The following is a 71,026-nucleotide window of genomic DNA, read 5'->3' as shown; positions in this document are numbered from 1 at the left end:
AAATACAACTCAACTTTTATAACAATCTAACTCCTAACAGAATCTAACAAACTTACTAAATCCAACTGACTTCTAACTAACTCTATTTTTTGTATTAACTCTCAACACCATGTAATCTATAATAGTTACTGTATTCTCCAAAATCCGATAAATTTACTAGTCTATTTAACAACTAAATGTACGTGATGTTGAATTTTAATCCAAAAATCCATATATAAAAATTAAAAGAATTTAAAAACTCAAGTTCATTATTATCCTTCTAAACCTCCAAACTATAACACCAAAATAAGTAGTACAAAACTAAAGATCACAATCAATATTATGGATACAAAGGTTCCTATCGAAACAAGCATTCATGACCGAGCTATATATTTTTATTCAAATCTTATCGCATAATTTTGAAAACTACAACGATGGCAAACCGCAGCATACTTATATGTGGCTATGCTCCTACTATCAATTCTTTATCAAGTGAATTAGTTTTCGTTCTTTACTATTTTATCTTAATAATTAGTGTACAAAAGAAATTTCAATCGACAAAGTTCATATTAAAAAAGATGATAGACGCTTATATTGAAAATATATATATTATTTTTAGATGCAAGCATTTGTTCATTAAATTCAGTAATATTACCATTAGGATTTAAAGATTCCTAATATGTACTTCTGTTGTATGAAATAGTTAATTGGGGAACTCATGGTAAGACTGGAAATAGTAATTTGCTTTATTAGCTCCAATTATAGTCATATGTGAAAAATAACATTTCTTATTTACTTGTTGTTTAAAGAATGAGCCCGCTTAAAAAAAAGTTAAAAATGATTTTTGATTTAATTTTAAAAAACTATTTTTATGATATTTTATTTTTAAATAATTTGTTATTGATTAAAAAAATTAATATTTAATAATTTAAATCTTTATTATTAGAGATTTTAATACGGTAAAAATTAAATTATTTAAAAAAATATATCTTTTAAAAATAATTTTTAAGAAAAGATTTTCAAAATAGCTTTTTATTGTAATTATTTTTTAAGATTTCATTATAAAAAAAGTATAGTAAATAGATGAAATAATTAAATTGATATTTTAAGATAAATTATTTAAATTTGAAACTTATTTTTAAAATTCTTATTTAAAAATAGAATAAAAAATAAAATAATTTTATATTATTTTTAGAAAAATCTTAAATAAATATGTCAAATAATAATAATAATTTTTTAAAATAAAATAAAAAAAATGTGTGCAACCTCATACTATAGTAGATGCATGCACTTCTAACCACAACAAAACATTGGATTCCCAAGATCCATCTCACATCTATCTCCAACACACGAGGTATGAATTAAAAAATAAAAAATGCTGTACAAACAAATCATCGTCATAAATCCAGAAGAACAATAAAGAATACCCAAAACTTGATCTGTAAGCAAAACTAGGAATTCAAAACTTTATATTCAAGACAAGAAAAAGGTTCAAAAACTAATCCTGACTAATAATTCCTCGTCTGTACATTGTAACTCAAAATAAAACTAAAAAAAAAAAGGCCAAGTTTACAGTTAGCAAAAAAAACTAACCGATACAATGGCAAGCAAAACGACATATGAATTAGCACAAAACGACATAAACCCGAATCTACTGCCGCAACTCCTTGCGGAGTTTCTGAGAGAACAGTTTGCAAGCATCCATGCTCAAATCCATGGCAGCTGCAAGTGCAACGAATGCCGCAGCATCCTCCGCACATGTCACGTGCTTCACACCAACCTCGACCTCCGGTTTACTGCACTTTTTTTCGCCATCAAACTTAGCCGACATCACAAATCCTCTGTACAAAAATTGATGATCCAACATAAAATCCGAACCGAATCCAGATTCGGTTCTAGAACTCGACCCGAGATCCCAACTTCCGTTTGGCGTGCTCGCTGGAGTGATGCCGGAGGTAACATCGATAGTGAATTTACCTCCGTTCTGAGAGCTGATAGTACACGCGGCGAGTGTAACCGGATCAGTGGTGGCCGGAAGGACGTCGAACCGGTAACCGACGGCGTTTGAATTACCCGGTTCACGCCACGCCTCGAGCCGGCCCCAAGGCTTCCAGGTCCCATCTCCTTCGGGTCGGATAATTAGCCAAGCTCCCGGGTTGGATTTACTGACCCGCTGCGAACCGGGTGAAGGAACGAACGGTGTAACCATCGACGCACACGCAACAGGTGAACCGGATAAATCGTGAACCGTTATTGACCATCCTTTTCGATCCGTTGCTAAATGATTAGCATTCGTTGAAGGGAACTGAACCGGGTTCCTGTCCCTGAAACTGAATTTGCAAGTGAAAACCGGTTGTTTAACGTCTCCCTTGACTTGGAAAACCTGTGGACTGCATTCTGGTTCACCATCGAACCGGAAAACGAATCTTGGATCCGGTTCGGCTCGAACAGTTAAATGCAATAATTGAGCCTGAGCCGAAGGGTCACGGTTTTTGCTGTTATTGTTGGAGAGAGTGACCCAACCGTTGTGGAAAGAACAGGGTCGTGATTCAACTAAGGTAAGATCGATAGGTACTGAAATTTTGCCCAATAGTTTTGCGGAATTGAAAGCGCATGAAGGATTTGTGCGTGCTTTGTAGACGGAGATTTGGATGAGAGGGTTTTTGATTTTGTTGATTTGGGTTTTGGAGAAATCGAAGCTAGCAGCGAGGGATTGAGGGTGTGTGTCTGAGTCTGAAATTAGAGGGACTGTTGCCACGTGGCACGGTGGAGAATCGATTCCCTTCAGTTTGATTTCACAGTAACAAGGGGAACTTGATGGGTGTACTTTGCCGGAGAAAGATGGTTTCGATGATGCCGGAGATTTGATTGCAAGGTTTCCAATTAGGATCCGTACGAAGGGGCACGGATCCATTGATGCTGATGCTGAAGCTGTTTAGGTTTGGGGAATTGAAAACAAACTGAATTAAGAGTGAAATAGTTGGGAGAGAAAGAAAGTAATGACTTTTTATTTAAGCTGGTTTGACGGAGTGAGAGAAAGAGTGGTTTCTTTTGTATGTTGAGTTTGAGTATAAAAACCGAAGGTGACAGGCTGTAACTTAGTTGGGATGTGGAAGGATGCATTATTTCGTTTTCTTGCTGTTTTATTTTCCTTTTTATTTTTTATACGTTGTCTGGTGGGGACCATTCAAATTTCATTAGTAATAGCCCTTCTTTTTTTTTCTTTTTTTTTCTTAACTCCTTCATATTCATCTGCCTTCCCCCTTTTTTATTTCTTTTCCTGTTACGGGTTACTACTTTTTTAATTGTTTTTACTACTCTTTTTTAGTCAAAAATATTCTAGGAATTCTAATTATCGTTATCCCACTTTCTTTTTTTTATATTACTATCTTATTATGGAATTATTATATTTTTTTTGACAGATTTAAAGAATTATTATACTATTCTAATTTTAGAAAAAATCATTAAATATATAAGACAGGATAGAAACAAAATAGAAATTACAGCTAAATAAAAATAAGATCAGATATAAGCAAAATATATTTATTAAATTATATATTTAATGTTTTATTATATAATATTTTTGATGTACACCTTGTAATTATATAATATAATATAATATATTATTATACTTAAATAATTAAATTATTTTTATAAAACTATTACATAATTTTTTTTTAATTAATTTGTAATTTTTTTATTTTTTATAAAGTAACAAATAAATGCTGAAAAAATTAAAATATTAATTAAATTTTTTTAAAAAAATATCATTAATGCTATTAAATAAATAACATTAATTTTAAATAAATAATAACTCATAAATTTTTCTTTTTAAAAAATTAATAAATTTTATTATAATTAATTTATATAACTGAGATTCCGATTCAAATATATAACAAACATTTAATTTAATAATATTAATAATATTTTTATTATATATATACATTAAATAAACAAAATACAATCTTAAAATTAACTTATATATCTTATTGTCTCATAAAATATTAGATTGAGAGAGCAAATAATTAGTTCAGTCATATGGTATCTTTATTTATCCTAGATACCAAACAGAGCCTTCATAATTAATTAAAAATTATTCATTTTGCCCAAAGTTCTAGAGAATTCCTTCAACTCCAATCAATTCTATGGTCAGGCAATCTTTCCCTTTTGCATAATTTAAGATATTTCCTTTTAATTCTTATGATATCTTTTGAGTTCATTATTTTTAATTAATTTATAAGCTACAATTTATTATGACCCAAATTTTATTTTTTTACTTTTTTAATTATTCAATTTGAAAAATATTATGTCATTAATTATGATAGAGCAATAAATTAAATTTAAAAAATAGTTGACTCGTCAAGAATAATTTTATCTAAAAAATATTTCAAAAAATTAATATTTAATAATAGATAACTTTGAAATTATCTTGAATAATGGTACAGATTTTTTGGATAAAATTTTCAATATTATTTAAATATATATTAAGTGAAGTTAAATTCTACAAAAATTTGGAAATGTTTTTCAATTATTTGATATTTTTTTAAAAGAAAATTTAAAATTATATGTCAATTTATCTTTTTTTTTTTTAATACTAAGAGGGATGTTGTTTCCTAAGAAGTTGTATTATAAAAACAATATTTTATTTTAAATTGGAGTTCACGGTCCTATCCCTACGAGATTTCAATTTTATTTTTTTTTTATTTTGAATAGAGGGACGATCTTTCACATTTTTTATTAGTTTTTATATAAAATAACATTTTTTATTGTACCGAATATCATATATATACGTATCCAATTTTTCTTTTTAAATAAAATATAATATTGGTAGGTTGACATATAATTTTGAAAAAAACGACATTTTAAAAAAAACAGATAATAATTATAAAAAAAAAAAAAAAAAATCCAAAATTTGTGTTATGGAAAGGTGATATCCATTTACTAGTCATTTTGACCGTGTAAAATATTTACCGCAACAAAAAAGTACAAGAACATTTTCAACCGTGACTTTAGTCTAAAAGTCACGTCCCTATTTTTGAAGTTGAGAGGAAAAAAAAAATTAACACAGCGATGCTTTAATTTAATTTAAAACAAATTGAGAAATTTGATGTCATACTATTTGTTTTTTATGCATGAACATAATAAATTTGAAAAACTTAGAAAAAGTATTAGTTTTCACATATACCTTTCAATCATTGTTATAAGTAAAAATAGTTAATGTAATAAAATAACTATTTTTATTGTTAGTAAAAAAGTTATTTTGTTTCTTATTAGTAAATATAATTAATTTTTTATATTTTATAGAAAATATAAATTAAATTTACTAAATTATTTATCTGAATGTAAAACATTCAACTCATGTTAAACGTTTCTTATTAAAGTAAAGGTATGTAGAAAGAATATTAATATTAAATTAATTATAAATAGTTAAATTTTGTTTATAATAATAACTAAGATTTTAGATCACTTTTTTATTTGTAATAGTGACATAGGAAATATATTATATAATATGTATATTTTGACTAAAAAATATATTCATGAATTTAAATTAATATGATATATCTATTGCAAACAATATAAATTTAAAGTCAATAAATTAAAAAGTAAGTTTAATTGCAGTTTTGGTCTCATATGTTAATTAAATCACGAAAATAATCTCTCTATTTTACTTCTCCCTAGTTTAAGTTCTCAAATAGAATTTTAGTCCAAAATTTGACGAAATGTCATTTTTTTGCGCTTATTTAAGTCACATGATGCCTCAAGATCTTGTAGTGCAACAATTGTATCTAAAATATATGATCATAAATGATATGGTGTGACTTAAAAAAAATAATATTTTATTAAGTTTTTGACCAAAATTCTGTTTGGGATCAAAATTGGAAAAAAAATAAAATAAAATGATTATTTTCGTGATTCAGCTAAAATAGAGAAATTAAAACTGCAATTAAGCCTAAATATTAAGAATTTACAAAGAAAATCACTACGGCAAAACTAACGTGTTTAAAATGTTTGTGTCTTCAAATATCTAATGTGAACTATGTCAAAACTATTAATTAAATTTATAATAAATTAAAGTTAAAATGCTAATTTAAATCAATTGAACATTGTAATAAGACATATAAACAAACAATATTATCCAAAAATGATATGGAAAACAAACAAATAATAAGAAAGGTGTAAATAATAAGTGGCTTTTAGAAAGAAAACATGTGTTACTTTTTGTACATTAAAAAATGTGTTAATATAGAGAAGTTATACGGCAATCCCAACTTATAAATTGAACATGTAAAATAATGCAAGTATTTTGGGTCACCATCCAAAAAGTAGTTAGTCGCTGAAATAAATAAACATTTCGCTAACAACTTGTCGCATTCACTATGGTTTAAATTCAAGTCAGGAATTGCGTAAAAAAAAAAAATCAACTCAGGAATTATGTAGTTGGTAAATTCTACATAAATCTTACTATAAATCAACAATCCTTTTGATCGTTCTCTTAGCTCTTTACACGTGATCCAGTTTTCACTTCACGTAGACATGACTGATATAATTTAAAAATCAGTTTGGCATGTAATATTGTTTTTTTTTAGGTCTTGACATGTAATGTTATGATATTGCTAATTAAATAATTAAACATAGCAGCTAATTATAAAAACAATATTAATGAAAGTTGAGTGGAGGGAAGGGGTGAAGATGCATGGAGACAAAAAAAAAAAAAAGGAAGGAAGCATAAGAGGTATATGAGCTGGATGCAGAAAGCGCACGTAGGGTAAAAGGGATAGCCAGCAATGCAATATTGTAATAGGATTGGAAGTGTGCACGTACACTATCCCTATTGGTCACAACCGCATATGTCGGGGGATCCAACTCTTATACAGCTGGCATCATAATCAATTCAATTTATTTATCATTATTCCATCTGGCTCTTTGCTTGCAATTGCAAATCGATATGCTTCATCAGGTGTTGCTCATTGTTATCTTGATTCTGTGGGTGCCTGTGGGACCCATTTTACCTCAACTTTCCTATCTTTTATCCATTTTATTACGTCTGCGCTCATCACTTCGAATATTTGTCCTCAACTCTTTATATTTTGTCTTTCTTAAAATAAATAAAAAAGAGTTTGCCTTACCTTAACACTTGTGTTTTGGATTGTTAGTCGTTTTTTTAATTCTTATTAAATTTATAATTAATTTATATAATTGTAAATTTTAAATTTGAATTTAAATAAAACGTTCAATATTATTATATGAGTTCATATTTAAAGACCATATGATTATTACTTTCATAAGTAATATTACATTTTTCTACTATAAAAATAATATGTAAATTAAATATTATTATTTTATAAAATAATATAATATATACTTCTTATATATTACAATGGATGTTATTTTAACAAAAAATAAATATTATTTATAATTTTTAATGTAATTTTAATTATTTTTTTATCTGACTCTTTAATTATTATTTATACATAGTTTTAAATTTGTCTTAAAATTAATATGTCTTACAATTTTTAATGTAATATTTATTATTTTTTTCCTATTCTATTATATAATAATTATTATATATACAATTTTCAAAATATTATTATATTTGTACTGATAATAGTAAAAACTCACTAATAATTAAAATGAGTAGTTTGTTAAAATGGTATTATTTTTTTTATAATTATTATATTTTTTAATATATCTACAAAAATCTTAAACGATATGATGTCACTTATTGTGAAACAAATGAAGTATATATTTTTTTAATATATTTACAAAAATCTTAAATCATATTCATTATGAAATTGAATGAATATTTATTACTATTTTTGTTGTGTGAAATATTTTATCCAAAAATACAAGATTAATACTTCAAATTAGAGATACATATATCTGATTAGGAGAGTAATATTTTTTAACAAATATTCTTTTCTACCAATAACTAAACTTGTAAATCCATATTTGAGAGAATCAAATATCTCTCTATTATTATTTGTGGCCCAGTGTGTTGGGAATAAGAAATGTATTTATATAAATTAGAAATGTTATTATTTAAGTATAATTACACTTGCCTACTTTAAATTATTCGTCCTACTTCATTTTTTCTTCTCTTAAAACATACACAAATTTGTCATTCTTTGATTTTTCATTTGAAATATGTGTGCAATATGTCAACAATTTGTTATTTTTAATTTCTTTATGTTTATCTTCTTTAACTTCCAACAATCATCATCTTCCTCAATAAAACCCATAAATTATCAAATTAAATACCTTAATATCCAAGAAAGTTGGGTTTACAAAACATAGTCTTCCCCTTCAAGTGCAAGATCCCATAATTAGCACATCCTATCAACCTCAGTTATGTGATTGGCAATAAGAAACACACGTTCCTCCATTGGAATACTTATCCCTAGAAACGACAACTTTAGTTTTATGTATCTTTTTGTATAGTAAATGGCCACATAGCTAACCAAATCCCAAAAGAAGGATGATACCTCCCTACTAAAAATGAGTGTTGAAAAATCACAATCTTAAAATTGCTAGCGGCGCAAAGAAGATGCTTAAGCTCTTGGTATTTTTTTTCTTCATTACTTTAATTGGAAATAATTTGAACAAAAATCCTGAAAAACAAACAATTGAAAAAATATATAAAATTGTTGACACGTTAGGACAATTCAACATTTTTATACGGAAATTGAAAAAAAATACAACTTTGTGTGTTTTTTTGAGATAAATAATTGAAATGACTAAAAAAGATAAATAATTTGTGGATTATATATAATAAAACAACATGCATTAAGACCACTAAGTCAAGCCCAAATAATTGGCGTACAATGTGTGCAACGGTTGTAAATTCTAAATTCCGATTTTATTTATTGAATATGAAAAATAAATACACATGATAAATTATAAACAAAAAACATAAAGCGGGTGATGCAAATTTTCCCAATTAAGTAAAAGTTTTTGGTATTTATAAAATTATCAAAATTTGAATGAATTCAATGTTAATAATAAGTTGTTAATTTTATTATATAGAATCGTTAAATTCTTTATTTCTTTGTCACTCAACTCTTAAATCACTTTAAAACTTTATAAAAAAATTGTATATATAACTTTTAAGATTAAATAATATTACTAAATTATTAGATTAATGACATTTATACTCTCCATAAAGTTTAAGATGAAATAGTATTACTAAATTATTAGATTAATGATATTTATACTCTCCATAAAGTTAATAAATGTATTATTATGTTAGTTTGACACTGATTAATTATAGAAAATTGAGTATCATTAATTCTAGCCCTAAAATTATATATTTTAAGACTCTAATAATGTTAAAAGATAATGTGCATTTTTAGATTTTAAAATATTGTCTTTTTATTTTAGTTTTCTAACAACTCTATTTGATTTCAATAATTATATTTTCTTAATTGACAATTACATAATTTTTTTTCCTTCACATTGTTGCTTTTTATTTTAGAAAAGAAACAATGCATTCAAATATAGTTTTACAAAAGGGTGAAAGGCAATAATAATATGCAAGATAATTAATTAAATTATAGTAATGTCGGTGTATGTTTCGTATCACAATTAGTTTATCAAAATTATAATGACATAATTTTTAAAAGTTATAAGTTGTAGCTTTTGAAAATATTTGTGGTTCACTATAATATCAAACATGCACAACATCACAAATATTATATATTGTTAAAAATAAAAGTATTTCGTGATCGGAATTATTGATTCTTAAATGATGTTTGTCAACAACAAAAATTAATAAACTCCTACTAAAGGTGTCATTAATTAATAGCATAAATCTCACTATGATTGGTCTTAATCATATACATCATAACACTAAAATTATAATTGGGTTTTAGACAAATGATTGACCATATAATAGTGTTTTTTTTTTAAATATAAGGAATTTCATTTTCCTTCTTTGAGTTATTTAACATCCTATCCTTTTTCCTCCAATTTGAATTTATCGAATGTGAACTTTCAACGAGATTTGTCAAAATGTGTATATTTGAGTACTTCAATAACATAAATTAAAATATTTCATTATATATTGCCACTATCACTTTGACATCTTATCATTCTACCATTGTCTCGCTCAATTTACTATTAAATACTTAATCGACTCACTCCAACACTAATTAGTCACACTTTTAGCATTGATTGACTAGATAATGTGTACCTTCGTCTATTTGAGTCATGTTTATTTCGTATTTTTGTTGATTTGCATGATCCATGTGTTCACTTATGTCCATATCTAAATGTAAGCAATATAATATTATTTTTCATCGCTATCGCAATCTCATATTTCCTCATTATCTGAAATTCACGGAACTAGGACATACATAAAAATGACCAATATCGAAGAAGAATAAGTGAACACATATTTTAGGAATTTTAGATTTAAATATAATTTTATTTTATGTTAATTTAATTTAAATATAAATAATTTTAAATCAAGGTGGATTGAAAAATAATACAAAAATAATGTCAGCCCAAATTGAATAAAAGACTAAAAATGCAGAACCTGATATTCCAGGAGTATAAATTTTTAGAAAAATTTAGGACTAAACTCAGATTTGCCTTATATCAAAGAAATCAAAATTACTATTAACCCATTTTTATTTTAGGCCAGCCAAATCCATTGATTCGAATCACTATTTTTCAGCTTGCATGAATGGGTATAGGGTATCTGGGTAATGCTAACTTTGATGGGTTATTAGTTTAGTTAGGCTTGTGGATTGCAAAAACAAAATCCAGTTAAGATTCATATAGTCCATTTTAGTACACAAGTAACGGAAAACATAAAGGAGAATTCGGGGCATGCTTGTACGAATCGGGTTAAACTTAGGCACTATTCATTTGGCGATCTCGCCACCCTCAAAGAGCAATTTGGTTGTGACTGAAAAATAAACAATCTGCGTGCGTAACTGAGTCCCAGGCATGGCGATATGCGATGCCTGAGCTTCTTTATTTTTTTCCATTCCAAAATCGAAACTGTGACTCTCACTCTCTGTTTTCCGTTAACTAATCAATCATCACATCACACTATATTGTTCACTGAATTATTAATCTAGGGCTTATTAGGTTATTATTTATTTATCAAAATAAAATGGCCACCGTGGTGTCTCAGTCCCACCCCCACCCCCATCCTCACCGTTACATTGGCCCTCCCTCCGTCGGACCCGGCGATGCACTCAACCGCATCCTTGCCGACCTATGCACCCGCGGCAACCCTAAGGTAACAACAGTCTTACTCTTTCTTTTCATTTCAATTATATTGATTGCTGCAACATATTGAAATTTGAACACCAGCTTAATTGTTCGGATTGAATTTCGTCTATGCAGGAAGGTGCTTCGTTAGCTTTTAAGAAGCATCTAGAAGAAGAAGCACGTGACCTCAGCGGCGAAGCTTTTTCTCGTTTTATGGATCAATTGTATGATAAGATATCGAGCCTTTTGGAGAGTAGTGATGTGGCTGAGAATCTTGGAGCACTTAGGGCTATTGATGAGTTGATTGATGTGGCACTTGGAGAGAATGGTTCCAAGGTTTCAAGATTCTCCAGTTATATGCGGACTGTGTTTGAGGCTAAACGTGATCCTGAGATTTTGGTTCATGCTAGTAGGGTTCTTGGTCACCTTGCTAGAGCGGGTGGAGCTATGACTGCTGATGAAGTGGAACGCCAGGTTACTGCACGTTTTTATCAAACATTGTAATCGTCTCTTGGAGTTGATTCAGTGTACTGATTTTTGCTTATTTTTTCAGGTTAAAATTGCACTGGATTGGCTTGATGGGCCTAGAATCGAGTATCGTCGATTTGCTGCTGTCTTAATCTTGAAAGTAAGTTTCATCATCATCGTCGTCTTTGTTATATTATTAGTGAGAATTTATCGAGACTTGGATTCATGGGATTCATTTTCTAGAGATTTTTTTTTCCTGTTTCCATATTTTTGGAATTTATTTAAGAAATTATTTCAGTGATGAACTATTGTAAGAATAGTGTTTTTAATCTCTCACATATTTGGAATCTCCGTATTCTAAGAATATGCACTATCTTTTTTTATTGTGGTCATTGCAGGAAATGGCAGAAAATGCTTCAACTGTTTTCAATGTCCATGTGCCGGAATTTGTTGATGCTATCTGGGTTCCTTTGAGAGATCCAGCATTGCCAGTTCGTGAGCGGGCTGTGGAGGCATTGCGTGCCTGCCTTAACGTTATTGAAAAGCGTGAGACACGCTGGCGTGTGCAATGGTTAGTTCTTTATTTTTAAGTGTAGCAAATAAATTGGGGTAAACCTGAAGTTGATAGTAATGCTATTTTGTTGACTGGTGAGTGGGGACAGTTATTGTACTTGGACTAAAGGACATAAGAAAAAACAGTCTCACTAAAGACTAGTTTAAACCATTGGAAGTTGATTGCGTAGTAGTATGACCGCCCAGCTGCCTGCCAGCTTCTTTGAATTTGAGTATAATAATCAACTAATGGATAGACTCTGAGCGTTGGGCATAAGTTTAAATTATTGTCCAAATGTGAATAATTATGGAAGATATTTTACTATCAGTAGTTTCTACTCAATGCTGTTATGTGTTAGTAATAAACTCCCAATTAGAAATACGTATGTTAGAAAGAAATTAAGGCAGCAACCCAATGATATCGGCTGACTCCATTTGATTAGAAGCAGTAAATCCCAATTAAACTGTAATAGCTAATAAACAGAGAATAGAAAGTAGAGAGGAGAGGACCATTCAGTTGGGAGAGGCCAGGCTCTCTAATTCCCAGTAGGACTCGCTTTCTCTCTCTCTCTCTCTCTCTCTGTCAATACCCTCACACTACTGTAACTGTCTTGCACATATGGGTATGGATCATCAATAATACACTAGAATCCACTACTACCTGGCCAGTTCTATCACTGGTATTAACTATTAGAACCTGGTTACTATAGATTATTATAGATTACAGTTTTATTCAGATTATTATAGATTACAGTTTTATTCAGATTATTAAAGATTATTATATAATCCTACCGCGGAGATGGCCGCCGCCGCAGCGCAATTCCTCTATTGCGCGCAATAGCGCCACAATTGACAACATAGATCCTAGCCTGATTTTGATACCAGTGGCAGTTTGTGTTTTGTTCTCACAGTGAGGGGATGTCTCACAATGTTCCCTGCTATACTGGACCCTGTTCTGAAGTAATAAATGAGACATAATTTGGGACTAACACATTTGGTTGTTTACTTTGTCTCATTGTCCTACACGGCGGGTAGTAAAAATATGGATGGGCCTTTTAGCAATAATAGTATAGCAGATTTGGTTTGTGAACAATTCAGGGATATATATCTTTGGTCACCCGAGTCCCACATCAATGGGTGATGAGGTTGTTGACTGATACATCAGTGTTTTTTTGGAGTATAATTTCATTGGCTTTTGGATGTATGATTTATCTTGACTTTCATCTCACAGCATGTTCAGATTTCTTTGATAACTTATAGCACAAAATATCCCTATTAGAGAGTAAATTTTCTATGTGTTACTTGATGGTAGGTATTATCGAATGTTTGAGGCTACGCAAGATGGACTAGGTAAAAATGCTCCAGTGCACAGTATACACGGTTCGCTGCTTGCTGTTGGAGAGCTTTTGAGGTTAATAAAATTTTCGTCGTTTGCATTGTTGATATGTAGATGTTTTGTAACTTATTCAAACTAGCATTCATGACAAATTTTGTCCAGTTTTAGTGAGCATTATTTTAATGTTGGTTTACGGAAAGACAAATTTATATTCACAACACAATACCTGCCGGTTTGGAAGTTAATGCCTGGTTTGTTTGGCACCATACTAGGCAATGTAGTTTTTTGCTAGAGCCTAGTCCTTTATGATATGTACCTGTGCTTTAAAAAACTATGTTTGGAAACATGCATGGTATTACCAAGTGTATTATGTTGATGACAGGCCCAATTGTGGGGCTTAATATTGTCAACATACATGTGTACAATTGAAATTGAATAATGTGTTTATGCCTATCGGTTCTTTTGTTATCAGCAGAATTCAACAAGGTCAAATTTGGGGCTTAATATTAATGTTGTCATTGTTTTTGTAATCTATTGTTTGCTATTAATTATGGTTGTGAAGGAATACTGGTGAGTTCATGATGTCAAGATACCGAGAAGTTGCAGAAATTGTTCTGAGATACCTAGACCACCGGGATCGGCTTGTTCGCTTGAGCATAACTTCATTGCTACCTCGAATTGCACATTTTCTACGCGATCGTTTTGTTACCAACTATTTAACAGTAAGTTAATTTGCCCTATTACTTATGCTTTTTAAACTGGGAGGAGGAGAATGGAGTATTTTGAGTGATTTCAAAAGTTTACTTATTTAAGTGCCTATTGAAATGAAATTCCTTGCAGATATGCATGAATCATATTCTTTCTGTCTTGAAAGTTCCTCAAGATCGTGATAGTGGGTTCATTGCTCTCGGCGAGATGGCTTTGGCACTGGATGGGGAACTGATCCATTATTTGCCGACAATTTCTACTCATTTACGCGAGGCAGTACGTTACAGAATCTGTTATCAGATGCCAGTCTTGTGCTGTATTTTTTTCTTGGTGCATGTTTCATTTCTTATTTAGACAAGTGGTTTGTTATCTTTTTTTTTTCTTACTATAACACGTGACAAGGCCATCTTTTGACAGTTTAGGCATTTTATGAATGTAGATTGCTCCTCGTAGGAGTAAACCTTCACTTGAGGCCTTGGCTTGTGTTGGAAATATTGCAAAAGCAATGGGGCCTATTACTGAACCTCATATTCGTGGACTTCTGGATGTTATGTATTCTTCTGGTCTTTCGACTGTTCTTGTGGAAACTCTTGAGCAAATATGTATTAGGTATGGGGTTTTCTTTGAACAGTCTTCCACCTTTCTAGTGAACTGTTTAAAAGTATGTTTTATCTTTGTTTTTCAGCATTCCATCTCTGATGCCAACCATTCAAGACCGGTTACTCGACAGCATATCTATGGTTCTTTCTAAATCTCCTTATCCCGGGAAGCCTGCACAAAGCATGGGTAAAGGAACGATTGTAAATGTTGTGCAGCAAGTTTCAGAGCTTAGTGGTTCTGCTCATATACAGCTTGCTTTGCAGACTCTTGCTCGTTTTAACTTTAAGGTTGTATATACTCCATTTATATATGAACTGCTATACCACATATAATAAGATACTCAATTTTTTTGGTATTCACAAGTCATTGGAAAATGGCCAGAGTTTGTAAAACCATTTTTCTGTGTTGACATAGGGCCATGATCTACTTGAGTTTGCCCGAGAATCAGTTGTTGTCTATTTGGATGATGAAGATAGATCTACACGAAAAGATGCAGCGTTGTGTTGTTGCAAATTAATTGCTACTTCTTTCTCTGGTATTGCGAGTGCACATTTTGGTTCTAACAGGTTGACTCGATCAGGGGGGAAGCGTCGTCGTCTTGTTGAGGAGGTTTGATGTTTACCACTGCTTATTTTTGATAAGTTTTCTATTTATTTTTGAAATTTCTGATTCCCTGAGAACCCCCACGTTAAGAACTATTTTGTAATTGGAGTTCTTATTGTCCTTTGCTTGACTTAGGGTTTAGGATTTAGGGTAACAAGTGACCTCTTTGTCATACTCGAAGAGACAAGTGCTTTGTGGTATTGAAGAGCTTGTTGTTTTTTGTGAGTTTTACTCTATCAATTATTTCAAGGTGGATGCACCGTGATCACCATGTTGTAATAATTTTTTCAGTCTTCTACAGGTTCCTAGTAACTTTTTTGGCACTTCACTACTTTGAGATTATTTATTTCAAGAGTGATCATTCAAGATAATGGCACACAATGACGACTTCTAACTAATGATTTTTTAATTGATGGCAAACACATCTTTTTAATAGAGTTGCATGAACTTTGGGGGGTTATGGTTATTGCTGTAGCTCACAGAAAACGATCCTTCACTTTCGCGTGTTTCTAATAGGCTCAGATTGGTCTGATTAGAGGATGCTGAAACAAGGTGTTGGCCACATATTCTTGGTTGTTTGGAAGGCAAGGTAACAATGTTTGGGTTCATGGAGTTTTCAATTGAAAAATAATGTTGAGCTATAGTTCCAGCTTATCTGTTGAGATGATTTTGGCAGTTTGGTGTAGCTTAGGTGGGTATTAGTTGATATATTGAGTATGCTTATTGGTTTGGGGAGCTTGGGTTGAATTTCACAAGTGTTTGAGGTAACAATGGGGCTTGAAGGAGGGCGGGATAGTGAAACTCTTGTACTAGTTTTGGTTAATTGTTGGGTTTTGGTTAAGCTTTTCGATGCCACTGGAAGGGAGGAGTTTTATTTTGTTTTATTGCCATGTTTGGTGTAGTGGAGGTATTCACAACATAGGTTTATGTGTCAGCCTGATTGCCTCTGCCCAATATGCTGACATTTTGACTAAAACTCTCACTCACCAGCTTTGAGCTCATGAGGTCTAAATGGTCTCTGTCTCTCGTTGGCTGTCACCCACGGCAAGCTTGCAAGGGCATATTAGAGTATGCCTAAGAAGTCTTGATACGGTTGAATGAGAAGAAAAATAGAAAGACATACCAGGAAACGGTGTGATTCAAGCACACAACAAAGACTCTTTATATAGACTTAAAAACAATAAATAACATAGTTACAAATAATCTATCCCTATTTACAAGATATCTTATGATATTATAAGATTTAAAAATTGGTCCTATGAGATAAACCAATATATTCTAAAATAATATAAAATATTATTTGGTATTTTAACACTCTCCTCATGCTAAACTCATTAAGCTTTAGCTTGTTACAAGAAAACAATATATTGATCCACATAAATAATAACAAAAAAAGATGAAAGTGCAACTCATGGATGTGGGTGAAGCATGAGAGAATTGCTAGAGATAACATAACCAAATAGATGGAATGATAATCAACCTGAGAGAAATTCATGGCAAACAATCAAACAAAGCAAGGTTGATCCTTTCTAAAAACCATATTTAGAAGTTTCAAACCAATAATATCGGAGACCCAAAATATAGTCACTTGAAAATAAGTTTCAGAACTGCTTTTGTGACAAAGACAAAACCAGTGTATCTGGGATGAAGATAGGGCAGTGCATCTGGGAGGAAAGCTGAAGCCATTGCATTTAGATGGAAAACAGTTAGGCACTCAACAACAAAGACAAAATGCTCAGAAAACGTGCATAAGACAAAGTTGCAACTAAGTCGAGGCTTTAACAACATAAAGTCATTCTTGGTTAATCAGAGGAGAGAAAAAATGTGTCCAAAACAGGAGAGAGATAATGTTTGCAATAGAACTTAGGTATCTGTGTCCCAAAATCGAAAATTGATGAGAAATGTAAAGCGGGGACAGAAAACTGTGTCAGTTGCTGAAAAATCTCGCCGGACAGACGTCAGACTGGTTGCGACGACACGTGGGCGACATGTGAGCACTTGTGAAGCTGTTTCTTGGGCTGAAAATTTTAAGGCTGTGTAGATCGAGGGATTCTGCACGCAATGGAGGTGGTTACACCGGAACGGATAACAACAAAAGCAACAATGATTGTGGCCGGAAGCGACAGTAGTTGGAAAAAAGGAGATAAATCATTTTAAATTAATTATAAAAAATATTCTCTTGTTATCATATTAATTATAAATTATAAATAATCCAAATATAAGCCTATAATTCAAGTTTTAGTAATAGAAAATATTATCTTTCTTAAAATTCAGTGTATGTTTTTATTATTATTTGATTGTGCAACATCTTAGGCTAATTGTAATAGTACTAGTCAACACAACTTTCTAGACATTGAATGTAATTATTGCAACATCATTATAAATAAGTGTGATCTCACAAGAAACACAAAGAAATTTAGTTATATTTTACATGGTATCAAAGCAACTTTTGATTCTGCGATCTGCCTTTGTGTTTCACTACTGCTGTTAGCGGCGATATTTGCGGCCGGCAACACCACCTCTCAATCTTTTAATTTTCTGCCATAAACAGTTGTCCATCATCGTCAACTCTGGCGTCCCTTCCATCGTCTTCTCTGCATTATTCCGCTGCATCGTAACCAATGTTTTTTCTGTAGTTCTGTGCTTATTTACATTGTTATTGTTGTGCCAACACCAGCTGCACCTTTTCCAGTGCAACCAACTTCCTAAAACCACCACAGATCGCTGCGCAATCCTCCGGTGAGCACGGCAATACTTTTCTCGTCGCCAACAGCCACCACATGCGCCTCCACCTTCTCTGTGTTTGGGCCCCACACACTGCCACAAAACCCGCACGTGCAGTTTTCTCCGACTACTGTTTTGGAGCGCCGACCACATCAGGAACCCCTTTTCCAAATTCTGAGGTGTTAACTATCTTTTGATGATTTTTCCGCAACCTTTCATCTTCCCTTTGCATAGATTGCCATGCCCTACACTGTATCTGTTTTCTGCTCTTTCTTGCGCTTTCGGTTTCACTACTCTCCTGCTTATTCCTTGTGAAAAATTGGTCAGTTTTGCCAATTACGCAGATTGGGCTGCTGCTTTGGGAACTTGGTTTCAAGGACAAGGTACCATTTGCTTAGAAAATCCTTTTATTTCCACCGACGAACGATTCAGTGGTGACTCTATTCCCACATATGAATCATATTAGTGACACCTTTTATTCCCACCAACGATCAATCTAATGATGACTCTATTCCCACATATAAATCATATTAGTGACGCGTTTTATTCTCATCAATGATCAATCTGGTGGTGACTCTTTACCCACACATGCATCATTAATGGTGATTTCTCTTCTCAAACAAGTCCAACACATGAATCATTAATGCGGGAGGAGGAACGACTCGTGTTCGTCCAACAGACACATATCTTTTTTGCTAGTGACAGCGGCAACTACAAAATTGTAATCTTCAGGTAAGGCTTCCAGGACAATTTCAACGAGGAACAAGATCTCCAATGAAGATTAAAGATTCATTGATGGTACGAACACGAAGGATAAACTCATCAATTTTATGATTGCCTTTAGTGAGACTGTTCAACTTAGATCTAAGTTGACGCGCCTTGGTTGTGAGTAACGTGTGAAAGTGACTATGAATTTCTTCCCAAACCTGCCACAAATAGTGACTATCAACTAGTTTCGTGAGGATTGAATCAAAAATTGTTGAAAGAATCCAGGTACAAACAAGAGCATCCTGTTGCCCCTACTCCAAAAATAGAGGATTGATTCGATCTGTAGTGCGATCAGTTTCTGTCAAGAATCGTAGTGGAGCTAAAGGTTCAGTGATGAACTTTTGAATCTTGTGGCCACAAATTACTCCATCACTTTGCTGCTTCCATTGCTTGAAGTTCTTGTCATCAAGTTTAACATAGATGAGGTGTGAGAATTTGACATGAGAAGAAGGAAAAGTTCCTGAGGAACCAAGAAAGGGATTCGAGGAAGCCGTTGATAGGCAGAAGATTGGAAAAAAAAGCTCTAAGATACCATGTTAAAGTTATCAATAACAAAAAGTAAACAGAAAATGAAAATAAATTGAGAGAGAAGCTGACGTAATCTGCAACTGATTTTATTGGATTGAATTATTGAAATGATTACAATGGTGTGATCTTTATTTATAGGTTAAGATCACTGAAACTTAATATCTGAATCTAACAGAATTGAAACTATCCTGATAACTAATCTATACTAACTGAATCTAGCAACCTCCAACAGAACATTCTAGAAGCTCGAAGCTTCAGTTAGTTAGAGTTGCAGCTGTTAAGTAACAGCTTTGACACGTGTGGGCTTATAATCATGTGCTATATATTATGTCTAATACAACCTTGGTCCCTAAATTTTGAACTTTGCTGGTTGGTGTGCTGTATTATGAATTTTTGAGAAGGGTTCTAATGGTTTCAAAAACTTCTTAAAGGGTCCGTGATTAGAACAATTTATTATGGACCTCAAATAGTAGGGACAACTTTAGAAAGTTTTAAAACTGATGGGACACAAAGGGTCATGCTTGAACATCCTCAAAATGTTGAAGGACATACAGGTTCGCTTAACCAAAATTTGGTAATTTGGGTGTGACATCGCAATTAATTGCTTTTTGTAAGGTGGTTTTCAAGGAAATAATAGGTTGAGAACATTAAAAAAAACTTTTTCTGCCATGTTCTTTTATGATGAAGCAGGAATCAGAATGACTGACATGAACATCAGTTCCCAGTGTTAACTGTGAAGTTTAATATGCTCTTTATTGTCTTAACATGTTCAATGTCCAGACTTGGTATTTTATATTATTTGTATTAGGCACTAGTCCTATTGTTATTCTATGTGGTTCTTACTATTATGGATGATTTATTACACATTTGTTGCTAATTGACATTTGTTTCTCTGCAGCTTGTGGAGAAGCTTCTCATTTCTGCTGTTGCAGATGCGGATGTTACCGTACGCCACTCTATCTTCACATCTGTTCATGGAGATATAGGTTTTGATGAGTATTTGGCACAGGCTGATAATTTGAGTGCAGTATTTGCTGCTTTAAATGATGAGGTAGAATTTGCCTGATCCTTTTTTTGGTTAGTTATCATGCTATATGGCCTTTAGATTTTGATCTGCTATTATTTGATTTTCCCTTAGGTTTGATTGCCCAGTTTTTGACTTTTTATCTAAGGGTGCTGGTTGTTACAATATTTTTACAAGGGTGATAGCTAGGTGTCTTGTAAATAACATTTATCTCATATACCTAGTAAATGTAGCACACCCTTTATCTAAGTATAAATGTAGCACCAATATACTTGATGTGTTGCTTTTAGGGGGTTTGTTGAGCACTAGGTTGTGTATGAGGGTGAAATTTGTATTTTCCTTCATTTATTAAATTAATTCCAAAGTGCTTTGCTCTTTTGACAAAATTGTGTTAATCATTCATTAAAAAAACAGTATACACAGATTACAGATCCTACTGTCTTTGTGACAATGTCGTGGTATGGTATATCATCATAAACTCCTTCTGTACAGCAGGATCTTATTGTTCCAGTAGTTTATGCTTGGAGCGCTGTTTTGTCTTGTTGATATTGTTAAGAGTCTCCTTCTGCAGGACTTTGATGTTCGAGAGTACACAATTTCTGTGGCTGGAAGGTTGTCAGAGAAAAATCCTGCATATGTTCTTCCTGCTCTTCGTCGTTATCTCATACAGTTGTTAACGTACTTGGGGCAAAGGTAACTTTGAAGTTTTAACTTTTAATGGTAGATAAGGACTGCTGTGGAAAGATTCATTGTTATGGGGTGCAATGGAGAACACATAACTTATGTATTCCCTGCCCATTTTTTTCTTTTGCCGTGTCAGCAGTGCAGATAGCAAATGCAAGGAGGAAAGTGCAAAGTTAATTGGCTGTTTGATAAGGAATTGTGAAAGACTAATACTTCCATACATTGCTCCAATTCATAAGGTTAATCTTGTTGTGTTACTAAAGATACATTTTTGTTTTATTTTATTTGGTTTTTTGTTAATTCTTTTTCAAATTATATCAGGCACTCGTGGCCAGACTTAATGATTTTAGTTCCAATATTGGAATTATAAGTGGAGTCCTTGTAACTGTGGGGGATCTTGCAAGGGTGGTTAGTATATTTTCCTTCTCCGTTTTTTTTTTATATTTATTGGTAACTGTTGAAATTGTGGGATTTTAGATAAAAAGAGGAGAAAAAATAATAAGAGTTTGAATATTATTGATAATAGCTTTATGCTAAATTGATTACAAAAAACTCAATATTAATATTTATTTATAGAGATACATAGATTCAATCCTGAATCAGGAACAAATCTTAATAATAATGAGAGATATTCTAAGATAGCTAGTTCTATGATTATAAATTGATCATAGGAAATAACTCAATATACTCTAATATAATATTAAAGATATTTTTTAATATTCTAACAGTAACTAACTAATTTGGGTTGCGGTTCTGTTTAGGGTGGTTTTGCAATGAGGCAATACATTCCTGAACTTATGCCTTTAATTGTTGAAGCTTTATTGGATGGAGCAGCTGTCTCCAAACGTGAAATAGCCGTTGCTACCCTTGGTCAAGTTGTACAGAGCACTGGGTATGGATATGTTTGTTTTTGTTAACTAATATATATCCTTTTTGGGATTTTTTTTGACAAAATGTTAAAACTATTCAAAAACTGGTGCATCCATTTGCAATTTATACATATTTTATATATTTCAAATTGCATACTAGGTTTTGATTTGTTTGCTTTTTCTAAACTCTGATATCTTATGAAGAATACAATAAAGTTGTATCAGATATCCAAGTCATTTGCTCAGTTTTTTTCTATTAATGTAGTTCAAATTTGTTTTCTATTTTGGCAGGTATGTGATTACTCCATATAACGAGTATCCACAATTACTTGGGTTGCTCTTAAAATTACTGAATGGTGAGCTAGTGTGGTCTACCAGACGCGAAGTATTGAAGGTGATTATGAGAATTGAGTAAATAATATTCTGATATGGGTACAAATGTGGTTGTTAATTTACAATTGGATTCTGCCAGGTACTTGGTATTATGGGTGCTTTGGATCCTCATTTGCATAAACGAAATCAAAAAGCACTGCCAGGGCCTCATGGAGAAGTTACGCGCCCTGCTAGTGATTCAAATCAACAGATTCAGTCTATGGATGATTTTCCCATGGACTTGTGGCCTTCTTTTGCTTCATCAGATGACCATTATTCCACGGTAGCATATTAGCATTCCATGTAAAGTTTTATTTTATTGATTGATGATACTTATAAAGTTTTATTTTTCATTTAAGGTTGCAATTAATTCTCTCATGCGTATTTTGAGGGATCCATCACTTGCTAGTTACCACTTAAAGGTGGTTGGGTCTCTAATGTTCATATTCAAGGTATGCAAGCATGAAAGAGGCATTATCTTTTGTGTTTTCTTTGTTCTATCTCCCCTTTGTTTTCTGTTTGGGTTTGGAAGGATTGAGTTTCTTCTTATTTGTTCTCTCCTCTAAAGGGGAAAAACAAGACAAAGAAGCTGTTGACTTTGTTCTGTTTAGTTTGTTTGTCTCCCTGCACCGGATATGTTAATGTAAACAATGCAACTAAATTTGGATGGAAATTTTGTGAGGACATTAACTTGAACCTTCTTTGGAGGAAACTTGATAAAAATTAGTTACCATTTAGAGTTCCACAGCAACTAGCTATGAAGCTTAGACTCTGAAGCAAACATCTGACACGACATAGACACGTCGCTAATGTGAAAAACATTGGACACTGGCACCGATACTTAAATTACACATAATTATTTATTATAATAATATAAGATATGATTATTATTTATAAACGATCTAAATTGAGAATCAAAATATATAAAATTGAGTAGTTTGTATCATTACAAAAAATTATAAAACAACTGTGATAATTTTTCACCTTCATGCATCCATCTACTTCCGAAAAGCTAAATATGATATAATCAAATTTAATATATTTCACTCCTTCACTGATCATCATTGCTTTGACACATCTTTAACCCCCGTAGATGTCTTTGCCGTTTAGTATGCATCCAAGGTGTGGCAAAGCAAAGAAAAAAAAATTTTTTTTTGGGACATTTGTCTTAGGTGTCAAACACAGTGACACGCCTAATCGTGGAGGTGTCCTTGCTTCATAGTCAACTACAGGTATCAGGTTTGTAGTGCGTACGAATGAGACTTGGGTACTCTTACCCATACAAGTCGGCTTTGTGGGACCGAGTTAGACCTTAAGCCAAAATTCCAAGATGGTATAAGAGTTTATTCTAGATTTGATATTGTGCCTACATCTCTGTTATTCCACCCACATGTGTCCGCACTCTAGACTAGAGCGTGAGGGTGTGAGGTGAAATCCTTGTTATTCCACCTGTATTTGGTCATGCTTTTGATGCTAGTCTTGAGCGTGACTGTTGAGGACTGCCATGGGTCCTACTTTTTTCTGTATGTACACCTAAGCCATATCTCTAGTTGGTGCGGGAGTCTCAACAATGCTATATTGACATTGCACATAATCCACTATATCATAATAGGACAAAGCACGTTGACTGAGGTAGACTAAGAACCTCCTAAGACAAACTGGTTTACGATTTATTTATGTTCGAAAATCCTTCTTAATTGCGACCACCCTTGCAAGTTGACAGATATCCATTAACTTATTTGAGGAGAAGCGTTGTGAAATCTTATTATTTTACCGTATTCACTTATTTTTACTTATTTGTTTTTCAGTAGAGATTGGTACGGCTCTAATATAACTTTAATTTAGGAAAGTAGAAAATAGTGATTAATCTATATTATGCAAATACTTTTGTACACAAAAAGATGATATACAAATAATATTACAATGTTTGTTTGATTTCCTTAACCTGATCCAATTTTTGAGACAATGAACAATGAAGTGTTCTCTTTTATTAGTTGAATTTGTTGATTTACATTCCACATATTATGGATAGTTGCTGCTAATATGATTGAAATTTTGTTTGTGATGTCAGTCAATGGGACTAGGCTGCGTTCCATACTTGCCAAAGGTTAGTCCTAAAACTTATATTAGTGATGGACCTAACTTCTCTCTTCCCTCTTTTAGTCTTTGTGGCTGTATTTGGTATCTTCCTTAGTGTCGTAGAACTTATTTATGACATTTGAATTAATTTCTGAATTGGGATGCTTTGGGTGGTGGATATAGTTTTCGTTGATTGTACCATGGCTTTTGCCCTTCCTTCTGATAGGTTTTGCCTGATCTCTTTCACACTGTTCGTACATGTGAAGATAGTTTGAAGGACTTTATAACATGGAAGCTTGGAACTCTGGTGTCAATTGTGCGCCAGGTAGAGTTTATAACATTTGAAGACAGTTTTGTATGGTCATTAATTTTTTCTGCCTATTGGTCTAATTATGATGTTACTGTGCAGCACATTCGAAAATATTTGCAAGATTTGCTTTGTTTAGTTTCAGAATTTTGGTCAGCATTCTCTCTTCCAGCACCAGCTCGTCCTGCCCTTGGCTATCCAGTTAGTGTTTCAGCTTCTCTAATTTTGGTTGAATAACCAAGAGATCTGTTCTTGTGGTTTTAGATTATAATATGTTTTTTCGTTTTCAATGTTACAGGTACTTCATCTAGTAGAACAGCTTTGCTTGGCTCTTAATGATGAATTTAGAACATATCTTCCAAATATTCTGCCGGGATGTATTCAGATAATCAGCGATGCAGAACGGTGCAATGACTACACTTATGTTCTTGATATTCTCCACACTCTAGAAGTGTTTGGTGGTTTGTTCTCTTTCCTGTAGCACACTATTTTTATTCAAATGCTAAATCAAACGACCTCTTTGGCTTTTGATTCTGTGCAACTTACCTCTTGTACATATATGCAATTCAGTCAATCAACTTCTTCAACTTATATCGTGTAATCACACCCTGTTACGATTCTGTTTAAATTACTAATGAAATGGTGTATGTGACCTGCAAATGTTTGAAATAAACCTAAAACTCAAGAAAGAAAAGGTACCATGGTAAAAACAGGTTTTATATATTTAGTTTCATGGGGGTAATATTGCTTTTATTTTATAAAGTGAAATTATTGCTTAAGTGATTGTTGTGGCTAGAAATGGCTAACTGGCAGTATTCTTCCTGGTTATGCAGGGACTTTGGATGAGCATATGCATCTACTTCTTCCTGCTCTTATTCGTTTGTTTAAAGTGGATACCTCAGTTGACATAAGACGTGCTGCAATTAAAACTTTGACAAAATTGATCCCTCGTGTACAGGTTGGTTACCAAGCTTGCTTCTAATCACCCAGTGCTTTTAAGTTGGATTTATTTATGCTTGTTAACAAACTATTTTTTCCTGACTTGTTTGATATTGATTGTTCTAGAATGATATTTGGTCCTTTTCCCTTTTATCACCAGGTTACTGGTCATATATCCTCTCTTGTTCATCACTTGAAGATAGTTTTGGACGGGTGAGTCTGCAAATTCTAAAATTTCAATATATGTCGCGGAACACATTGTCCTTTCACCTTTCAATTCTTTTGACTTGATTTTTGAAGTTAATATTAGTCAATGAAATCTTTGTTTCTAGATGTGAGTAATAGTTATGATTATTGGGAAATTTATGTCAAAGTAAATTGGGAAGCAGAGGTATGCAGATCCATGGTGTACTTATACTGACGTTAATTCTGAATTATTGATGGAACTATCTTATGCTGCAGCTTTTCTGTGCCTTCTGCAATTTTAGTATCTATTCAAGTGGTGGGTTTTGTTTAAAGCAATCGCTAAAATTTCTTGACAGCTTGCTTGTTCTCCAATGCAGGGAGAATGTGCATTTTGGGGGAGATAATATTTATAAATAATAAATAATTTTGATTTAAAAGTAATAATGAATTGGAACTGAGTGTATGCAATTGAAGGTTTATGGAATAATCATCAATAATTTGGTTTTATCTCTTATTGTACATTAGTTTTTCTCTAGTTCTAAGTTTGTGTTGCTCGTATTTATATAAAGCCATGTTATCTGTCTTAAGGATCACAGCTTCTTGTGTATTGAATGATGGACATTTAGTATGTTTTGTTATTGTTCCTTGCTTCTTGTTCCCATTCTATATCACATGCTTATAATTGTTTGGATTTTGAAATTTGTCGTCCCTTTGATGTGATTGATATTTTCCACTAAACCAGTGGTGTTAATACCGTTTTAGAAATCCTAATGTCATTCGAATTTCTTAATTTTTCCTTCAATTCCTGTTCTTACTGTCTTTTACATTCTTTGTTAGCTTACTTGGTGATATCTATCAATTGTACTTCTTATTTACAGGAAAAACGATGATCTCCGAAAGGATGCTGTTGATGCCCTTTGTTGTCTGGCTCACGCTCTTGGAGAGGATTTCAAAATTTTTATCCCATCAATACACAAACTTCTACAGAAATATCACCTGCGGGTCTTGTTTTCCCCCTTCAATTTTTCTTACTTACCCCCCTTAATGTCTTAAATCTTTTTTTTCTTAAAAATTCTCAAAGTGATATATTACAACAGCACAAGGAATTTGAGGAGATTGAAGGCCGTTTGCAGAGACGTGAGCCACTAATCCTTGGGACCACAGCTACTCAAAGATTGAACCGAAGGCCTCCTATTGAGGTTATTAGTGATCCTTTAGATGTTGTGGAGAAAGATCCTTATGAAGCTGGATCTGATGCTCACAAACTCAAAGGCCATCAGGTATGCTCTTTGTGATAAGTTGTAAAGTTTTTTATCCTTAAAATTTTCCTTGGGCCTTTGAGAAATGTATCTTCTGAGCTTACTTCTGTTGGATCTTAAATGAAAATTTAAACTGATCTAAGAATGTTGGTTGTTGAAATGCCAACTCTTTGTTGAAGTTATAGGGTCTTAGTCTCTTAGAAAGCAGGGAAAAGAAAGAACAGAGACTTGATGTTCCAAAAGACTAAGCACTGAACCTTATTTATTTTAAAACTATACTTCTGATAATTGAATTAAGAAACTTACCATGGCAGTAATTGACTACTGAGGGATAATCAATGATACCTTGTTTAGTTCTTGTGACGTGAGAAACTGTGTGCTCTGTCAACAAGTAATAAAGAGGAATATAATTTAGACTTCAAAATATTGATCCCATGATGATTGAATACGGGTACTAGTTTAGGAGTAGAGTATAATTGTACTACAGTTGCTTGGGAATGCAGACCTTGCAGGAACATGCGAATTGGCCCTCTTGCACGTGTTGACCCTAAACAATGTCTGAGCTCTTATAATATTATGCCTATTTGCTGCATTTATATTCCATCTGTAGTCCTTTTTTTTAGTATATTATCATCAAGTCCCCCGACCAATTTCTGCACAATAAATGATCAGAATGACACTTCATCAGAGATAGGTAGGATTAACATATTATAGATGTTCTACAAATAGTAAAACACCCCGCTGATTGCTTGCTTGGATAAGATGAAGTTCTTTGTTAATATTGTTTTACCTCAATTTGTACCTCATGTCCCGGCTTGATATTTAATAAATAAAATAGAAAATAATTCAAGAATAGAATACAGGGTCACACAACAATTTGTTATGCTAGATTGAGGTCTTGTTTGTCAGGGATCTTTTTTTATAGAAAAATTACATCTTAATTTTTTAGGATAATTGAATAATCTTTTTTACAGAAGCAAATATTTGAAAAGATGTTTGTATGTTAAGCTAAAAATACTGTAGACATTCCGTTTGAAAATATTTGTTTAGCATCGTTTATAGTCCTGCACTCTATCTCCGAAAGCGATAACTACCTCTAATGCAAGGTCACTAGGTATTCAGAAACACGAAGGTTAGATAAATTAAAGATGAAATACAGTATTTTTTCTGGGCACCTCAAATTAGAGGAAGCTTCCCTAACTTGGCCCCCATATGACGGTTCAGAGCCTCTGTTTTGGGCGAACTAGACTGTGGATGGGTGATATGGACAGCTGTTTTTGGCGCATAATTCAGGAGGTGGGTGTTGGGTTTAACTTTCCTCAAAATTCTAAGTGGGTGGTGACACTTTGAGCTGTACCACTAGGGGCAGAGCTATGTTGAAGGTTAGGACACTGATGTCATGTGCTGGGAGAAATAATATTATGGGAAGAAATATGTTAAAGAACAATCCTCCCACCCTTGACTTTTAAGAGACATCAATGTGTGAAGGGAGAAATAAATCAACATAGAACCGTTTGCTAGGCGGCTTCCACTTCATTTGGATATACCAAAATAAAATATAAAATAAGTCAGATGGATGACTTGCAACAAATCATTTTAATGAATGTAATTGTACTATGCATTGTTGTCTTAATGAAATGATTGCACATCTGATGGTACCTTTGAAACTAATTTGGACTTTGGAGTGTGGGTTTATGTGAGCTGGAAATAAGATAATAAAAATGCAGTTTAGAAGCTCTTTACTATTTTATTGATGGCTTAAAAACATTCATACAGGTTAATGATACTCGATTACGAACTGCTGGGGAGGCTTCTCAGCGAAGTACAAGGGAAGATTGGGCAGAATGGATGAGGCATTTTAGCATTCAACTTCTAAAGGAATCTCCTTCTCCGGCCTTACGAACCTGTGCTAGGCTTGCACAGTTGCAGGTTTATTGATATTTGTAACATTTATTGTAGCACGGATGATGTTGTGATTTCCTATCTGATTTTTATTTTTCTATGGGTTTTACAGCCTTTTATTGGGAGAGAATTGTTTGCAGCTGGATTTGTCAGCTGTTGGGCACAGCTGAACGAGGCTACTCAGAAACACATGGTTCGAAATCTAGAGATGGCATTTTCATCTCCAAATATTCCTCCAGAAATTTTGGCAACTCTTCTCAACTTGGTACAACTTTCTCATCTTTGTGATTAAATGTGAACTATGCTATTTTTTCTATAACTTTTCCCTAAAGATTATTGATTGGGCTAATCTTGTTGAAACTTGTCAAAGATGAGTGTTTACTACAAGATATGTAACATTAATGCATTTGGACAGCAGGCAATTTAGATAGTAAAGTAATTGTGTTACTGCAGGCAACTATTCTTTGCTATTGGTATTACAAATTGAAAAATATATTCACACATTATTGAATATTTGTTTTTTTTCCTTGTCGTACATTCCGAACATATATGTGGAATCAGCCTCTTTTAAATTTTTTGGATATTCAAGATAACAAATAAGAATACCTACATTAGACTGATAGGGTTCAACCATGAATCGAATAGAGAAATTAACGAAAATATTTTTCGTTTCGAAAGTTTCCCTCATAATCAATGTGACCTAGAGGAAGAATAATACACTGCGTTGTTCAAGAGTTCCCTGAAACCTCTCCCAATTCAGACATACAAATGCTTTCCACATTTTCACCTTGAGGGTAAGGTGATTGCTTTGGATGGGAATGTAACTGAGAATAAATAGAGGGTTTAAATCATGTAACTCATTAGTGATGAGCTGACATTTGTAACTAACCAGCAGTTGTAATAAATAGGAAGGAGAGGGAAGTGAGAAGTTTTAGAGTAAACAGTTTCAGTTTTTACATAATCCTTCTCCTTGAGGATAAGGTGAATGTTGAGAGTGTTGATAGTCAGTTAATTGAGAGGACAGTAGAGAGTTAAGTTGGTTAGTGTTAGGATGTAGATATAGGGGAATTAGTTAAGGAGTTACAACCTTTTATCATATATGTCTAGTTAGATTATTTTATATAAAAGGGAGTTGTAGAGTTAGAATAGGATAGCTTTGAAGAATTAAGTTGTAAATTAGAAAGCTCTAGTCAGATAGGAGACTTCTCCTTTCAGGTAGCCTTGAGTGCAAAGTTCTCATCTTCAATGTCAATCCCTTGTATCTTCTCCTTCAACCTCGCTACATGAATAAGAAATCATCCTTTTGGTTGTTATTGCTTTTTCATCACTTCTGCTTAGGAAAAAAAAATTGTTTTGGTCCTTGAGGGATCCTTTTTCAAGTATTTATTAAGCTAAACTTGTTGTATGGAAATTATTTTTATCATGTTTTTTTTTTGGAATCAACTGGCTAGAAATTATTCATAAATTATAAATGTTGATTTTGCTAGTTTTCGAATTTACACTAACTTGCTTTTGTTAATTGCATCTGCAGGCTGAGTTCATGGAACATGATGAGAAACCTCTACCTATTGATATTCGCCTTCTTGGTGCTCTTGCAGAGAAGGTCATTCCCTTTTTCATTTTTTGTCTTTGGGGGTGTTTGTGTGTGTGTGCAAGGGATGCATATGTGTTCTTCAGCACACGTTTTTCTTTTGAACTTTTTAACCCTGTTATGTTGGATGTTTTCCTGACTTTGCTCTATTTCTTTCACACGATGACACTTTCTTATGACCAGTGTCGTGCTTTTGCAAAAGCTTTGCACTATAAAGAAATGGAATTTGAAGGAGCACGTTCTTCCAAGATGGATGCAAACCCAGTTTCTGTAGTTGAAGCTCTTATTCATATAAACAACCAATTACACCAACATGAGGTTTTAAAACAAAATGATTGCTCATAAGCTTACCAGTTGGCTGCTTCTCTCATAGTTTTGACTATGCTATCTCTGCATTTCGATCAAACATTTACTTTTGTAGGCTGCAGTTGGAATATTGACCTATGCTCAACAACAACTGGAGTTTCAACTTAAGGAGTCATGGTAATGCTTGACTTTTTAATCTCTATTGATTGTTCTTCTTTGTATGCAATTTTGGTTCCTTTTTGTATGCATTTTTGGTCTATATCTCTGGAAAAGTATTGAGAGTGTAAGTTACTTATAGTATATATACATTAGGTATGAGAAGCTGCAGCGATGGGATGATGGCCTCAAGGCATACAATGCAAAGGCGTCTCAAGTAACAAGTGCAAATCTTGTGCTGGAAACCACTTTAGGTCTGTGTCATGGCTTCACTTTCATTCTAATTTTCTTATTTTGAGTTATTTGGATGTGCTTCAACATGCACCAATATTCGCTTGGTATGTTCCTGATAAGCTATGGGTATGGGGAGACTGCAATCTCTGAGAATAGAGGTAATATTTATTGCATGTTATGCGTAACTAATATTTGAAAGAGAAGGAACTAGGAATTAATGTTAAGGACAGTAAACTAAATTTGTAGAAAGAGAAGGAAAGTGTTGATCCCAGAGCAGAAGATGATGGAATCTTGCTTATCTGATTTGGGCATATGTGGAGAAGGCCCATAGAAGTAGTAGTAAAGTGGGCTGAAGGGATGATGGATAGTCCAATAGTTAGAAGTTGATAGAGTTGGAAAAATTATAGGAAAAATCAAGACAGCAGATGTCACCGAGTGGAATGAAAGCTTTGTTGTATGGTGTTACTTCTTCTAGGTTGTAAGCAGTGTTGTCGAAAATCGGCCATGGTGGTGGCAGGATTTTGACAAAGCACCATACAATTGTGGAGGCATATCAGTTTTCGCGTGGTGGGGCCATGGCGGCCACAACAAAGCTGGCGGCCATGGCGTTAAAAGCTAGGTAGTTAACTCCTGCATTTCCCGGCGTGATACCGCTGTCTCGGTGCGGTACAGTGCCTGACTGTGACGGCGTGGTCCGCGACTGCGTGAAACAAGATCCCGACGAGATCCCGCTATTCCATCGTAGTTAATCCCAACGTTTTCCAGCGATATCCCGCTATTATTTCTTCCTTCTTTGTTTTATTGTTTCTACTTTCACCTAATGAGATGATGCTTATCTTTGATTCCTATCCTAGAACATGCATTTGAGATTTAATATTTAGTTATTTTATTACTCTGTGTTAAAGACTTCAATATGCACCATCTTTATTTCCTTAACTTTTGTTGGTATTTCAATGTATGTTTTGACTACGAGTAAGACTTGTAGATTCTTATTACTTATTATGAATGTTTCAGAGTTTGAGTCATTTGTTAATTTTGCATTAAATATAGGTTTATATAATATTATTCATGTAATTTGTTCAAAAAGATAGCAATTATCCCGCCTATCTCTGAACTCGCTATCCCACTTTTGAGGTTGGTCGCGACGCACCGCTATCTGGGATTAACTACCTAGGTTGCAGAAAACCCCTAACTTTTTTTGAAGAAAACATGGGTTGGGTCGTGTGACCCAACTCGACCCAGCCCAAATGAGTTTAAAATGAGGCCCAACTGAATTTTAAAACTCTAAAACGTTTTTACTTTTTCCTCAACTATCTTCTCTTCTCCTACCACAATAACACCTCCCGTAGCCACCACCATTTTACCCTCCTATGTCTCTGCTCCCTACCTCCGTTCTTTTCCTCTACTGCTTGTGCGACTGCGGCCCAACTATGTGTGTGGCTGCGACTACCAACACCACCACCATCCAACTGCAAAGACCACCCAAATCCCTGCTCTCTGTTTTCTCTGCTAAAGAGCGCACAACAGCTCTCTTCTCTCTTTTTTCTATTTTCTTATTCTGATTGTACTTTTATCTTTTTTCGTATTTTTTACCAATTTTTTCTTCTGTATTTTTGTTCAAACTTCTTTTTCTGTTCAAACATATATATAATAAGTTTTTTAATTTGGCACCATGTTTTTGCCATTGCCGTTAGCCATCCACCATATGTTTATGGGAAAACAAGTGAAAACAGTGTTGGAAAGTGGTCACAACACTGAAAAAATGACAAACTAGAGTTCAAACACGGTTTGCTGAAAAACTCTCTCTGGAGTGCGGTAGGTCCTCCGAATATATCTGGATTTATGGTTACCTATCTTTAGGTTTTAGATACCATGGTGATACTGTGTTTAAACTAAGAGAATGGTGATACAATCACAATCTTAATTACATAATAAATATGATATCTTGACTATCTTAATTACTTAATATTCTCATAAACATATTGCATTATTGACATAAATATCAACATCTATAAAAAATATCTTTCTTTGTTATTTCCTAAAAAATATTAAATGTAGAGGAAGACTAAGAAATTTTATATGGTGAACTATTTAATAATATATTTGATTTTTAAGCTAAAAATTTATTAAAAAGAAGAGGAAAACAACTGGGGGGACATAGACCTAACCCACGAAAGAAAAAAGTGGCAAAAAAGTTTTTATAATCATGCAGGTTTTCTAACAAAAATTATATATTATAACGTCCTTTTGCATACTCTTTTTCCTTACCTTAGAAATCACCTCCGTAAAAGTCCCTTCATTGGCGGTAGAGCGATTATGCAAACTAATATTTGCTGCCCTCTCGTCATCTCTATGATTTGTTTCGCTAGTATATCTATTTTTAAAAAAATCCAGCAATATCTCCAAGTCATGAGCAATCCTGAGATGTAAATTATAGTCTGCAACAATAACATTTGGATATGTCATACATGACACCATAACTTTTTAATAATATTTGATCTGTACCTTACACCTAGTAGGAAAAGACTTTGTTGTTTGTTTTGAAAACGTGAGCCAAGAGCTTGTTTTGCAGGTAGGATGAGATGCCTTGCTGCACTAGCTCGATGGGAAGAGTTAAGTGAACTATGTAAGGAATATTGGACCCCTGCTGATGCAGCTAGTCGTCTCGAAATAGCACCAATGGTGGGTTATATACTCTTTTTATGTGTGATGGTCAATTTCCACTTCACGTGTTTATGTTACTATTGTTTTATGGTTTAGGCTGCTAATGCTGCTTGGAACATGGGAGAATGGGATCAAATGGCAGAATATGTGTCTAGGTTAGATGATGGTGATGAAACAAAAATTCGAACTGCGGGAAATAATGCTTCTAGTAGCGACGGAAGTAGTAATGGTACCTTTTTCAGGGCAGTGCTATCAGTTCGCAGAGGAAAGGTATTTATTTTGTTGATGACATTTTTTTTCCTTTTCCAATTAGACTTACTGTGATTTCAATCTATTCGGCAGTATGATGAAGCACGTGAGTACGTTGAAAGAGCTAGAAAATGTCTGGCAACAGAGCTTGCTGCTTTGGTGAGTGTGCTTCATTAATTTTGCCTACAAGTTTAATTCGTTAGCATTAATTAATTTGATTTCCACCAATTGTGTAGTGGTATTGGACACCATGCCTTAGTCATTTGGCACGTTATTGCATATCAAGAGTTTTAATTGATACTTTTTATCATTGTTTTTGGAAAGGGAATATGGTGTTTTTTGCAATTAAGTTACATGATGTGCCATATGTTTTATATTCGCCAATCATCATACAGACGCGACATCATATTGAAGTATATCCATATGCTTATGTTTTTCTAGTCTCAATTCAAAAATGCATTTAATTGTAGAATTTGAAAACCTACCTTGCTTATTGATTAGTGTTAGAGATATATAACATATTTGCCAAAAACCACTCCTGAGCCTTCTAGTAATAACTTTATCTTTTCGGACGAATTCCCTTGAGTCAGAGGTACAAGCCTTCAACACATATTACACAAGAAATCATCCATAATAAAGCTAGGAATGGCATCCTACCAAGTAAACCTAGACTTTACAAAGCCAAAAGAAGTTAATTTATCTGCACAATCATTTATTTCTCAATTTATTTGCACCTCCAGGTTTTGGAGAGCTATGAGCGTGCTTACAGCAATATGGTTCGTGTTCAGCAATTATCAGAACTAGAAGAGGTTAACATTTAGAAGTCTTAACTCCGATTGTTATCAATATCATTCACTTAATGAAATAATCATGACCATCACTTGGGAAAACTTTTCCTTCTCCCAGGTGATTGATTACTGTACACTTCCTATTGGAGACCGAGTTGCTGAAGAGCGGCGCACTCTTATTCGCAACATGTGGACTCAGCGTATAGAAGGAGTCAAGAGCAACGTTGAGGTAAGCAGATTTTCCCCATGGAAATGCATATGTATGCTTTTACGTTACTTGTATTTATGGGTTAAATTTCGGAGGAATGTAATTAGTATCTTGAGACTTTTAATTGGATCCATATATTATTTCATTGTTTCCTTGAAAACAAGGGGAATTGTTTATTGAGATGATGGTGAGAGAGATAATGAATAGTAACAGTTACTCAATGCAAAAAAACCGAGGATGAGAAATAGTGAGTTTTGAGACAGGGAATGCTATGGCTAAACTCAGCAAGAAGTTGCACAGAGCAGGTGTGAGCTGCTGGAAATTTCTGAAACAGGGGTTGGCTACTGGGATGAAACTGAAGCAGGATGGGGACTTTGTGTGTGATGGGTGTTGGGAGACTGCTGACCTAAACAGTGTTGGGAGACCAAAAAACTCTCAATTGCTTGTAGCAAGTTAATTTCGTATAACGAAACATCATAGATTTCATTCTTTGAAGCATGGAATAAACCTCTGAAATATTGCCACTATAGCGCCTATGGCTCTATATTGGGTTGTTGCAGTAGTTCTGGAGTGGCAGAGGGTTGTGATGTCATATATTCAGTTTATGTGTAATTTACATTTGACAAATTTGGGCTTTTAATTTCCTTCTTCACTTTCTGCTACTTTTTTGCAGGTGTGGCAGGCACTTTTGGTTGTTAGAACGCTTGTGCTGCCACCTGGGGAAGACATAGAAACATGGCTAAAATTTGCATCTCTTTGCAGAAAGAGTGGGCGCATTAGCCAAGCAAGATCTACTTTAGTTAAACTTTTACAGGTTTGTACTGTGTAACTGGTCGTTGAAGGTTTCTATGTTGTTATTCTAATGATTGTGTGCCATACTCAATATCTTTTCATATTCAGTATGACCCTGAAATAACCCCGGAAAATGTACGATATCATGGCCCACCTCAAGTGATGCTGGCATACTTGAAGTTCCAGTGGTCACTTGGAGAAGATTCAAAGCGCAGAGAAGCATTTGTTAGGCTGCAGGTATAATATGTTTTCCTCTTGTGTAATGTTCTCTTACCTGAGCTTAAATATTCATCGGCAATCATCCAACTGTTTTACCTTGCTTAGAATTTGGCTATGGAATTTTCAAGTGCACCCAACATTCAGCTTGTTACACAGTCGGGCTTCACAAGTGGTTTGAATCCAAGTGTTCCTCTCCTTGCTCGTGTTTATCTGAACCTTGGTTCCTGGCAGTGGTCACTTTCTCCTGGACTGGTTGATGAGTCCATAAAAGGTTTGTAGTTGTCATAATTTATATCCTTAAATATAAAATAATATTGATCAAACTTTTAATTTAGTTTCAATATTTGTAGATATACTTAATGCATTCACAAAAGCTACTCAATATGCAAATAAATGGGCCAAAGCTTGGCATAAGTGGGCGTTGTTCAACACAGCAGTGATGTCTCATTACACTTTAAGAGGTTTCCCCGACATTGCAGCACAGTTTGTTGTTGCTGCTGTCACCGGATACTTCCATTCTATAGCATGTGCAGCAAATTCTAAAGGTGTTGACGGTAGTTTACAGGTAAGCTCCTATTTCTGTTTTTCTTCTTATTTTGTAAGTAGAAGCTCTAAATTTTATTGTTTTTCTACTTTCGTTTTTTTACATGAAACATAAATCTGCTAGGCACGTAAATAGGTATGTGGTAAGCATAGTAGGGCCCTTTTTCTTGGACTTCTATAAGAAAAATGTAAGTTTTAATTAAAAATGCATCTAATAAATGTAAAATTAATTGAATAAGATTTCTTTTACCAAAAGGATGGCTTTTGTGCTTTTTCATTAGCTAGAAAATAGCATTAAGTAAAAAGCTATATTATATAAGCCCTATATTCAAGCTCATTGAAATAGAACAACAATAACAATAATGATTGCCAAGCTTTTTTCCACTAGGAGGGTTTGCGACATGGCTCAATCAACACCATAATAGGCAGAATGGATGTCAGAGTTTTGCATTTCCTATTTAATCTGTCTTCCTCTTTTGGAGAAACATTTACATATTTGGATAAAAATGGTCTCCATGTTCAAGTTTAAAAGTGCAATTCTTGGAAAATTGTCTTTTCTTTTCTTACTCTTTACATCTGAGCTTTCTACCTGAACTCTTCTTGCAAAGTTATCTAATTGAATCATGTTTCTAATTGAATTATGTTAGTCCTTTTTCCTTTGATTCTTAAGCATGCTGAACTGCAGGATATTCTTCGACTCTTGACATTATGGTTCAACCATGGTGCTACTGCAGAAGTTCAAATGGCCCTAACGAAAGGTTTTTCCCTAGTAAATATCAATACCTGGCTTGTAGTTCTGCCTCAAATAATTGCCAGGATACACTCTAATAACCATGCCGTGAGAGAGTTGATACAGTCACTTTTGGTCAGAATTGGGCAAAATCATCCACAGGTATATATATGGCTGGTGTTTTGAACTTGAACTGGTTTCTCCTTATTAATTCTCTTTTAGAAGTTGACTACAGTTTTATTGTCATAAGACTATAGAAGTAAGGGAGTTGCTTAATTCCATTGTATGTTTGCTCCGTGTATGGCTGAATATATATATATATATATATATATATATATATATATATATATATATATATATATATATATATATATATATATATATATATATATATATATATATATATATATATATATATATATATATATATATATATATATAGGGGACATATCTAGTGCGAAATAAGTTTTTATGTGAGAGTAAGAGGGGCTTTTATACACCCTTGGATCACTGTAAACAGTTAAGATTAAAAAGCCTTTATGGGTTCCTGAACACAAGTTAGGTGCATATAATCTGTTGGCTCCATCTTGTGCGGGAGTGTTGATGTTTAAAAGTCTAGTTTAGGCTTGTATAGCAAAATAGGCTCACATGTCTGGATATATATTTTCTATATATATGGTCTTGTTATAACTCTAACGATAGTGTGATAGCACTGTTTTGACATCATCGCCTCCTTTTTCTACATCACGATTACATCAGTTTCCATTTATTGTCAACGTTGTTGGTTGATAAATTTATTATGTTACTGCGGGGAACCTAGGGGCCGCACTTTAATGAGTTGCCTAATGCTTCTTATTGGTTTGTTGCCCATGTTAATGATTTGGATGTCAATTTTGTTATTAACTGTAGACTTTGTGTGTTTAATTTTTCTTTTAGGCTCTCATGTATCCTTTGCTTGTGGCCTGTAAATCAATAAGCAATTTACGCAAAGCTGCAGCTCAGGAAGTTGTGGACAAAGTTCGGCAGCATAGTGGTGTACTTGTGGATCAGGTTTGATAATTATCTTCTGGAAGTTTGTTTTGGCAGTTTTCGACCTTTTTAACCATAAGATGGTTTTTTATCTACAGGCACAACTTGTATCAAAAGAACTTATCAGAGTTGCTATTCTTTGGCACGAACTATGGCATGAAGCTCTGGAAGAAGCCAGCCGTCTTTATTTTGGTGAACATAATATTGAAGGGATGCTAAAGGTGTTGGAGCCATTACATGAAATGCTTGAAGAAGGTGCAATGAAAAACAATGTTACCATAAAGGAGAGAGTATTTATTGAGGTTGTATTATTATCGTTGCCTGTTATTATTATAAACCATAATGATGTACAGTTAACTGTCTTTGAAACTTCAGTTGTATTGCATAATGTTTTACCTTGGTTTTTCCGATTTACAATATTTTGAAGAAAAATAACTGTCCGTACTTTCTTGCTATGGCAGGCCTATCGGCAGGAATTGTTAGAGGCTTATGAATGCTGTATGAATTATAAGAGAACTGGGAAAGATGCTGAGCTTACTCAGGTATGAAATTTTGGACTGGTAAATTGTGTCAAATTACTTGTTATCAAGATCCTGGACCATTTGAACCCACTAATTTATTGGTACAGAAATTGTAAATCTTATCAAATCCTATTCGTGATAATCTTCCTTACTTGGGTAAAGGTGAACCCAAGAGAAGCACACCAAAACAAAACCCCCCCATTGTGTAATTAAATATGTCCAAGGTTCCATTGTGTATTTTTTAGGGTCACTGCTCACTCTCTAATAGGTGCAGACTAACAAGAATTACTGAATAATATATAATCTGTATTGATAAGCCAAACAAATTACACTTGAAGGAAAGAAAAAAAAATGAATATCTGATAGTGCTAAACTACCAGCCCCCAGTCAAGTGGCTCCTCTCAACAGAGAAGCAATTCTGTGTGATGCCCAAATCTGAAAATAACATAATGCATGATACCCCTCTCATTCCCGCTCATTATTCTTTATAACTAACTCACTCTTGTTTTCACTTATTCCCCTCCACTACCTGTCCGCTCAGCACCCTCATCGTTCTTCTTCTTTGTGCCACACCTTCGGTAATAAACCCTCAAGTCTTGGGCCCAAAATCATTATGCGACTTAGCTGGCCCAAACTTTCCTGGTTTCTATCACTGTTTGTTCCCTACATGGGACGTTTATTGAGTGAAGCTGCAAAACCCTCCCCATTCTAAAGCAGGCTTACAGACAACATTTTTCTGCCAAAAAAGGAAGAGAACTTGACTTATTATATATCAGCCAAATGTACTTGGCATGAATAGCACACTTTTCTGAAATCATTTTTAAGCAGGAAATCCCAAGTAACCCAGGTATAGCTTCTTTGCAGCTTACAAACCATTGAGAAGGACCCCAAACATTAGTATGAACAAGAAAAAAAAAAGTAACGTGCTTCTTTTATTACTTAATGGAAAAGGCACACGCATGTCATGAATAATCACATTAGTGGATTGTTAGGAAACAAAGGTACTTATTCCCCCTTTGTGAACGCAAAATGGGCACTATGTGGGAGTGTAAAATAAAAGTAGAGTAGTAGAGTTGAAGAATTGACACCGGGATTTTTACATGGAAAATTTATTTGATCTACCCTATAAAGTACAATTACAAGTAGGCTATTTGGAAAGTTGAACATTTATTAGATTCTATTTCCCGCAAAATATGTGTCTGTGTGCATGGTATTGTAAATCAAATATCCTTAGAGGTTAAACTGTTTTCTTTTTGCATGTGTGCATGAATGATTTTTATTTTATATCTCTAATACAATGCTAGTAACTCTGTGGGATTGGTGATGGCTACAGTCTGCTTTTGTCATTTTCTCCTTTCCAGAAATAATTTTTTATTTTTTTTATCAGGCATGGGATATCTATTATCATGTATTCAGAAAGATAGATAAGCAACTTCAAAGTCTTACTACTTTAGACTTGGAGGTAATAGTGATGCTTAGTCATTTATTCATTCAGACAATTTACTGTTGTAATTGTTAAGGGCCCTTGTTTATATTTTGTAGACGGTTTCTCCAGAGTTACTAGAATGCCGAAAATTAGAGCTTGCCGTTCCTGGGACATACCGCGCTGGTAAATTAGTTTTACATTTTCCTTGATGTTATACATTGCACGATATTTATGCTCCATATGCAAGTAGTAGAGAGCTGTTATAATATATTCTTCAGTCTAAGCTGGTTTAAATAGAGATAATACAAGAAATTCTTGTCCTTGAATTAAGGAGAGATTTTAGGGGAATATAAACAAAAAACATTTCACATCATATTATGAAACAGAAAATCTGCACTACTAAAATAGGAAATAATCATGGATTCTCCAACAGATAGAAAAGTAGGAAGAAAGAAAATTGATAATTAGTATAATGCTTTTTTAACCATTAAAATGAGAAGAATCGAGTAGTCTCATTTGCTGAGATAAATAGATAGATAAAATTGGAGAAGGAGTGAATAAATAGATAGAGTGAATTGTCTTCTAAATTGTTGTTTTTTCTCCACTTGAAGAAGGAACCTTCACGTGGATTGCGCATCAATTGGCGCAGTTGTCCAATTGTTGAAGCAGGGGAAATTTGCATATTTTCCCCCTTTTTTTCTCCACTCAACTTTCTCGTAATTTCTCTTAATGTTTAATTCTAGTTAGATATTTAATCTACTAAACATTAGTTTTCTATGTATTACATTTATATATGGTAGAAATGAACATATGGAGTTAGCACAACATTTTATATGAGGCAAGTATAACATCTTATATGTAAATCTGTAAATCTGAATGAGCACAACATCTTATATGAGGTGAGTCCGGGTTTAACAGAACCAACGTATTTTAACATTTCTGTTACAGTTAGTTACGACTGCCTAAACATTTAAGTAACTATTGCCGCATACAGTTTACATAAGTATCTATGCTAGTATGCTACTCTACGGCTACTCACCACTACTCCAATACCATGGTATAGAGAGAATGAGACGTATGTTGGTTATTTATGCTAGAGACTCCTCCAACTACTACTTGTAAATATATTCCTATAACATTTATATCCTTATTTCAGATGCACCAGTTGTTACCATTGCATCATTTGCACGCCAGCTTGTTGTCATAACATCTAAGCAACGACCTAGGAAATTAACTATTCATGGGAGTGATGGTGATGATTACGCCTTCTTGTTGAAGGGACATGAGGATTTACGCCAGGATGAACGAGTCATGCAGGTATTTCCTCTCTTCTACAAGTTGTCTTTGACAATGCTTATTGTATATCTTTGGTGTCTGGTGAATTTTTCTCTAGATGTTTTTGTCTTAACAACTTCATAAAAATCCTATCACTATTTTTGCTAGCTTTTCGGCTTGGTGAATACTTTGCTTGAGAATTCTCCTAAAACAGCAGAGAAAGATCTATCTATTGAACGATATGCTGTAATCCCTTTGTCACCAAACAGTGGTCTAATTGAATGGGTCCCAAATTGTGATACTTTGCATCATCTAATCCGGGAGTACAGAGATGCTAGAAAGGTCAGCTATAGTTCTGGTTGCCTTCACTTACAAATTATTGTTTCTTACCTATAATATGACATTTCTCTGCTTAGGATGCTCAAGTTTTTTAATTCCTTGGTTGTGCAGTACCCCCTGAATCAAGAACACAAATGCATGCTCAGTTTTGCACCTGATTATGATCATTTACCACTTATTGCTAAAGTGGAGGTGTTTGGGCATGCTTTGCTCAATACTGAAGGAAATGACCTAGCAAAGGTATGTGATGTTTGTACAAAGTTTAATTCACACATGGTATTCTATTACTTCTCAATTTTCTCAACTTTCCTGCTCCTAGGTGCTTTGGTTGAAAAGTCGAACTTCTGAGGTATGGCTCGAGAGGAGGACAAACTATACCAGGAGTTTGGCAGTTATGAGCATGGTATGTCCTTCCCAAGCTCAAGTTTTCTCATCTCTACCTGTCAACTCTTTTGAATATGGTAGAATTCACTGTCAAGCTCTAGTGTCCAACACAGACCATAAAACCTATGAAAAATAGGGAGAATTTTTCTGAATGTGCACGAGTATTTATAAGAGAGCAATTAACCTAGTAATAGTGCCATTTTCAAAGATACATTGAACTTAATCTAATTTCTATGCAATGAGCCTAAGCTACTTGGAAAGTGGAGTGCCGATGTTTTAATTTCCAACTCTCCCCTTTAAGCTGGTGAGGGAGAGTTCCAAAACTGGACACAATTCTCTACCTCCAGCTTGGACACAATTCTTTCCAAAACTGGACAGCTCAATCCTTTAGTAAAGATAAGCACAAGCTGACCTCGTGAAGGAACAAAATGAGTATAAATTTAAACCACAATCAAGCATCTATTTGATAAAATGCTTATCCACTTCAACGTGTTTCATTCAATCAGGTTGAACAATATGTGAGCTATACCAATAGTTGACTTGTTATCAAATAGAGCTTCATAGGTCCATCCCATTTAATCTTCAAAGCTTCTAAGGTAATCTTCAGCCAAAGTAATTCACAAATCCTGTCATAGCTTGGAAAACAGATTCAACATTAGATTGGATTGGACTAGAACGTTTTGTATTAGTATAAGCCGTCAGACTGGTGGATTCTGCATGAACTTTCTTTCTGAGACAGTGTAGTTATTTTATTTTTCATGTTTATGAGATAATAGTAGATTCTTATGCTAGCCCTTGTAATAGAAAGTTAGTTATGACAGCTGCTAGTGACTGACAGCTGTCAGTCTCCTTCTGTGTCTTACCTGCTAGCACAGGTCAGCAAACATCAAGTATATAAGCTGTGTTGTAAAAAGATTTTATGAAATGAAAAACAGTTTCAGATTAGTTCTCTGAAATTCAATAATGTTTCGTTTTTTTTTAGCCTTCGATGCAAAAAAAAGAAAAAAACTTTTTGCATTCACTTTCAAGTTTGGCAACATTTGATATGACCTTACTGTATATGTATGAGTTTCCTACCACCGAAGTTGGTTAATTCGAAACAATGTAAACTCCGTTGCAATTTCCAATTCGTAGTATGAACTTTGGTGGTAATGTTGTCAATACAGAGGTGTCAACTGCAATTTTATTTCTCCTTTTGTTATTATTGTTATTGTTTACTATTACTATATTGGCTAAACTAATGGTTGGGTTTTGCCAGGTCGGCTACCTTCTTGGGTTGGGTGATCGCCATCCGAGCAATCTTATGTTGCACCGGTTTAGGTAGGCTGTGATGACGAAAGTTAGCTAGATTGATATTGACTGAATTGTTTCAGCTTCTAATTTTCATGATTTTCTACAGTGGAAAGATTTTACACATAGATTTTGGAGACTGTTTTGAAGCATCAATGAATCGTGAGAAGTTCCCGGAGAAGGTTTGTTAAAGAAACTAATTTTGGATTGTAGGGAATATGAATTTTTTAATTGCACCTTATCTTCAACGTTCCAATTCAGGTTCCATTTCGCTTGACAAGAATGCTCGTGAAAGCCATGGAAGTTAGTGGTATCGAGGGAAACTTTCGCTCAACTTGTGAAAATGTTATGCAAGTTTTGCGAACAAATAAAGATAGTGTTATGGCCATGATGGAGGTAAAGAAAGATAATTTCCTCACCACCCTCTAATTGCCATGTCTATGGAACTAAATAAATTAAATCAATTATTTGGTTAGTGATGCTACACATTCCGGACATTGAATCCATTTTCTTGTCCCAGTTGATGTGACAATCATGGTCAGCATGGTATACCATAAATCAAATTTAATGCCATAAAAAGAAATCAAATCTGAATAAACTTTATATTCTTTTTCTAATTAAATAATTTCGTTTAAATCTTAAATTTATAAATTTTAATTTTAATTGATGGCTTTGAAGTGAAGATTTAGTTTATAATTTATAAGATTGTTAGCAATGTTTGTTATGGTTTTTATAACATGAATACCAGATAGCAAGTAATTGACTGAACTTACTTTTCAAATTTTTTTGGAGTATACAAAAAATTGAGGAAAATTGTTGGAGTTAATTCAATATTGAGCCTTAATCGAAGATGATTAATTAGATCTTGGTTTTGAGTGACTTTCAAGATATGTAGGGTTCAAATTTTGGCTGGTCGATTGACGACAATATTATTTAATACTCGTAGATTAGATACAATTGTGGGTAAGATCAAGAAGCAAAGTATGTCTAAATTTAATGTTTTTGTACAGATAACTGATAGAAACTTTTTCTTTTTTAATGTTGCCGTGGTGGTGATCTTATAAACAACTGTTTTTGAAATTCAATTATTAGATCGTAATTGTGAAGGTGAAGAAAGAATTAGGGCAAGATGAACCATTAAAAAAGATTTGTTGAGCGGTTAAAAAACAACTATTTAGTAATTGAGCTCTACTATTTCATACATTTGGGCAACACTGGTTTTTATTCCAAACAATCTCTAGTTGCTTGTAGGCCAACAAAATATTTGAATAAAATAATTGATTATATGTTATTGCATTCAGGCCTTCGTGCATGACCCTCTCATAAATTGGCGTCTTTTCAACTTCAATGAAGTTCCGCAAATGTCTATGATTGCTAGCAATCATGTACCTCCTGTTGTAACTAGTGAAGACTCTGGCCCAAATAGAGAGCTTCCTCATCCTCAGCGTGGTGTCCGTGAAAGAGAACTTCTTCAGGTAACTACATCCTATATTATTTTGTTGCTTACTTTTGATTATTGGTGCTCATTATATGTACTTGCACATATAGGCTGTTAACCAACTCGGTGATGCTAATGAGGTTTTGAATGAGCGTGCTGTGGTTGTCATGGCTCGTATGAGTAATAAGCTTACAGGACGGGATTTTTCAACTTGCTCATCAGTATTAAACAGCTCCCTTCAGAATGCAGTGGACCATAGCAGCTTAATTTCTGGAGATGCTCGTGAAATTGATCATGCTTTATCTGTGAAGTTGCAAGTACAAAAGTTAATTTCCCAAGCTACCTCACATGAAAATTTGTGTCAGAATTATGTCGGGTATGATCTCCTATTTCCTGTAATTAATTTTCTTTGGGTCAGCATCAATTTTAATACACATGCATATTGACGTCGTCTAATTCATGCGGATTGACTGATGTTAGATACATGGGGTTAATTCTAATTTTTTAACAAATTTGGTGTAGCAACCTTCTCTTCGCTGCCTCGTATATGTTTGATCTTTTAGATGAAATGAAAATAAGCTTTGCTTTTTATGTGATGCAGCAATAGCATTACGTCTGCTATGAATTCACTGCATTCCTCTTTGTTTTTCAGGTGGTGCCCTTTCTGGTAAATGTCAAGGGAGCTGTAAATATGTATATAATAATCTGTGCATAGAGAAGACTCGCCATGAATCCTACGTTGTCCTCCTTTTGCTCTCATTCTATTTAACTCGCAACTTTAATGTGTATATGTACAGTCATTTGCTGCAGTGTACATGCTTGGTCCTTGTAGTTCAGACTAAACATTAAAACTGGGTCTTTATCCCTCCAACTCCAATTTTAATTTGTCTATATGTATATAGGTATATGTATGGATAGGCATTTGTTGCTCTGAAAGAATTTGAAGTGTAGTACATCGCTTGGTCCCCGTGTAGTTCAGATTACTTTTTAACCGAGCGTTTTTGTAAATATCATGTTTTCATTTAAGTTTCTCTCTATAGTAATTGTAATATATACGTACAGTAATATTATTAATAACAAGATGGACACCAACCTACACCAGTGTAGTGACACGGTAACTTTTTAGACTGTTTTTTTATATCACATCATCAGACATGTATAAATGTATATGTCTACAGATTAAAGTGCGTAGCAGAATTATTTTTCCAAAAACATAAGTGAAAAGAACAAAGCAATAACGTTCGATCATGAGAGCAAATTGTGGGCAAATTTTGTATAATTTTAAGATTAAACTATCAATTATTTCCTTTTGTAACTAATAAAATATTAAAATATTTCTATATAAAAATGATAAATAATGTACTGTTTTGTTAGCCTTATATTAGTAGGTGGTGTTTAGAGCGCGGGAAAACAGAGGCAGCTGGCGGGAGAATGGGGAAATTGATGTTTTTGTGGGGCCTTATAATAATATAAAATGGGGGGTGAATGACCTAAGTCAGAATTAAAAATTGAAAAAAAGAAATAGAGAGAGAGAGATGGGAAAGGAGATAAAGAGGTTTCTACTTAAAACAGAACCGTCGGAGTGGTCGTGGGAGGACCAAGCAGCTAACGGAGGGATAAGTAAATGGGATGGCGTTAAAAACAAACAAGCTCAGAAATACCTCAAATCCATGTCACTCCACGATCTCTGCTTCTTCTACCACTCTGGTCCAAAGTCCCGTCGTATCGTCGGCGTTGTTTCCGTCGTCCGAGAGTGGTATACCGATGATGTAGACGGCGGTGCGGTGGACGTGAAGGCTGTTGGAGAAATGAGAAGAGCGGGTGATTTAAAAGAGATGAAACATTTCAAGGATTTTGCACTTTTGAAGCAACCTAGGCTTTCTGTTGTGCCTGTTCCTGATGTTATCTGGGATAACATATGTGATTTGGGAGGTGGATATCATGGTGATGGGAATGATGAACTAAACCCTATCGATTGAATTTTAATCATATGTAAATAAAGAAACCAACATCTTTTTCTACTTCATCTAGTTTTGGCATTAGACTTTCGGATTTTAATGTTTTATTTTTCAGTTTTTTACTTTCTTTTCTTTTCATTTGCTGAGAGAATACATGTGGAATAAAAAATGAACAAGGGAAATTCGTGACACAGACTTGTCTTTTTCTGAACAAAAAATATAAGCTTGTGTAACTCCACAAGGGAATTCGTGATTTTAACTCTTTATATATAAAGTTTATTATGCAAATTTTGATATATTTCTGGTGTGTTGAATTTCTCTTTTAGATGATATTATTTGTATGGATACAGAGGAAGTCATTTCTCCTAGGTTGAATTTTTAATATTTCTTTATTAAAAAAATTATGGAAGACTAGACATCTTTTTTTGTTAAATGAAGGGGTTTTCAACACTGTTATGTATGGTTGAAAGGGTTTGGAGAGGAGTGAATATTTTTTTAATAATGTGTTTGATTCAAATTATAGAAGGGAAAATTCTTCTCTTCACTCATTTTTTGGGATTAGGAAAGCAATTGAGTGAAGAACTTAATGTAAATAAAATATTTGAACCAAACAAAATTATTAGTCTCTTCTTCTTTCTATTAAAATCTCATCATTTTCCTCTTATTAGATTGAACCAAATTGACCTTGATAGATGTTAACAAAAACAAAATAATAATAAATCCTTAATAGAACCTTCAAATAATAGTCTTCACTTTGAAAAAAGTAAAATAAAAAACAAGAAATTGAGATTTGACAATATCACGTCCATGCATGACTCGTGTATGATAGTCGGTCCAATAGATTCAAATGAATGAAATAAATCCAATTAACTTCCTCATTCAAGAGGTCAATAGTCAACAACTAACTACCCCTGACTTAGAACAATAAATGTAGTGCTTTGTTGCATTCCACATTTTGGATTAAAATTCACATTGTTGAGGGCATATTTTTTTATATTTAAATATTTCTCTCATTGAACAAAATATTCTCCTAAAATATAAGATTTCTCTTTAAAATGGATCTATTTAGATTAAATTTTTAATTAATATATTAAATTTTTAACTATACTTTTTGCTTATAGTTTCTAAATGTAAGATTTTATTGAGAATTTTCTGTATTCTTTTTATAATTTTTTTCAATTTTTCACTTGTATCAATTATTTATTTACTAACTTAACTCTAATTATGTAAATTTGTTATAATATCACTTTGATAAATAATAGTTTCTATTTCTCCAAATTCATTTTCAAACTATGTATTATTTATTATCTCTAAATAAACTTTTAGTGCTTTATATATCATGCCAAAAATAGTTTTAAAATATAGTATTAAATGTATTAATTCAAATAATTTTTTATGGAATAGCGCATTAGCAAATCAAAAGATTCAACTTTAATGTTTATAATTACATTAAAAATAGCAAATCAATATATTCAACTCACATTTCACGAGAACAAAACCTCAAATTTTGTTATTGATTTGAGAATCTCATTAATAGGGAAATGTATGTAAATATTAGTAGTTTGTTACGGTTTTAAAAAGAAGATGATATTGTTATTCAATAATTTAGATAATTTTAATAAAAGCATAAATTATTTTGTGTGTTGTTTGCTGCAATGAAAATTATTTTTTTTAAAATCAATTATAAAGAATGAATTTTTAAAAAAGTTACTAAAACACTTTTAAAAAAGCTGCAATGAAATTTTTTATATTATTTTTAAATTTTATTTAAAATAAAACTATATTAGATCAATAAAATATTTTAAAAGTAATTAGAGAAATATTTCTTTCATTTTCATAAAAAAATAGAAAATTACTTTATGAAGTGAGATGATAAATAGTCTATTTGCTCCAGAATAATTGTCTTATTTGAAGAAAAAAAAATTGCATCCTAATTAAAATAATTTAGTATAAAGTTATTCACTCTATTTCACAATAAATGTCACTTTAATTAAAAAAAATGTCTCTAAATAAATATCATTTTTAATTCTTAATACAATTTTATGTTATTTTTTTATATTACTCTTCAATAATTATTATATACATCACTTTTAAAATAATATTACATTTTATATTGATAGTAGTAAAAATTCACCCATAATAAAAAAAAAATAGTTTGATAAAATAACAACTTTATTTTTTTTAATTATTGTAGTTTTTAATATATGTGCACAAACTTTAAACGATATTATTCATGAGAAGAAAGTAGTCCTATTCTCAATCTTATAAAATTAGTTAAATTTTGTTTTATTGGACGAAGAGGTAGTTAAGAGTAGTAAAGGATAAAAGATAAATTTTACAAATTTTTTATTATACAAAAAAAATCTTAAATAAGAATTAAAATGAAAGGTGATATGTAATATTCAAATTACTTAAAAAAAATGTTGAGGTTGTTTTTAAGAAGGATATTTGAAAAGAAAAAAAAGTACGTATTGAGAAAAAAAACTTGTTCTTAAATATGAATCCCTTTCAATTTATCATATGCATTTATTATTTTTTAGTAAATATAACTATAATTTATTTCAAAATGTGAAAAATTACTATATGTATAATAAAAGCAAAATAGACAATAATTTTTATATTTTAGAATAGAGTAAACAATCAATTGGATCCATTCAAATATAAGATATAAAAGGAGTATCTAGAAGCATCTACAAATAAAATAGACTCATTAATCAGTTTATTTTTTTAATAATATTTATATGTGAAAAAAAGAAATTGCCTATAAAAAGTATTGAGGGAGTAGTTAATTGAGTAAATATATAGGGAGTGTGAAAAGTAAAAGAAAGGTATGTGGCAAAAATGGTGATTAATTGCATGATCGAGGCCATTTATTGAGTAGTGAATTGACCAAACGATGATAGAACTGAATTGAATTACCAAAAAATATTAAATATAGGCAGAGAGCAAAGTGTTTGTTTGTGAATAGATATGGCGAATCAGTTCGGAAATCTGGTAGAGTCGATAAAGTCAAAGGTGAAGTCTCTGAAGATGAAGAAACCAAAGAAGCCATACATGAAGATGGATAAGAGTGCAAGCGTGAAGGTCGAAATTCGAAGCAGAAAAGCTCGTAAGATTATTGAAAAGACTTTGAAAGCTGCTGATAATCCCCGCAATCTCAATCTCACTTAATTAATACTCATTTCTTCTCGGTTTCATTTTCAATCTCACTCAATCAACATGTATATATATTCTCTGTCTCAGACTCTATTGATTTCGTTTGATCCAATTTATAGATTTAAATAAAATCTTATTTCTGTATCTCGTTTTTTGCATCGATCTCTGTTTTGGCTATTAGATTATACTGGAACTTGCAATATTTTATTCGATCATCAAAACGAATTTCATAGCCACCCCCGATTACATCGATCTTTTGGTAATCATAATCAAATTATTAAGCACTTTAAATTGCACTACTTACCTTCACTAACATTATCTCTTCTATCGTTCTATTTTCATCACTCTTTACCAATCTTAAAAGGATGATTATATGGTTATGACGTTCTGTTGAGAAATATGGTAGAGTAATATAAAAAAGAAAAATATAAAATTTAATGTGACTATCATGTTTATCTTCAATTTGATCGCATAAATCTTTAACTATATTAATTTAATTTTAACCTATGTTTAACTATTGATAAAAAAAATTAAATATGTATTGAAAACCAAAAATAATAATTATTTTTAAACTATTTTTTATTATATTGCAAAAATTATTATGGGATGGAAATATATATATATATTAAAATACATAAATAAATCAAAAGGTCAACTTTTCCACCCGTTAGTTAAGCACATGTCCCAACCTTGGAACGTGGACTTTTGTATCTTTCATTAAATAATATATTTCAACCATATATATATATATATATATATATATATATATATATTGTGATGCAGAGAAAATGAAATACTAGTTAGAGAATACTAATTATTTGAAATTTTATTGTTTGTAAAAAGATATTACAAGTATCCACTTTAAGAATCTTTTATCTCATTTTTTTTTAAGTATTTCATCCATCTTTAATATTTGATTAAACTTTTTATTTTTGTTCAAAAACCTTAATTCTCGCATAGAACAAGAGAAAATAAATAAATAAAAACCCAAATGTATTCCCTTAAAAAAAAACCGCAAACATACAACAAATGAACTTTACTCTTACCAAATAAATTAAGAGTAAAAAAGTTTAAATTTATCTAACTTTATTACTTTTTAGTAGGCGGGTTCAAACTTTAAAGGACCAAAGATTATGAACATAAGAAGTAACCTCCAATTTAGGCTACCACAATTAGGGGTGGGCAAAATTAAGTTATGCTTGAAAACCAAACTGAACTGGTTTTCAATTCAGAAAAAATCAAACCAAACTGGTTTACAGTTTGTAAAACCAAACCAAATCGGTTTTTTAAACAAGTGCACCGGTTTAATATTCCAAACCGAACCGAACCGGTTCTTTAAACCAGTGAACAGGTTTAATACTCCAAATCAAACTGAACCGATTTTAACTTATTTTTACTTGTATCAAACCGAACTGCTTTTGTATTAAATTGAACCGCGCTATTTAATTCCTATTGACTTTTTTTTCCTATTTAATTCATTGACTAGCAGCATGTGAAGCAATGTTGATCAATCAAAATTCACATGCTGCCTTTCCAAATACATAATACATACTGTACAATTTAATTCATAGCATTTCCAGATACATACTGCCTTGCATTGGCACAACAATGTTGATCAATCATAATTAATCAGAAACATAATCACAACAATGTCTAATTAGTCTCAGCACATCACCAAACCTTAATAGGCTAATGAATTTTGTAAAAATATCTGCCCAACACACATGTAACTAAAAGGTGAACAGAAACAAATTCCTCAATATTCTAAAAGTACGATCTCTAAACTCAAATAATCTATTTACTTCAACAATTTTACTTCAAATACAATGACGCTAAACAAAATAGAAATAAATGTCTTTAATCGTCAAGACTAATGACACTAGCAGATGTTGTTGCGTAGAGCATTGGAGAAATGATCTCTGCAAAAAAGAGTATTTCATTATGTTTCAAAAAATTTAAAATACAATACAAAGTTTGTAGAACTAAAAATATTGTAACATACCTTTCTCAGAGGTTTCAAGTTCTTCAAGGTCCTCATCAAATAAATTTGAGAAAGGAGATCATTTTAGCCAATCTTGAGTGCAAACAAGCACTTCCAATATCGTAGGTGTAAGATTACTACAATGAGGATCCAACACCCTTCCTCCAGTACTGAAAGCAGACTTTGATGCTACAGTAGACACAGGGATGGCAAACACCTCACGAGCAACACTTGAAAGGATGAGGAATCTAGTTGAGTTGACTTTCCACCAATTTAAAATGTCAAACTCGACAAAATAAGGTTCACACTATTCAGCAAGGTTGATTTAGGATCAAGCTCAGACTTAGGATCAATTCTCTGCCTAGTTGATTTTTTTGTAGAAACCCATACCATGTATATCATTATCATCTTCCTCTGGTTGTGATTCTCCCATACTTTGAGAACCTTTCTCCCTACCTTCATATTCTCGATAAATTGATTTCAAGGAAGATGACAATTTTGTCTTCAATGCCTCACCATCTACTTCAAAAAAATAATCAATAAAGTAGTTTACATATCCAAATTTGCAAGTTGGGTCTAATACAACAACAATCATTAACAACACGTTTGTTCCATCAACGTTGCCCCAATACTTGTCATATTTACTCTTCATACTAATCCCCATCAACTTTATGCTTGCATCATTGTGCTCACATAATAATCAGATCTTCCTTCCAATAGCAAATACCTCCTTTATATATATGTTACTAGTAACATATAAAGAGCCAGAAATACGCATAGTAGCGTCATAGAAAATCCTCAAAAAGGGAAGCACCGTATTAGCAAAGTCCCAATCCTTGGATAGAGGCACTCATGGGCCTTTATCCTTAGATAATTCTTTGACATACTTAGCATCGTCAATTTCTAACAAATCAAATGCTTTTTTATACTTCACAATCGTTACTAACATCAAGTATGTAGAATTTCATCTAGTTTCCACATCTAGACATATAAGACCTTTATAAAAAAATTTCTCCCTTTCAACGCATCCCTTAAACCTTTCCAATCTCGAAGGAGACGATCTCACATACTTGACTGCTTTCCGGATTCTTATGATAGATATGTCCTCATCTTTTAAACCTTCCTTTACAATCAAACTCAAGATATGTGCACAACATCGCATATGGATATATTCTCCGTTCAAGAGCAAACAATTCCTTGCATTCATCCACTTCTTCATAAATTTAATTCCAACGTCGTTAGATGATGCATTATCTACTGTTATGCTAAAGACACGATTCAACTCTCAAGCATTTAAACATGTCTCGACTTCCTTAGCCATGAACTCTCCTGTATGGCTCGTGATTTGACAAAAATTCAAGATTCTCTTATGCAAATTCCATTTTTTATCAATGAAATGTGCAGTTAGACTCATGTAGCTTAGATTTTGGATAGAAGTCCATGTGTCCGTCGTAAGGAAAACCCTCCCACAATGTTTTGAGATGAAAATTTTAAGTCTTTCTCTCTCCGCATCAAAAAGTGACCAAATAGCACGCCTTAATGTAGTGCGGGATGGAATATCAAATTGTGGTTGTAAGACATTCACAAAGTTCCGAAAAAACACATTCTCCACAAATCGAAAAGGAAGTTCTACTCCCACAAACATCTTCACAAGCTCCAATCGACATGCCTCTTGGTCAAACGTTGAATGAGGTGAAGAGACAACACCTAATTCCTCATTTTGTGTTTTTTGCCTTTTGTGTTCTTGATTATCAGGATGCTCCTTCCATCTTTTCAGATGCATAATCATAGCACTTGTCCATCCTTGAATTTAATCAAGTTTCCACAATAATGACATTTGGCCATTTGACCTGAATTAGGCACTTCAGTAAAGTGATTCCATGCTTGTGATCGATTTTTACGCTTAGATGGTGGAAGATGAGCTGATATATCAGGGTTGTACAAGCAACAATTACTTCCATGGTACGAGCTGTTATAAAAATTCCAACGTGCATATCTTCAAAGCTCCAGCAAGAAGAAACCTGAAACAATTTGAATGTATTTAGAAAACAGTAAACAATAGATATGTGAGTTACACACAGATCAATCAAGAAAAATAAAGCCTACTACAAGATGAAGTAGGACAAACATATACTGAAGACTCAAGGTATTGGGTACAACTGTACTAGATCGATGTTAAATTTTACAATTACTATTACTCAATGGACAGTGAGTGGAGTCATTTAGTCTTTTGTACTTCGGGGAATAAGATATATTGTTGGTTGAGTGAGGACTCATCATCGTCTCCTTGTGCCAATGGTTATAGACTTTAAAGAATAAGATATAATGTTGATGGGTTCCTCTTACAATAATTTACTGAATCGTGGTCTCAAGTTCATCAGATTTTCTTAAATGTAAAAAGCTTATTGATTTAACAAAAAATAGAATCAATGACATGTCATATTATTGCCAATTATAAATTCTCAATAGGATTCATCCTCGTCCTAACCATCATGGAACAAGAATAAGCTTGCCCTTGCAGCAAACATCCTATCCTCAAGGTCTGAAAACTATTAGCACAATGGGAGGGGATGATTATAAAAACTCATAACGAAACCAAGCAGTTGAAAAAAGCTCCCTGGTTCACAGGCCATATTCCCGAAAGAAAATACTATGGCTGAAAAAATAAATACAGGCCATCATTATCTTATTAGGGTCCACAACAAATAACCTCAACCCCAAAGAAGTACTAAAAAAAGTCCCAAAGTCACATTTTATATGCCATTACCACGAGACTTAATTAGGATCGTTATGTCTCTCTAACGTGTACACAACACAACAATTTTTTTTGAAATCTTTTAAGTTACATAGAGGACCATTTCAATTTTATTCAATAGAACAATAGGAAATCCATCATAAAAATGATGGCAATTTTGAAATCTTTTGTGTTGCATAGTTTTGACACATTTTAGAAGAAATGAATGTTTTGTTTATCGGAATTGACATGGTCCAATGACCTTTTGACCGTCCATCAGGGCACTATACCCTGCCGTCCTAACTCCTAAGTTGAATTGCTACCTTAGCTCGAAGGGACAAGTCCATAGCAAACTCACACAATAAGGTCCACTCTTTATATATTCAGCACAACCTTGTTTTCATCAAACAAACAAACAAACAAACGGTAGTTCCACTTACGTTGCAGATGGGAACCACGATCAGAAACAAGCAAAGCAAGTTAAAGCATTTTGTGTTAAGAATTCTAAACAAGGCAAAGAAATTATATGTGAAGGGGTTGGTGGATTGTGGAGGAAGAATTAGTTATGGCCATGCTGGTGTTCACATTTCAGTTTCACACCCCCCTCAAGAAACTAAGAGCGTAGTAGTAAATGATGGTGAAAGACAGTCACTGAGAGAACTTTTAAGAACTAATGAAACAAGAGTCGTTATGCGTGGAGGTGAAAGAGTAGTAGTGCCAATCAGAATTAATAATGAAATGAGTATGCAAAGGAGGCAAAGGATTGGAGGGTATAAATATAATAGAAATAAAATGAGCTATCACATTGAGATGAGAAAGATGGGGAGAATTGATGAAGATAAACCTTGTTATTTTGAGGAAGATAAAAATTATCATTCCAATTCTAAACCCAATTTACTCTATCTCTATCCAAGGACCTATAGAACTAGTGGTACTGTTGTTCTCAACAGCCACGCCCAGTGATGGAATATTTCATCCATGTTCAAAGTCTCTACATTTATGCTTCAACTTTTCTTCCCATAATTTCACCCTGTAGTTTGTGAGTGTTTTTTTTTCTTCATTTTTTTAATCGCTAATTTCGTTCATATTATGTTACTTAAATATAGTAAAAACCAATTTTGCTCTTGTGAGTGGTAGTGGTTTGATGAGTTGTGTGTGTTATAATGCATCATTAATTAGTCTACGACATTATGAAAATGCTAGTCTCACCTACACCTCACTCAGTTAACTACTTCACCACACCACCGCTCAGATATGAATAGGACTCTTATGATTCGATTTAGGAAGAAAATAAAAATGAACTCAAATTCAAATAATATAAAAAAGAATCTTATAAGGCGGATGAGCCTTGCGGGACACCTTGAAACGCAATTTCTATTGAGCGGCGGGTATAATCTTTTGCAGACGACTTAAATACGCGACGGGGTATTGTAAGTGGCAGAGTGGCCTTGCTGCCACGATCCACTGAGATTCAGCCCTAGTCGCTTCGATTCGTCCCTCCCCACCCACGAGTAGCCTTCTTCTTGTACATGTGCCATTTAGGGTTTAGCATATAGCAAAATAGGCCCAGGGCTATGCCCTCCCTCGAGGGATTGGGCGCGTGCCGTCCTAAGGCAATTCGTCCCGACCTATGCGCGGACTAGGTCATGCAGAGGGTAACCGTACTGTTGATACACCCTTGCGGTGGAAACACTCGAACAAATCAAGGGCTCGTAAGCCTTGGTAGTCGTGGACATTTTTTGGCAAAGACTTATTCAACGTCCGTGTCTAGGGAAGGCTCGTGGGTCACCTGAACCGAGCTGTGTCAGTCACGGTGCATGACTTAGACTTATTTTAGAACACACGGTGCACTTCATTTAATTTTAGGTTTTGATTTTTTAACATTTGAACATGACTTCAATTTATTTTAGGTTTTATTTTTTAATAATTGAATATTTGATCCTTTGTTTCCTTTTTTTTCTTCAACCTCACTTCTCTGTTATTTTAATTTTGAATTTTAAAATTGTGAACTTTTAAAATGAGATGATTAATTTTATAATTTGATAAAAATAAAAGATTAAAATTATAATTAAACCAAAAAAGATAGATTAATTTTTTTATTATAAATTATTTAGGTGTTTTTGAATTATTTATCCGTCAAATTTTTTTAGTTCTATCATAATAAGAATATTATTAAAATTAAACACTTTTACTTCAAGAGTCTTTGTCCAAAAATAAAAGTTCAGTGGTCCAAAAACTAACTTTTTTTGTTTTTTACTAAACTAACTATTATGTGGAGCTTTCCAATAATAATAAAAGGGTAAAAAAGGAATAGGTTAGAGCGATGCGACAAATGTGTTGTAAGATTTGAAGATATAATGTGAAGATTCTATAAAATTGTTCTGTGACTTTACTGAAACCATTAATATTGCTCATAATTATGTTCACAATGATACGCCAAAATACATTTAAATGGACTAATAATTTATTGAAGAGAGAGGATCGATAATGGATTAATAACTTACATGACTTCTGTACGGCAACCAACATGTGTTTTAACAAATGACTTAGCAACAAAACTTAGTTGAAAGCTGGAAATGAATGATAGAAATTCATTTATGAACATGAGGGACTATGTGGTAAATAAACATATTTGTAATGATTTGTATTATGCCCATTAATTTAAAATAGTTGTTGCATATACTCTTTCATTAATTTAAAATATATGAGAAATATTTTGTACACGCCAAGAGTTAAGCGGTCTTTGTAAAAAAGAAAAGAGTTTAGTGGTCCAGTAAATAACAATTACGTGGAGCTTTCAAATTATAATAAAAGGGTAAAAAGGGAATATATTAGGGCGAGATGATGGATGGGATTGGAGCGAGCGAATTGAGTGAAGAGTAGCTTAGAACTAACAAGATGCGGGGAGGAAACGTCACCGGCAACGGCAACGGCAACGAAGATCGATGGGGAACAACCGGAACGGCGATTCGGAAAAAGGGCACGGGTGTTCGGGCATGGCTGGTGGTAGACGGTACTGGAGAGGCGCAGGTGGTTGAGGCCGGAAAACACGCAATCATGAGACGTACCGGCCTCCCCGCACGTGACCTACGAATACTCGACCCTCTTCTTTCCTACCCTTCCACCGTTCTTGGAAGAGAGAGAGCAATCGTCATCAATTTGGAACACATCAAAGCCATCATCACCGCCAATGAAGTTCTTCTTCTCAATTCTAGAGATCCTTCCGTTACCCCTTTCGTTAACGAACTCCAAGCAAGAATCCTCCGTCACCACAACGCCACCACCGCTCCTCATCCTGATAACCAAGACGAATCTCACGGCGGCGGAATCAAGATTCTCCCATTCGAATTCGTAGCGCTTGAAGCGTGCCTTGAGGCGGCTTGTAGCGTGTTGGAGAATGAAGCGAAGACGTTGGAGCAAGAAGCACATCCTGCCCTAGATAAACTGACATCGAAGATCAGTACTCTGAATTTGGAACGCGTTCGTCAAATTAAGAGCCGTTTGGTTGCAATAACAGGTCGTGTTCAAAAAGTGAGAGATGAATTGGAACATTTGCTTGATGATGATGAAGATATGGCTGAGATGTATCTTACAGAGAAGATACTTCAACAGCAATTGGAACAAACCTCTTCCTCTGAAGAAGAAAAAGAAGAAGAAGAAGACGTTGATGTTAATCATGATCATGATCATGATGATGACCATGTGGATATTCATCAAAGGGCACAGGGTGCTGAAATATCATCGGAAGCGGGTATAGGAGGAGGTGAAAGTAATGAGGATGCTGATGACCAGAATCAAAATTCGGGAGAGGAAATGTATGGTGGTGCTTTAAATATAATTAGCAGGGATAGCCGTGGCACACGTGCAAGCACTACTTACAGTGCCGCCACCAACAAGCTTGACGTTGAGGAGCTTGAGATGCTCTTGGAAGCATACTTTGTCCAGATTGATGGCACTCTCAATAAGCTATCTACGGTATGCTTCCTATATTCCCTTTACTTCTTGTATTCAATGCAACATGTTCAAACATAAATGCAAATGCAGTAGCTTCAAGTTTGTGCTGTGTGATCTAGTCGGTAGAGTAGCCTATTGAATACTTCTATAATCAAACAATATTTGAGAAGCAATGCAATTGTTTCCATCTTCAATAATAGTGAGAGGAAACCATTTGAGCCCTTGAATTGATTACAATTCTTCAAGATTTGCTTGCAAAACACGAAACATGTTATGATAACCTGTGTACTCCCTATCAATGGAAGATGCCTAGTTTATATGAATGCTTTTGATTTTCTATGTGATTTGGTTATCATCTATGGTAGTTTGACGGAAATATAGTTTACTATAGAATTGACTTGTTTGTTGCTGACACTTTATTATTTGTTGGTTGTCCTGTTGAAGCTGAGGGAGTATGTGGATGACACTGAGGATTACATCAACATTATGCTGGATGACAAACAGAACCATCTACTCCAAATGGGAGTCATGTTGACCACGGCAACTCTGGTGGTCAGTGCCTTTGTTGTTGTGGCTGGTATTTTTGGCATGAATATTCGTATTGAGCTGTTTGATCCTAACTTGTATGGGATGAGAGAGTTCCTCTGGACTGTTGGTGGCGGCACTGCTGGGACCATATTCTTGTATGTGGTTGCCATTGCATGGTGCAAGCACAAACGCTTGCTGGAGTAAGTGGCACTCCATTGTGCTTGATCCATAAAACAATGTAATTTAGTTGGAAAATCATATTTTGTTTATGTTTCTATAGAATGTAATACAAGACTTCTACAGCATCTGGTTGCTTTTTTCACTTGAATGGTCCTTCAACCTCAACTATTTTTTCTTGTACATTATCGTTTGGACAAAGTCTGCAACATTGGTGTTATGTAACTCTTGCTTCCAGTTCTGTAATTTACTTACACAAAGATTTCGCTATATGATTCTCATTTTTCATCATATTTATTTTTTTATGGTTGTTTTGTATGTTGACTGAACTGTTTTCTTTGTGTAAAGAAAATTTTCCTTAAATAATATTTGGAGATTGTAGACCTTATGTTCTACTAGCTGGCGCTTTTTTTAACTGCTATTATGGTCCATAAAATTTGGGAGCCGGGTAATGTCTCTGTTTATGGCTTTATTCCGGTGGGTATCTAAGTATCATTTAACGAGTTTAAAGCCTTGGCATTGACGCTGAGATCATGAAGGACAATTAGAAGAGTATGTATATGAAGATAATTGATTAGAAAAGATGATACTTGCACGTGAAAACCACTCAGATATTCACGCAAGTCATCAGATAGAACATCCCAAATTCTTATGTGTCTTATAATGTGCTAGGTGTTTGTGACGAACAAGTTATCTACAAGTATTGTTATACTCTTCTCTAAACTTGACTGGCTTTCTTGCATATTCATCTATGAAGTGTATTTGAGTCAGCTACCTTGTACTAGAGTCAGAACAGGATATCAAACTCTTTAGTTTGTCTTCGTTAATGTGCATTGAGGGTTCTCTTATTAGTTCTTAGTTCATACGATCTGTTGAAATGGTAAACTTATCCCTCCATCTTCTTTGCTTTGCAAGCTGTTTCTGTAAAAGCATCTTTAGATGGTAAAAGGCTCGAGGAACATTTGACTTTTTGGGGCGCAAGTTTGAACCTACACCATTTCACTTATTTATAGTTAGTGTATGAATTTTGTCATACACTATTTGAACTAAAAAAATAGTGAATGTAAAATAATCCTTGGCTATACATCATCTCAAATTAGTAATAGAATTAACAATGAAATCAATCAGACAAATTTGTCTTTTTTTTTTTTTTATGGAAGTATAATGTCTCTTCTATGAGTATATAATGTAATGACCTCTTTTCACAATAAATATTTGGTCGAATAAATGACTTTTAAATTAGCTTTAAGAGTAAAATGAGAATATTTTAAGTGAAAACGGGTTTTTTATTCTTTTCCTATTTATAACTTGGTCCTTATAGAGATTGACAACATATGATGTCTCCTCTTCGTCTGAGTTCGACTATATTTTGGTAGAATTTTTTTTTTGTAAAGTACATATTTTATTTAGTTTTTTTTTTCAAAAAAATAAGTTTTTTTTTACTCTAATAAAAAAAAGTTTTTCAGAAGTATATGTTTCACAAATTTTAAACTGTATATCGAAAAACTTTCTTTAAGTTGTTTTTTTATACAAATATGGTTTTGTGTATTGAAAATCTGTGTTTTAGTGGAGTTTAGGGTTTAAACCTTAAATTATAATCTTTGTGCAACAAATTTCTTTTTCAATTTTTCGGTACACTTGTGTGTACAATTGAAAAAAAGATTAAAAAATTTTCAATATAAAATTCAAATTTTAAAAAAGAACGTGTTCTAAAAAGATTTAAAAGTTTTTTAGAACTCAAATTGAATTTAATAGGATAGAAAAAAGTTACTATTATTATTTTTGTTATTTTAAAAATAAATAAATAAAATAGATAATTTATACAAAATGTAGAGTAGGAGTATGAGTGTGGAGGTAAAGAGTAAAACTCTCAATTTTTTTTTATTTTTATATATTACTAAATACAAGAATGCCTGATCCAATTTGCTTTACTTGTCTAGCCCAACACAATGCCATGTTTTGTAATATTATTCCTATTTAAAAGCTATATATGTTATAGTATACAAAAATGCCTAATTCTTCTGCAAAAAATAAAACGCCTAATCCATTTTGCGTTAATTCCCTAGCACTAATACAATCCCATCTTTGTAATTTCATTCCCATTTTAACTACCAGGGGCTGCACAAATGAGAATACTGCAGGGAAAGTCATTCCTCTATTATCTTCAAATATGAAAGTAATTAATGAAATCACATTTCTGAATCTCTAATTTGGTAATTTCCAGTCATCTAACTTCCATATGTTATTACTATTATGGGAAGATATTAAATTGTCACAGATTTGCATCTCATTCTTCAATATTAAGGCCTGAAAGTCACTCGTTTACAGCATCAACAAATATCATAACTGAACTACTGAATAGCATATATTCCAATTCATTTAATCCTTTATCCTTATTTGATTCTCTCATCAACTTGGGTTAATTGAATTTCAAAAACAATTTATGTTACCCACAACATAAGATGCTGCAATTTGTACACATCATGAGGCAGTCGCTGGCAGTCACATTTTGTTGTTTTCAATGCAGAGAGAGTGTTGTTGTCTTGAGAAATGGGACATCAAAAACACGTGCTTGTTGAGGCAAACAAAGCCCCCCCCTCCTATCTCCTCTGTGTAACAAGGATAGATGGTTGGTTTGGCGGTGGTTGGAAAGACATTAATTAATTTTCCCATAATACCCTTTTGGATTTTTATGGAATGCAGCTGGAGCAATCACTATCTTCACTCTTCACATTTAAATTAACTTCTCTCTCTATTAATTTTACTCCCATTGTCTAACTTCAATTATACTATATGACAAAATAAAACCACATGTGGGTCGAGGAGATTCTTATTTTGTCATCCTAAATTCTCAATGGCCTTATTTTCTTCAGCTTTTTCTGGTCTCACATACTAATTTTTTAATCTGAACAGGAACTAACTGGGAATAAGTAATGGAATAAAATAAATTAATTCAAAGGAAGACATATAATTGTGCCATGACATCAAGTTTTATAACAACTTCCAAGCAGACAGAGTTGAAGAGAGCAAACATATATATTAAAAAAACATTACAATATATTACATACTAGTATAAAATATTTTAAAATGCGGATCCTTCCAAAAAATGAGATAAAGTTTATGAACATAATAGTAATAAATTAAATGTGACATGTTCCTGTGGGTCAGGAAGATATCAGGCAGGATCTCCTGAGCCTAGAAAATATTTGAAAAAATACATATGAAAATATTCCAACATGAATATTGACATTTGTACATTGTTCTGATTGTCCACACCTTCTAGCCTTTATCACTTTTTTGTTCTTTTAGAAAAACACTAAAACTTTCAGAATAGATGTGTCTTTATGTTACTATATCTGATATTTTTGGAGCTAGCTCCTTAATCGGTCCTTAAAAATTGATTACTAATTTTCTGAGATTGAATTAAATCCTATTATTATGTGTGTAGCTGAGATCTAAAATGAACAAAAAGATTGAGGAACATATGTCAACCCCGAGATTGTACTTATCTTTTTTAAGGAAATTTTTACATTTCCAATGCACTGAAAGCAGCTATCTCTGCTCTGCTCCTGTGAATTTTGAATACAAACACAATACAAGATCTGCTCTACACTTAAACCTAGCTAGGCATTTTCATCTATAGCTCTTAATGTGGAAAAGATTCATATATTGGGAGGTGGTAGAACTAAGTATAGCTTATTTAATTGTTTTGCAGAAGTTGTTGCTGAGATATATAAATTGAACATGGTGCTTCATCAAAAACAAGGATTCAACATGCTTATACAGAAACTACCTAACTTAGTCACTATATCCTGTGTGCACTATTCAATTCATGAACAAGAAAATTAATTAAATATGAAAGAAAAAGTTTATTTCAAAAAAATTTCTTTCAGATTTGCATTGACAGCCAAAAGAGAAGAGAATTACACAGCAAAAAGAAGGGAACATAATCCCTTTTGAGATCAAAGAATTTCTTCTTTGCCATCCTTGATATCATATCATAATTTAACTACTCAAGCTTTCTATCTTCCAATGTACAGAAGAAGCATTGGTTACTTGTTGTTATTATGAGCCTCGTTTTGTAAAAAAGCAAAGTGATCTTGCAATGTCGAGGATCTCACCTGCAAGAGCATTAATGATTTTAGATATATGACATATATATGCTCAACAATCTTTAAAGAAAGAAAATAAATAAATAAATAAAAAAGCAAGCAACATACCTCAAAATAAGTAGCAGAGAAACCCTGTGAAGTACAATCTAGCATACTCTTTTCTGTTTGTTGGTTATTAATCATAGTAGTAACATTGTTCTGAAAGATTGATTAACCATGATTTTGTTAAGAAATTAAAATCAAATAGGTGAATGCAAAATTGCAAATAGGTGGCTGAAATTAGCTAACTTGCCATGGAGAAGTCAAAGAGAGGAGAGCTAGCAGTGTCATCAAGAATATTATTATTTTCTTGAACTTTCTGTCTCTTTTTACTTCTGTTGGTGAGTTTTGGTGTCTGTGATACAGAGTAGTGTTGTGGTGCATTGAAATGTGAAGGAGGACCAGAAGAAGCATCAGAAACCATGGACAAGTCCTCTTCATCACTTTGGGTCTTTTTGTCTTCTTTATTTTTCTCATAACAACAAAATTCATCATCCCAAGCAAGTGAATTTGCAGTAGTATGTGATTGTGAGGGATTGAAAGAATGGTCATCCAGGTATAGTGTCCAACCAGACTCACATCCACTACTGCATTCTGAAGAACCCAATGCATCCATTATCCTCTTTTCACTATGTAGTAGTAGTAGTAGTAGGAGCACTCCAATTTATGATGAAAAAAATGAAAGAGTAAAAAGAGTTAAACTATATACTAGTAATTAACTACTAACTTGTATTCTATCAGGCTCTCTCACATGGCCATATCCTATTATTTATTATTTATTTATATAAAAAGTGTATGTGGCAATGTGTAAATCTCTCTAGTTTAGTTTTGGAGTTGGATAAAAATTGAAAGAGTGGATAGGTGGTGGAGAAAACCAAGAGAATCCAACTCAAATCCTATAGACTAGTTTTGTTTTGTCCTCTCCCTCCCTCTTATTGGCTTTTCTTTCTTTCTACTATGTGAAGATTGGCTGTTGGAATTGGAAGCTGGGGTTATAGGCAACATCACAAAGGTCTTTCACATACTCACCATTTATAAACATTTTATTAGATCTTATTTAATTAGTATTAATTAAAACAAAAGTGGTCCTTTTAAAATTAAAATTGAGTTTGTATTTAACAGGCCTATATTCATAAATATGAATTGAATTGATCAAATGTGGAAAGGAAATGACATAAACAACACACATTATTCAGTATCTTAGTGAGCCCTTTTTCCTTTTATGTGCCCATCATGTGTCACAATTAAAGAATCACTCAACGGACTCATTTTCTAGTTAGTTAATTAATTGCAGATCAGGCAAAATGTGCCCCTTGTTTTTTACTAGTCACTCATCTCACATGTACTCCGAATAAAAACATTAACACCATCTTTTTTTATAAAAAAAAATTGTGTGTGGGAGAGAGGGGAATTAAGAGATTCTAATACAATACAATGCATGCAAAAAGATTAAAAAAAAGGGGTTTGGCAGAACAAGTTGAATGGAGAGTGTAAAAATAATTTGGGACACAGTGCAGTTGACTGGGATTTTATGAATCCACATGCGATCATCACATTCACTTACTCTTTTTCAAGAATTTACTCTACCAGCTGCCAGAATTCACAGAAGCATGTGGGCACGTGTGCATAATATTCATATGCGCCCTTCCACATATTCAACACACATGTCTGCACGTGCACACGCACTTCTATCTATTTTCAACTAAATATTGTACGGTGATTATTACGGGTTATTTTCAATATTTAATTTAACCCAATTTCATCTATCATTCTTATCTTAAAAGGTGTTATGCACGTGTTTATGTTCAAATATGACTACTCCTTAAACAAAATGAGAAAATAAAAACACAGCTCTACTTGTACACCCATACATAAAAGCCAAATAAATGCATCCACATTTTTAGGAGATAAACGGAAAGAAAGGATTTTCATGTCATTTAATTTCTGCATAAGCAGGGATTTCCCCGATTTACCAATTTACTTTATTATTCAATGATACATACATAACACTTTATTTTCATATTTCATATTTTTTACAATCAATTTAAAATTTGAATTCAATTAGAGTCTTAAACGTTCATGTTATAATTGATTGTGCATCAAACATATGACAAATTAAAATAATAGGTTTAATTGTAATTTTTAATTTTTATATTTGTATCAATTTACAAAATCAATTCTTCTATTTAAAATTCTTATAATTTTTTTCTCTTATTTTGATTTTTTAAACTAAAAAATAATGATATGTCATGTTTTAAATAACGTACGTAACATTTGATAAAATTATGTAAAATAATTAACACTCAGTAAATTGCAATACAACTTTTTAAAAATTTAACTTTCAACTTCAAATAGTTTTTAATTTTTATAATTTTATTAATGACAAACGAATAATTAATGCATCTAGATATTTCTATATCATTACATCATATGTCGCATCATTTTAAAAATATCAAATCATCATTTTTTAATTCAAAAATGCGATGGAGATGCCAAATTTGATTACTTTTAAAATAAAATAATCAATTTCGTGAATTTGTGAAAACATAAAAACAACAACTGCAATTAAATCAAAATAATATTATCACAATTATTATCATGTGCGAATTAAACACGTGATAAAATAATATTTATTTTATCATTATACTATTCTTCGTATTCGTATTGTGTCTTTATCATATCGTGCAAATTAACACAAGCACAGGACTCAATTTGAGAGTTTGGAGGAAAGTAAAAGGAAGGGTTTTGGGAAAGGGGAAGAGAGGGGAAATTTGAGACATCCTCCATTTATACTTTTATATCTCTACATTTGACACAAACTATCTATTTTATCTTCTTATTTTAAATAAATAAATACATATTTTTTTTTCTATCATACTAATTTAACTCGAGTTACCGCAAACTTTTTTTAAGTGTTTTAAAAAATTTAAAAATTTTTGAAACACAAATGTTTCTTGAAAATTCAAATTATAGATTTATAATTTTTTTTTATAAGTTTTCTAGACGAAAAAGTTTTTTTCAAAATACAAATTTGTACACAAAAAATATAATGTTTGAAACTGTTTTTGAAAAAAAAGTAAAATTGATTTTTTATTAAAAATACAAGGTAAAGTTTTATATTGTCACGAGTGCAAATATACAAGTTTGGATCCCCTCAATACTTGATAATCCATTTATGGGAGAGAATAGATAAATGATTTAGAAATTAAAATATACAGATTTCTTTGTTATAATATTTTTTTAAATGATTTCTATTATAACATTTTTAAAAACGAATTTTAAAAATAAAGCTTCAAATAAAAAATTGATTTAGTTTATCTTAAAATATTATTTTAAGTATTTTATCTATTTACTATAATATTTTTTGGATCATAAAATTTCAAAAAAATAAGTAAAATAAAAAGATCTTCATAAAAATCATTTTTGAAAGATATATTTAAACAAAAATGTAATTTTTATTGTGTTAAAATCTCTAATAGTAAATATCTAAATTATTAAATATCAACATTATTTTTTTAATCGATAACAAATAAATTTAAAATAACTTTTACTATTTTTAAATAAATTCTGATAAATTATTATTTTTTTAAATCTTAAAACAAACTGACTTAATAAATATCCTATTATACATTTTCTCTCTTTCTTTTTCATAAGGGATCCAATGTCAAATATGTGGTTTCTAAACCTTCCAGTCCATGCCTATTTTGGCAAAATCAACATCAATTAGCTGGACACCATTGGCCCATAGCTATACAGTCCAACTTGTTTACCAGTCCATTTCTTAATCGTCAATTTACTACTGGATCACCATTAAAAGGTGTTTGCAACGAGGTTTTTGATTGATTTTTTCAACTGCATCTGAAGTTTTGTAACCAAACCCATTAAAAAAAAATCATCTTTGTTACGAATATATTTGGTGGATATCCCTTTTTGGTTTTTATAGTTCTCTAAGTTCTAACACTTATAGTAATTATTAGTGTTTATCAAGATGATTATTCACTTATTTATGTGTTATATAAAAAAATCATTTTTGTATTTTATAGACACACTTGAGAATATAATAATATAAAACTCTCGTTTATCACTTTTGTTCTTTTTCTTTCAATTTATTTTTATCACATTATTAGCATGAAGCTCAATTGACCTAAGGTGATATTGGTTCCTCATGATAAACTTGTTTTGTTTGTTCTTAGTATATTTTTTCAATTTTTTTACCTTGTTATTATGCCGTGTACCTTACTTTGATTTACTAAATCAATTTCTGCAATAGTTGCATTTTTATTAAGTATTTGGATTCTAGCTGTTGCTTTTCCTTTTTACTTTGTGTGTGAATACATGGAAAATATATTGGCGCTGCTTAAATTTTAGAGTAATTTTTGTAGTGTTTTTGCAAAGTCATTTTTAAGTAAATTTTTGAACAATTTGCATAAAAGATTGATTTTATCTGTCTTAGAGATGATTATCTGATTGAGAGGAAAAAATAAATTATATAGTTATCACAAAAAAATATTATACTTTTTTGTCTTTCCTATAATATTTTGTCATTGAGCTTTTTACTAGTAAAATTTCAACGAACATATACTCCATGAACATCTAAGAGTGAACATTATGAAAATTTCATATCCTCCCAACTTCCATTAGTAAGTGGGTCTAATAATTGTTAATAGTTTTTAAAATGATAATTTAATTATCTATAATCCTATAGATAAGACACACTTTATATTATAAAGACAGACTTGATAATACAATACTACAAAATTCTCAACTATTATTCTTGCTCTTCCACTTTGTAATTTATGTATATTACAAAGGATAGCAAATTTTAGTATAATTCTTAGCATCAAAGTTGTTAAATCTAATTTATTTAGCAGTATGACTTTTATGTGGTAATATACATAAACAAGCATGTAAATGTTCACTTTACAGACCCCGGTCATCGGGGTGGGGGCTTCAAATTGTACGCGTATTGGACACATCACGGCGTCCCACTCCAGCCCGTTGATTTGTAAAATAATAACAATTTAATGGTTAGGAATGACGTGTGATGATGAGGATTCAGTTGTTATTCATTATCACACCGTTGATTTATTCGACCTTTCAACAAATCAAATATATGAATCAATTGCTATTATTATAATTATAATTATTTGCTTAACAACAACAGCACCACACCACACCACAATGAGTTATTACAACCAGCAACAACCGCCCGTCGGAGTTCCTCCGCCTCAAGGTTTATCATGCCTTCAATCTCTCTGCGATTCATTTTGTTTTAATTCCGAATCTGATTCTTTAATGTGTGTCTATAGGTTATCCGCCGGAGGGATACGGGAAGGAGGGATATCCGCCGCCGGGTTATCCACCACAACAAGGCTATCCTCCACAGGGATACCCTCCACCGGGCTATCCACCACAACATGGCTATCCTCCCCCTCCATATCCAGCGCAGGGTTATCCTCCGCCATATGCTCCTCAATACGCTCAACCCCCTCCTCATCAACATAATTCTGGGGGCTCTGGTTGCTTAGAAGGCTGGTGCGTGTTCCCCTTCTCTCTCTCTCTCTCATGCATGCATTCCTTTTATTTGAATTCGTGAGTCTGGTTTTGGCGACTCAGATCCGGTCGATTTACGGGTTTATTCAGTCGCTGTTGTAGGCGCACCGTAAGGCGTTATCGGCTACAGTGCGCATTATGCGTTGGTGGTGCAGATTTATCCCATGCTTATAATTAACTAACTCATTATTATTTTTTGATTGATGTTATGTTTCAAATGCCAATACATTATGTAAGCTTTCCCATTTTTTTTATTGAATTATATATTCTAAAGTAACCTGATATAATCAATCCCATAGAGGTTTGATTCGAAACCCTTGATGCTGTAGAGTGTAGTCTAATGGTAATATTAACTACGATCATTACAATTCCAATCCAACCCCCACACAAACTGCTCATCAGGGTCACGTTTACCAGGAGTGTCAATGTGAGGCTTTTGTACTTCCAAACCCAAAGCAAAATTCCCTTTAGTAGAAGCTTTTTATCTTTTCCATGTGGGACTTAAGTGAGTTTCAAACTGTTCGAGTCAAACCTCTATGAGGCTTCCGTGGTTGTGTGGATCTTCCTTTGCCTATTTCAATAAGAACTAGGAAGGTTAAGCTCAAAGGAATAATAAACTCACATCCAATTTTACCAACACTAAACACTTTCATGAGATGGAAGTAATATGCACGAAGACTATGATCAAACCAGATATTGCTATGTCTGGAAAAGATAAAAGCTCATTCACTGATTCAAGTTATGATAAAGAGATGAAGAAATAACAGTGCAGTGCTAGCTAGTGTTCACTCCAAAGATTTGTCATGACCGTGTAAAGCTTAAATTGCAACTGGAATCTCAGAAAAGAGAGATTCATAAAACATAAAATTGAATTGGAAAATCATTAATGAAAGCGAAAGAAAAAAGTTGGCACAAGAGATTGAGGATGCCCTATGTTATACACAATTGTCAAATCTTATCTCTTTTACATTTTTTTTTTTGCTGTGTGGAATCATGGCGAGTTTGATGAAATCATGGTGTCATTGTGATTTTTTTGAAACTTTGAAGTGTTGTTTTTACCAAAATCACGATTCTGCCAACCTAATTGGTGATCCAAACATGCACATTTAGAGTGGAGTGGGTAGGAAGGGTGGTTTTTTGTTTTGGTGGTTTCATGATTTCAGTTCACCACTTTTTAATTATTTTTTGTTTATATACTCAACCTTTACAATAGCTCATTCACTCATGAAAAAGATATTGCATGTTTCCTGCTTTATATGATGTTTTTTTCATTGCTGAGACTAATTTGTTTGCGTTTGTTAATTGATGCAGTTTGGCTGCTCTATGCTGCTGCTGCCTATTGGATGCCTGCTTCTAAGAAGAATTTACTCTGCACAAATTGGATTGAAGTGTGTTTTAGCATTGAGCTCAATGATAATTGTTTCTAGTTTCTTCTTTTCATTGTGTTGCCCCTTGTTGACTGTTTCTTTTTATAAGTAAATAAATAATATGAACTATTGCTTCTCAAGGACAACTCTGCTAAACTCACAGGCTTTGTATTGTTAA

The 71,026-nt window shown here is 33.0% G+C and overlaps 9 protein-coding genes across 13 annotated transcripts in view; 6 read left to right on the top strand and 3 right to left on the bottom strand.

Annotated features, from left to right (window-relative positions):
- Nucleotides 1-1,419: 1,419 nt before the first annotated feature.
- LOC101500065 (uncharacterized) lies at nt 1,420-3,036 on the bottom strand. Its single transcript, XM_004511269.4, has one exon. The coding sequence runs from the start codon at nt 2,891-2,893 to the stop codon at nt 1,631-1,633; it is 1,263 nt and encodes a 420-aa protein (XP_004511326.1). The 5' UTR covers nt 2,894-3,036; the 3' UTR covers nt 1,420-1,630.
- Nucleotides 3,037-10,591: 7,555 nt separating this feature from the next.
- On the top strand, nt 10,592-46,407 carry LOC101499541 (serine/threonine-protein kinase TOR). Of its 5 annotated transcripts, none has more exons than XM_027337345.2 (57): nt 10,592-11,227; nt 11,335-11,673; nt 11,753-11,827; nt 12,066-12,238; nt 13,532-13,630; nt 14,118-14,277; nt 14,396-14,593; nt 14,703-14,872; nt 14,949-15,150; nt 15,278-15,472; nt 20,385-20,537; nt 21,082-21,203; nt 21,331-21,433; nt 21,516-21,602; nt 21,956-22,086; nt 22,355-22,457; nt 22,536-22,718; nt 22,795-22,887; nt 24,507-24,542; nt 24,741-24,839; nt 24,924-25,022; nt 25,120-25,282; nt 25,655-25,779; nt 25,921-25,973; nt 26,825-26,948; nt 27,044-27,226; nt 28,982-29,134; nt 29,220-29,372; nt 30,639-30,710; nt 30,882-31,016; nt 31,120-31,181; nt 31,317-31,414; nt 33,967-34,076; nt 34,155-34,328; nt 34,401-34,466; nt 35,048-35,116; nt 35,214-35,324; nt 35,977-36,117; nt 36,204-36,332; nt 36,420-36,585; nt 36,665-36,879; nt 37,543-37,749; nt 38,524-38,637; nt 38,715-38,918; nt 39,078-39,158; nt 40,525-40,599; nt 40,680-40,746; nt 41,720-41,880; nt 42,007-42,180; nt 42,289-42,417; nt 42,497-42,580; nt 43,820-43,881; nt 43,961-44,033; nt 44,113-44,247; nt 45,153-45,326; nt 45,400-45,665; nt 45,942-46,407. In XM_027337345.2, exons 1-57 carry the CDS (start codon nt 11,099-11,101, stop codon nt 45,958-45,960), a joined length of 7,476 nt encoding a protein of 2,491 aa, XP_027193146.1. In that variant the 5' UTR covers nt 10,592-11,098; the 3' UTR covers nt 45,961-46,407. The 5 variants fall into 5 exon arrangements, with proteins under 5 accessions (XP_027193146.1, XP_073220438.1, XP_004511325.1 ...); XM_004511268.4 differs by having other exon boundaries at nt 10,593-11,227; nt 14,396-14,539; nt 21,334-21,433; XM_004511267.4 differs by having other exon boundaries at nt 10,593-11,227; nt 14,396-14,539.
- A 378-nt stretch (nt 46,408-46,785) lies between these two features.
- On the top strand, nt 46,786-47,438 carry LOC101499222 (uncharacterized). The gene has a single exon (XM_004511266.4). The coding sequence runs from the start codon at nt 46,825-46,827 to the stop codon at nt 47,266-47,268; it is 444 nt and encodes a 147-aa protein (XP_004511323.1). The 5' UTR covers nt 46,786-46,824; the 3' UTR covers nt 47,269-47,438.
- Nucleotides 47,439-50,045: 2,607 nt separating this feature from the next.
- LOC101498896 (uncharacterized) lies at nt 50,046-50,547 on the top strand. The gene has a single exon (XM_004511265.4). It carries the CDS (start codon nt 50,218-50,220, stop codon nt 50,416-50,418), a length of 201 nt encoding a protein of 66 aa, XP_004511322.1. The 5' UTR covers nt 50,046-50,217; the 3' UTR covers nt 50,419-50,547.
- A 3,122-nt stretch (nt 50,548-53,669) lies between these two features.
- Nucleotides 53,670-54,167, bottom strand: LOC140919013 (zinc finger BED domain-containing protein RICESLEEPER 2-like). Its single transcript, XM_073364317.1, has one exon. The coding sequence runs from the start codon at nt 54,165-54,167 to the stop codon at nt 53,670-53,672; it is 498 nt and encodes a 165-aa protein (XP_073220418.1).
- Nucleotides 54,168-55,550: 1,383 nt separating this feature from the next.
- Nucleotides 55,551-56,112, top strand: LOC113788021 (uncharacterized). Its single transcript, XM_027337300.2, has one exon. The coding sequence runs from the start codon at nt 55,566-55,568 to the stop codon at nt 56,079-56,081; it is 516 nt and encodes a 171-aa protein (XP_027193101.1). The 5' UTR covers nt 55,551-55,565; the 3' UTR covers nt 56,082-56,112.
- Nucleotides 56,113-57,932: 1,820 nt separating this feature from the next.
- On the top strand, nt 57,933-60,068 carry LOC101498561 (magnesium transporter MRS2-3). The gene is made up of 2 exons (XM_004511264.4): nt 57,933-59,093; nt 59,517-60,068. Exons 1-2 carry the CDS (start codon nt 58,017-58,019, stop codon nt 59,802-59,804), a joined length of 1,365 nt encoding a protein of 454 aa, XP_004511321.1. The 5' UTR covers nt 57,933-58,016; the 3' UTR covers nt 59,805-60,068.
- Nucleotides 60,069-63,622: 3,554 nt separating this feature from the next.
- On the bottom strand, nt 63,623-64,922 carry LOC101498228 (protein SOB FIVE-LIKE 5-like). Its single transcript, XM_004511263.4, has 3 exons — nt 64,182-64,922; nt 63,998-64,087; nt 63,623-63,898 (listed from the first exon to the last, which is right to left on the bottom strand). Exons 1-3 carry the CDS (start codon nt 64,542-64,544, stop codon nt 63,830-63,832), a joined length of 522 nt encoding a protein of 173 aa, XP_004511320.1. The 5' UTR covers nt 64,545-64,922; the 3' UTR covers nt 63,623-63,829.
- Nucleotides 64,923-68,867: 3,945 nt separating this feature from the next.
- Nucleotides 68,868-71,026, top strand: part of LOC105852658 (uncharacterized) — a 2,183-nt gene continuing 24 nt past the window's right edge. The window contains exons 1-3 of the mRNA XM_012718890.3: nt 68,868-69,161; nt 69,238-69,463; nt 70,793-71,026. The exon at nt 70,793-71,026 is cut by the window's right edge and continues 24 nt beyond it. Coding sequence (XP_012574344.1) covers nt 68,963-69,161; nt 69,238-69,463; nt 70,793-70,838 — 471 coding nt within the window. The 5' untranslated portion in view covers nt 68,868-68,962 and the 3' untranslated portion in view covers nt 70,839-71,026. The remainder of the gene's footprint in view (nt 69,162-69,237; nt 69,464-70,792) is intronic.

This window comes from Cicer arietinum, chromosome 8 (assembly GCF_000331145.2).
Source record: "Cicer arietinum cultivar CDC Frontier isolate Library 1 chromosome 8, Cicar.CDCFrontier_v2.0, whole genome shotgun sequence".
Lineage (NCBI taxonomy): Eukaryota > Viridiplantae > Streptophyta > Magnoliopsida > Fabales > Fabaceae > Cicer > Cicer arietinum.
This window is presented reverse-complemented; position numbering and strand designations above follow the sequence as displayed.

What these genes read in the sequence shown, in the direction of transcription:
- LOC101498228 (XM_004511263.4), bottom strand. Translation starts at nt 64,544, where the DNA reads ATGGATGCATTGGGTTCTTCAGAATGCAGTAGTGGATGTGAGTCTGGT. An exon ending in CTCTCTTTGACTTCTCCATG is followed by an intron (nt 64,088 to 64,181) that starts GCAAGTTAGCTA and finishes TCAATCTTTCAG; the next exon opens with AACAATGTTACTACTATGAT. An exon ending in TCTCTGCTACTTATTTTGAG is followed by an intron (nt 63,899 to 63,997) that starts GTATGTTGCTTG and finishes ATGCTCTTGCAG; the next exon opens with GTGAGATCCTCGACATTGCA.
- LOC113788021 (XM_027337300.2), top strand. Translation starts at nt 55,566, where the DNA reads ATGGGAACCACGATCAGAAACAAGCAAAGCAAGTTAAAGCATTTTGTG.
- LOC101498561 (XM_004511264.4), top strand. Translation starts at nt 58,017, where the DNA reads ATGCGGGGAGGAAACGTCACCGGCAACGGCAACGGCAACGAAGATCGA. An exon ending in CTCTCAATAAGCTATCTACG is followed by an intron (nt 59,094 to 59,516) that starts GTATGCTTCCTA and finishes GTCCTGTTGAAG; the next exon opens with CTGAGGGAGTATGTGGATGA.
- LOC101500065 (XM_004511269.4), bottom strand. Translation starts at nt 2,893, where the DNA reads ATGGATCCGTGCCCCTTCGTACGGATCCTAATTGGAAACCTTGCAATC.
- LOC140919013 (XM_073364317.1), bottom strand. Translation starts at nt 54,167, where the DNA reads ATGCATCTGAAAAGATGGAAGGAGCATCCTGATAATCAAGAACACAAA.
- LOC101499541 (XM_027337345.2), top strand. Translation starts at nt 11,099, where the DNA reads ATGGCCACCGTGGTGTCTCAGTCCCACCCCCACCCCCATCCTCACCGT. An exon ending in TGTGCTGGAAACCACTTTAG is followed by an intron (nt 31,415 to 33,966) that starts GTCTGTGTCATG and finishes CTTGTTTTGCAG; the next exon opens with GTAGGATGAGATGCCTTGCT. An exon ending in AAGATGCTGAGCTTACTCAG is followed by an intron (nt 39,159 to 40,524) that starts GTATGAAATTTT and finishes TTTTTTTATCAG; the next exon opens with GCATGGGATATCTATTATCA.
- LOC101498896 (XM_004511265.4), top strand. Translation starts at nt 50,218, where the DNA reads ATGGCGAATCAGTTCGGAAATCTGGTAGAGTCGATAAAGTCAAAGGTG.
- LOC101499222 (XM_004511266.4), top strand. Translation starts at nt 46,825, where the DNA reads ATGGGAAAGGAGATAAAGAGGTTTCTACTTAAAACAGAACCGTCGGAG.